General features: G+C 48.5%; 3 protein-coding genes across 3 annotated transcripts; 1 reads left to right on the top strand and 2 right to left on the bottom strand.

The window, feature by feature from the left end:
• The first annotated feature begins 2,925 nt into the window (after nt 1-2,925).
• CXCR1 (C-X-C motif chemokine receptor 1) lies at nt 2,926-4,818 on the top strand. The gene is made up of 2 exons (XM_028496519.1): nt 2,926-3,300; nt 3,730-4,818. The coding sequence occupies exons 1-2, from the start codon at nt 2,941-2,943 to the stop codon at nt 4,450-4,452; spliced, it is 1,083 nt and encodes a 360-aa protein (XP_028352320.1). The 5' UTR covers nt 2,926-2,940; the 3' UTR covers nt 4,453-4,818.
• Nucleotides 4,819-30,194: 25,376 nt separating this feature from the next.
• Nucleotides 30,195-55,480, bottom strand: LOC102995856 (C-X-C chemokine receptor type 2). Its single transcript, XM_055089993.1, is given in 6 exon segments — nt 30,195-31,804; nt 40,370-40,452; nt 53,706-53,812; nt 54,537-54,638; nt 54,640-55,170; nt 55,446-55,480. Coding segments are annotated over 6 exon segments (1,818 nt in total). The 5' UTR covers nt 55,461-55,480; the 3' UTR covers nt 30,195-30,824.
• A 1,129-nt stretch (nt 55,481-56,609) lies between these two features.
• On the bottom strand, nt 56,610-59,202 carry RUFY4 (RUN and FYVE domain containing 4). The gene is given in 5 exon segments (XM_055079384.1): nt 56,610-56,726; nt 56,878-57,021; nt 57,336-57,442; nt 57,786-57,911; nt 59,140-59,202. Coding segments are annotated over 5 exon segments (537 nt in total). The 3' UTR covers nt 56,610-56,629.
• Between the last annotated feature and the right edge of the window lie 11,648 nt (nt 59,203-70,850).

The following is a 70,850-nucleotide window of genomic DNA, read 5'->3' as shown; positions in this document are numbered from 1 at the left end:
CCTCAGGGCCATTCTAATCAACAATCGTGAGTTGGCAGTGGTTGTACCAAGGAGCGACTGGCGGTGGAGGGGGTTTGGTTCTCCCTCCAAAGCTCCACCAACAAAGATTTTGCTTCAGCAAATGTTTCACAATTTTGAAAGATATTTGAAAACTGTTGAAAACTGTTTAGGGCGTGATTTCATGGACCAACAAGCTTTCTCCACCAAAGCTTCGCAAAGAAGTCTAGAGTTTAAGTAATAATTGTGTGCTTGCTGTCCAAACACAGGTCAAGTGCAATCTTCTACCTCCTTCCCACTGGGTTGCCCCCTAGTCCCCCCTAGTGGAGGACTCCTACAAGGCCCTCCTACTTTGAATTCATTCTGAAGTCTCTACTATGCAAAGTCAAGTCTTTTGCCCTTTATTCATGTCAGGCAAGGTGGAAGCTTGCCTGGAAATAAATGGAAGTAAATGCAAGAAAAGGAAGACAGTAAAAATAGTCATCCGCAGAGTGGAGAATTCAGATAATGGACCCTGAACTCCATCTTCATGCCTGGCTCCCCTGCTTGGACGTGTGGACCCTGGGAGTCTCTGATGCCCTGTGATAGCTTGACTTAACCTGTTCTCCAAATGTAGACATGGGCAGGGCTCAGGGAGGAGCTGGGCTGTGACGTGCCTTCCCTATTTCATTTTATTAATCAAGTTCTCTCTCAGTGTTAAGTCACTCTGGTCTCTGAATTCCAGGCTCTTAGAGTTGGACACACATGGCCAGTGACTCAGGTAGGAAGACACCTCTGTTTGCCAGGACTTTCTTTGGGGCAGGGTGACTTGGTTTGACTGTATTTTAGAAAATGCCTCCATTTGTCTGGGACCTGTGACTTCTGCTCAGTTGACTCCCTGCCTCCTCCCTTGCGACCGTGTATTCAACCCTGTCCTTATACATGGTGACAAGGAGGCCACGGCCGTCTCACCTCCTCCTTTCATACCTCTCCCTTTTACAGGGAAGAGGATGACTTTCCCCAATCTGATGTTTATTGCTTTGCCCTAAGACTTTGTCTTCTGTGAAAATGCAGTCCTGGCAGGGATATTAAAATGTGTAAATCAAAATGAACTCATAGAACCTCAGGCTTGGAAGCATCTCAGGGGTTATTTACTCTGCCTCCCTCAATTTGGATGAGAAAATGGAAATCTGTAGAGGTAAAAGGACCCATTCAAGGTCATGTAACTTATTAATGACAGAATCAGGATAGTGAGGACTGGACACCAGATATCCTTATTTCCAGTCTTGGTAACTTTTTATAGGTTTTCCGATTGTTCTCGGAAGAGCCCTGGGGGTTTTGTGGGAACCTCCATAGTGGCTGTCTGGATGGAGAGAGCGGCACACCCTCCCTCCCCAGGAGATGAGCTTTTATCTGTTTTCCATATTGGGCTTCTGGTAAGATTTTGCTTCAGCAAATGTTTCACAATTTTAAAAGATATTTGAAAACTGTTGAATGATTCTGTGGATGTTTAGGGGGTGATTTCATGGACCAAGATGGGGGCTTCTCTTAAATGTTTACACTTCCTTTAGACAGAGGACCCAAACATTTATTGCTCCCTTAGAGAAAACGCTTAAAATACACTTTTTTTTTTTTGGCTGCACCACACGGCATGTGGGATCTTAGTTCCCCAACCAGGGATTGAAGCATGGAGTCTTAACCACTGGACTGCCAGGAAGGTCCCTTAAAATACACTTTAATGAAATCCATTGCTATCATTTTCTTCCCTCAGTAGATTTTTTTGTGTGTGTGTGGTATGCGGGCGTCCCTCTGCTGTGGCTTCTCCCGTTGCGGAGCACAGGCTCCGGACGCGCAGGCTCAGCGGCCATGGCTCACGGGCCCAGCCGCTCCGCGGCATGTGGGATCTTCCCAGACCGGGGCGCGAACCCGGTTCCCCTGCATCGGCAGGCGGACGCGCAACCACTGCGACACCAGGGAAGCCCTTCCCTCAGTAGATTTTAAGAAGGTTAAACAAGAATCAGGAAGGGAATTCCCTGGCAGTCCTGTGGTTAGGACTCAGCGCTTTCACTGTTGGGGCCTGGGTTCGATCCCTGGTCAGTGAACTGGGAACTCAGAGGCTGCACGGCACGGAGGGGAAATAACATAGAAAGGGACATCTGAGCAGATGAAGACATCCGAGGAAGGTTTGCCTCCTTCTATTTTGCCTGATTCTGGCCCTCCCAGGAATGTATAGGACCAAGCTGGTCCTCCCATCTGAATGCACAGACATGGCTGAGGATGGAGAAAGCCAAATAGAGCACAGAGGCAGTATTATAGGTAGAGTTGATGCCGTTGTAGGGCCGACCAACAGCAGAGGTTTTTCCCTGTAGTCCATTTTATCCCACACTCAAGCCTCAGAGTTATGGAAAGTTGACGACACGGTGAAGTTGATCTCTAAAGCAGACCGAGATAGAGATGAAAGAAGGGATCTCCAGCTACCAAACTAGCAGAGAAGCAGAAGATATCCCAGTAACCATTACCACGTCCTTTTAAATTACTTACTTACTTACTTAATTTACTGGCTGCATTGGGTCTTCATTGCTGCGTGGGCTTTCTCTAGTTGTGGCTAGCGGGGGCTACTCTTCGTTGTGGTGTGCAAGCTTCTTATTGTGGTGGCTTCTCTTGTTGCAGAGCTCAGGCTCTAGGTGTGTGGGCTTCAGTAGTTGTGGCACGTGGGATCAGTAGTTGTGGCATACGGGCTCTAGAGCGCAGGCTCAGTAGTTGTGGTGAGCAGGCTTAGTTGCTCTGCAGCATGTGGGATCTACCTGGACCAGGGCTCAAGCCTGTGTCGCCTGCATTGGCTGGCGGATTCTTATCCACTGCGCCACCAGGGAAGTCCCGTTATCACATCCTTGATGAGAGTGACTTGAATCTGAGTTACTAAATCACTTTTCCTTCCTTCTAATCTTTCAACCAGATCAAACCATGACTATCATCCTGTATGATTTATTGAATTACACTGATTTGTGGCAGTTGTTTGAGTATGAGTTTGCAAATTTCACCGGCACGCCACCCACAGACGAACATAATTATAGTCCCTGTAAGATGAACACTGAGGCACTCAACAAGTATGCCGTGGTCGTCATCTATGCCCTGGTCTTCCTGCTGAGCCTCCTGGGAAACTCCCTGGTGATGCTGGTCATCTTATACAGCCGGGTGGGCCGCTCTGTCACCGACGTCTACCTGCTGAACCTGGCCATGGCTGACCTGCTCTTCGCCCTGACCTTGCCTATCTGGGCCACCTCCAAGGCAAAGGGCTGGATCTTTGGCACAGCCCTGTGCAAGGTGGTCTCACTCCTGAAGGAAGTCAACTTCTACAGTGGTATTCTACTGCTGGTCTGCATCAGCATGGACCGCTACCTGGCCATTGTCCATGCCACACGCGTGCTGACCCAGAAGCGGCACTGGGTCAGGTTCATATGTTTAGGCGTCTGGGTCCTGTCCTTGATCCTGGCCCTGCCCGTCTTTGTCCTCCGTGAGGCTTATCAACCACCCTATTCCAGCCCAGTCTGCTACGAGGACATGGGTGCCAATACAACAAAATGGCGGATGGTGATGCGGGTCCTGCCCCAGACCTTTGGCTTCCTCCTGCCCCTGCTGGTCATGCTGGTCTGGCTGAACCTGGCCATGGCTGACCTGCTCTTCGCCCTGACCTTGCCTATCTGGGCCACCTCCAAGGCAAAGGGCTGGATCTTTGGCACAGCCCTGTGCAAGGTGGTCTCACTCCTGAAGGAAGTCAACTTCTACAGTGGTATTCTACTGCTGGTCTGCATCAGCATGGACCGCTACCTGGCCATTGTCCATGCCACACGCGTGCTGACCCAGAAGCGGCACTGGGTCAGGTTCATATGTTTAGGCGTCTGGGTCCTGTCCTTGATCCTGGCCCTGCCCGTCTTTGTCCTCCGTGAGGCTTATCAACCACCCTATTCCAGCCCAGTCTGCTACGAGGACATGGGTGCCAATACAACAAAATGGCGGATGGTGATGCGGGTCCTGCCCCAGACCTTTGGCTTCCTCCTGCCCCTGCTGGTCATGCTGATCTGCTACGGACTCACCCTGCGCACGCTCTTTGCGGCCCAAATGGGGCAGAAGCACCGGGCCATGCGGGTCATCTTTGCTGTCGTGCTCGTCTTCCTGCTCTGCTGGCTGCCCTACAACCTGGTCCTGGTTGCAGACACCCTCATGAGGGTCCGGGTGATCGCGGAGACCTGTGAGCGCCGCAATGACATTGGCCGGGCCCTGGATGCCACCGAGATCCTGGGCTTCCTCCACAGCTGCCTCAATCCTCTCATCTACGTCTTCATTGGCCAGAAGTTTCGCCACGGACTCCTCAGGATCATGGCCATCCATGGCCTGGTCAGCAAGGAGTTCTTGGTCAAGGACGGCAGGCCTTCCTTTGTTGGCTCTTCTTCAGGGAACACTTCTACTACCCTCTGAGACTGCAGGCAGGGCCCCCCCCTTCCCTTCAGCATCCGCCCCAAGCCGCATGTCCTCTGGCTGCTCACAGCCTTGTGTCAAAGCAGCCGCCCATTGTGGATACAGGAAGTTGCTGAGGCCACATCCTTACTAGGTCCCCAGCTATGGATTCGAAAGCCCTGGCCCCCACCTCTTACCGTAATTACCATGTCCACTGCTAGAGCTCGGCCCATCCTACCACTGAGACCACAGCACTCTGTCTTCTGGCAGACATTCTTTGAATATATTCTTTTAAGTGATTACAAAAAGTTCCCACCATTGGGAGGCATTAGTGTCAAACACCATTGGTTGCTTCCCCAACTCTCCCTTTCCTTGCTGGCTAACGAAGTCCACCTCCCTTGAGAGAGGCTGAAAATGACAGATACTCACTTTCTAAGACTCCCTTAAACTAGGAGTGGTCATATCATTTGGTTCTGATTAATAAGACTCAAGGGCAATAGTGTGCTGGTAAACCACTTTCCTGGGAGAAAGTCTTAATGTTCTGTGGTGTAAATAAATGCTCTTGCCATGGCTGATTTCAAGGGTGGTAGTGTTTAGCAACAAGCTCACAAAATCTAGATAATGTAATAATCTGCTTTCACAAACTGGACTCAGTGCACTATTGCTTAAGAGGAAGTCTACTGGGACCAGGGGACTCCTGGGATATATTGCTGATTTAAAAGACACACACAGTCTGAACCTTTAACACTGTGTGGTGATGACAGCATCAATTAGTGAAAAGTTCCTGAAGTGGAAGGTGAATCCGAAGGATCAAGACTGAGGCTGTATACCCTGTAAAAACCATAATTCAAAAAGACACATGCACCCCCAATGTTCACTGCAGCACTATTTACAATAGCCAGGACATGGAAGCAACCTAAATGTCCATCAACAGATGAATGGATAAAGAAGATGTGGTACATATATACAATGGAATATTGCTCAGCCATAAAAAGGAACAAAATTGGGTCATTTGTAGGGACGTGGATGTACCTAGAGACTGTCAGACAGAGTGAAGTAAGACAGAAAGAGAAAAACCAATATCGTATATTAACACATATGTGTGGAATCAAGAAAAATGGTACAGGTGAACCTATCTGCAAAGCAGAAATAGAGACACAGACGTGGAGAACAAGTGCATGGACACCAGTGGGGGGAAGGGGTGGGGTGAATTGGGAGATTGGGATTGACATATATACACCACTGTGTATAAAATAGATAACTAATGAGAACCTGCTGTATAGCACAGGGAACTCTACTCAGTGCTCTGTGGTGACCTAAATGGGATGGAAATCCAAAACAGAGGGGATATATATATATACATATAGCTGATTCACTTCGCTGTACAGCAGAAACTAACACAACATTGTAAAGCAACTATGCCTCAATAAAAAATTTAAAAAAAAAGAAAAGAAAAGAAAAAAAAAGACACACACACACATACATATCCTTGGTTCTTGCCTTTGAATATGGTTATAGGATATGATGTATAGAGCTGAGCCAGTCACTTTGTGACAATGAGGCAAGAAGTGTGCCCAACACACTTAGGCTGGTGGAGCCAAAGGATAAAAAGGACCTGAGAATAAAGAGCCCAGAATAAACCATAAATGGTCAAATGACTTTATTTATTTATTTATTTATAAATTTGTTTGGCTGCGTTTGGTATTCGTTGCTGCGCGTGGGCTTTTCTCTAGTTGCGGCGAGTGGGGGCTACTCTTCATTGTGGTGCGTGGGCTTCTCACTGCAGTGGCTTCACTCTTTGTGGAACATGGGCTCTAGGCACTCGGGCTTCAGTAGTTGTGGCACATGGGTTTGGTAGTTGTGACTCATGGACTCTAGAGTGCAGGCTCAGTAGTTGTGGTGCTTGGGCTTAGTTGCTCCACGGCATGTGGGATCTTCCCGGACCAGGGCTCAAACCCGTGTCCCCTGCATTGGCAGGAAGATTCTTAACCACTGTGCCACCAGAGAAGTCCCGGGTCATATAACTTTAAACAAGGGTGCCAAGACTATTCAATGGGGGCTTCCCTGGTGGTGCAGTGGTTAAGAATCCTCCTGCCAATGCAGGGGACACGGGTTCGAGCCCTGGTCTGGGAAGATCCCACAAGCCGTGGAGCAACTAAGTCTGAGCACCACAACTACTGAGCCTGCACTCTAGAGTCCACTAGCCACAACTACTGAAGCCCACGAGCCACAACTACTGAAGCCTGCATGCCTAGAGCCCATGCTCCGCAACAAAAGAAGCCACTGCAATGAGAAGCCCACGAACCACAACGAAGAGTAGCTCCCGCTAGCCACAACTAGAGAAAGCCTGTGCACAGCAACAAAGACCTAACGCAGCCAAAAATAAATTAAAAAAAAACAAAACAAACCTATTCAATGGGGAAAGGGTAGTATTTCAACAAATTGTGCTGGGAAAATTAGACATCCACATACACAAGAATGAAACTGGACCCTTACCTTACATCATATACAAAAATTAATTCAGAATGGATCGAAGACCTAAAATTAGAGCTAAAATGATAAAACACCTAGGAAAAAAAACATTAAAAAAAGCATAATTTGGTTTGAGGTTGGGAATGGAGTGAGGCTCAGAGATGGGATTTAGGTCAAGGTTGAGTTTGGGATCAGGGGTTGAGGTTGGAGTCAGAGATGAAGTGTAGGGGAGCCAGGTATGGGATGGCAGCTTGTGATGAGGTAGATGGTCAGAGAAGGGTGAATGTCAGGAATAAGGAGAGATCCAGAAATAGACTGAGTCTGGGGACTGGGTGAGTGAGATTCAGGGAGGTTGGAGTTGGAGTTGGGACCAGGTATGGAGTAGGGCTTAGGAATGGGATGAAAGTGAGGGTGTGGGAGGGGTGTTAGAAATGAAGTGAATGTCAGGGATGGGTAAGTGGCTACAGTAGTGGCCACTACTATTTAGTCTGGTTAGTGGCTGCAGTGAAAGACATCACTGTAGGGTCACCATCTTCTCTGGAGTATTGTCTAAGATGCTCTTCCAGGGGCCAGGATGGAGACACCTTTGCCTGTCCAGCTTGAGACTCTACAAGTAGGTTTGCAAGGAAGGAGTTAAGGGCTCAAGCCCTAAGAGATACATCTGATTCAGGAGAGTAGACAGAAGAATGTAGAAAGAATCCAGGGAGGAAGGCTGGGAACTGGGCCTGGAAACCTCCCTTTCCTCTCCCTCCTTCCCTTAATACCCTCTCCATCTCTCCTACTGTGTGACTCAGTGCTCACCTTCCTTCATCCTCTGCTGCCCTAAAGACAACTCCACCAGGGGCTTCAGTAAGTAAATAAGGATCCATATCGGGTCTGGGAAAATACAAATGACTAATACACATCTGAAAAGATGCCTGGCCTCACTAGTAACCTGTGAAGTGGGAATCAAACAGCAATAAATAACTTGGAAGTGTTTTAAACAGGTCAGGGATGTAGTCAGAACTCTCTTCAAACAAATGCAACATTGTTCAGTTAGATTTTTTAATGCAGTGTGTAATTGTCTGGGTATAGCTCAATGATTTGGATTTCAGATCTGTAAGAATGCCAAGATGTTGGTACTGAAGTAACACAGTATATGAAAATATCAGAAACTGGTGTTCCGATCACTAGATAGGGTAAGGATTAGACATCTGGTCAAGGTTAGGGAGATGGTTCACCTTGGGGAGGAGCTCCATGTCCAGGATGGGGCTGGGATCAGGGATGCGGTACACCTTAGGAGAGGAGTGGGGGGTGGTCAGAGATGGGAGAGAGTCAGGGATGGAACTGGGGTTAGGGATGGGGTAAACATCAAGGATTATACAGGGGACAGGGATTGGGATGTGACTGTATGTTTTGCACAATGTTTGCTGATTTTTAAAATTATTTTTTTTATATTTTGGCTGCACCATGAAGTATGCAGGATCTTAGTTCCCCAACCAGGGATAGAAACCCACACCTCGTGCTGTGGAAGCGCAGAGTCTTAACCACTGGACCGCTAGGGAAGTCCCAATGCTTGCTGATTTTAAATTTTGAAAATTTGTTTTGTGGGCCTTGTTAAAATGTTCCAGCCTCCAAGTAATAACGTTGAATTATATTATTTCCCCCTACACTGTTCCCCTACTTACCAACCACAGCCTCCTCACCACCCCTTGCCTCCCTATCAAGTGGCCTATTCTTAGTGGTTCCAGCAAAAATATTAATTGATAATCTGTATTTTATTCCATAGGGGTTTAAGATTGCTCCTTTCCCAGCAACTTGCATTTTAATTAGGGTCTTCGAGCGGCTGAAAAGACTCATAGATGCAGATGAAATAAATCGACTGTCTCCTCTTTGGTCTAAGGGCCTTCCCAGAGATATATTCCAAGAGATAACCATGAACCAAGGAATAATGAAGAGTTCAGGCATAACTTGGAGATATTACAAGTTTGGTTCCAGACCACCACAATAAAGCAAATATAGAAATGAAGTGAGTCACCTGAATATTTTTTTTTTGGTTTCCCAGTGCATATAAAAGTTATGTTTATACTGTAGTCTATCAAGTGTGCAATAGCATTATGTCTAAAAAATGTACATATCTTAATTAAAAACACTTTATTGCTAAAAAAGGCTAAGCATCATCTGAACCTTCAGTGGGTCATAATCTTTTTGCAACAGTAACAGCAAAGATCACTAGTGAGCAACTGCTGTTGGAAAAATGGTGCCAATAGACTTGCTCTGGGTAAGGGTTGCCACCAACCTTCAATTTGTGAAAAACGCAGTATCTGTGAAGAGCAAAAAAGTGAAAATGGTGCCAATAGACTTGCTCTGGGTAAGGGTTGCCACCAACCTTCAATATGTGAAAAGCAAAAAAGTGAAGCACAGTGAAACGAGGAGGCATGCGTGTACAGCCTTTGCTATTTCTATGCAGAGGTTGGAGAGGCCAACGATCTCTCTGGGTGTGACCCAGAAAGCCACAAGTGGCTAACAGCTGAGCCCTCACCACGACTGTTTTTATCTATCCTGGTATTCTGTTTTTAAACTCAGGATTCTTCATCCAAGCCTGAGGGTAGAAATGAATTAAAGAATTAAAAAAATAAAAATAAGCAGAATATGTTAATGCAGACTTTCTAAAATTAGTTTTTCTTTTTTATTAAAGTATTTCACCTACATTGTTTAAAAAAGTGAAATAGCTTTATAAAGCTTATAATGAAAGCCAGAAGCAGCCCTCCTGCCCCACGTGCCCCAGGCAAAGGCAACAATTTTTTTTCTTTAAAATAAATTATTTATTTATTTTTGGCTGCGTTGGGTCTTCGTTGCTGCTCACAGGCTTTCTCTAGTTGCAGCGAGCGGGGGCCACTCTTCGTTGCGATGCGTGGGCTTCTCATTGAAGTGGCTTCTCTTGTTGAGGAGCATGGGCACGTGGGCTTCAGTAGATGTGGCACACGGGCTCAGTAGTTGTGTCTCGCGGGCTCTAGAGCGCAGGCTCAGTAGTTTTGGCACATGACGGGCTTAGTTGCTCCACAGCACGTGGAGCAATGACCACTGCGCCACCAGGGAAGTCCAAAGGCAACAAATTTCAGCTCGCATAGCTGTTTCATTCAATAGAGGTCTACATATTTCTAAATATCATGCTTATTCTGCTAGCTCTTGAGATTTTTTTCTGAGTTTTAGATATCATCTATTGACTTTCAATCTTGTCTTATGAAGATTTAACAGTCTCTCACACTCTCTCTTGCTTTTACTCCTGTCCAAGCAAACACAAATACTGCCTCTTCCTTTCTTCCAGGACATGGATAACACACTTTTTTGGTTAAATCAGCATTCAATGTTTTAGTTAAAATGACTATATAAAAAAACACTTCACAGTTGGGTGCAATGTTTACACTTCCTTTTTTTGTCCAAGTTTTGTTTTCCTTAGAATTAATGATAGGATTTTTCCATGTACTTTTCATTACATCACTCTCAAATGTCTCCCTCAATACATTCACAGTCATCAGATAATCAAGGTAATAAACATCAGATAATCCATAATTTTTTTTTCTTTCTTGGAGACCCCTTGCCTAGAGCCCTTTATACCCCTGTTCCAATCTGGGCAGGTTACTATGCCTGCTCTTTTTTTCTAAAAAGCTTTAACTACATTTCCAGATAAATTTCAGAATCTGATTGCTAATTTCCATAAAATGTCCTGCTGAGATTTTGATCTGCATTATGTTGAATCTATCGATCAATTTGGAAAAAGTTGACGTCTTAATAACATTGAGTCTTCCAATCCATGAGCATGGCACCTTTCTCTAATTATTAGGTCTTTTCTAGTTTGTCTTGGCAGTGTTTTGTAGTTTTCAGTACATAGATCTTGTACATATTTTGTTAGATTTATCTCTAAGTATTTTATGGTTGTTTAAATGCTATTATAAATGGTATTTAATTTTTTAAAAATTTCCAGTTTTTTCTTACTATAGAGAAATATAATTGAGTTATGTATATTGATCTTGTATTCTGGGACCTTGGTAAATTCACTTATTAGTTCTAGTAGTTTTATTTTTAAAGATTCTTTTGGATTTTGTGTGTACGCAATCATGTCACCTGAGAATAAAGACAGTCATTTCTTCCTTTTATTTATGCCTTTTATTTACTTTTCTTGCCTTATTTCACTGGCTAGGTCCTCCAGTACAATGCAGAATAGAAGTTGTAAGAGTTTTCCCTGTTCCTAGTCTTAGAGTAAAGCATTCAGTCTTTCTCTATTAGACATCATGTTAGCTAAAGATTTTTCATGGACACCCTTTATCAGGTTGAGGAAGTTCCTTTCATGAATGGGTGTTAAATCTTCCTCTTTCTTTAAGGGCATGGCCTCTGGAGCCAGACTACTGCTGCTTACATGCTTTGTGACTAAGGGCAGATCATTTAACCTCCCTCTACTATCTTGTAAAATGTGGATAATGATGATGTTCCACTAATTCCTATGAGGATTAAATTAAATGACCACACACACACACACACACACACACACACACACACACACACACCATTTAGAAGAATGCCTATTATACCATAGGTGCTATATAAATGTGAACTATCATAATTTTGGTTTACTCCTTTACTTTGTTGTACTACTGGATTTTGCTGAGAAAAGATATATAGTGGATAACTTTTTAGAGATCCTGAATTTTCAGAAAAGCCTTTATTCTACTCTCACATGTGATTGGTATTCTGGCTGAGTATTGAATTCGAGGATAGAATTCATTTTCCTTCAGGCTTTTCTTAATTTCATTTTTCAGGCTTTTCTTAATCTGTTCTAGCTTGTAGGGCTGCTGTTGACACTTATGATGTTATTCTATTCTTAATCTATTTTATGTGACCGAATTTTCTCTTAGAAACTTTTAGGATATTCTCTTTATCTTTTCAGTATTAGAATGTATGATGATGTGCCTTGCTGGGGGTTCTTTTCTCATTCATTTTGTTGGGCACCTGGTGAATGCTTTTAATCTGGAAACTCAGGTTCTGTGAAATTTTCTTGTATTATTTCTTTGATATTTTCCCTCTCACATTTCCAATTCTCTTTTTTCCCAGGATTCCTTTTATTTGACTGTTGAACCCCCAAGGTTGATTTTTTAATATTTTTTCAAATTTTCCTGTTTTTTTAATCTTAATCTTTTCACTTTCCATGAAATTACCCTTAACTTTATTCCTCAGCTTTTTAATTGGAACTTAAAATGTCCACTATCATATTTTAAATTTCCAATAGGCTTTTTTTGTTCTCTAATGTTTCCTTTTATGGCACTTCTTTCTTGCCTCATGGATGTAATATTTCCTCTTATCTTTCTAAGGATATTATGGTTTTTGTGAAGATTTCTTTAGCTCCCTTACTGTCTCTGTGCTTTTCTTTTGGTCTGATAACTCAGTTACAACTTGATTTCTACTTTCTGACTTCCATTAAAAAAATCTCTTTTATTTTCCTTCACATTCTCTTTGTTCGTGTACTGTGTGAGAGTATGCCTTAAAAAAATCCCTTTAGTGTAATTTGTAGTGGATTTTTGAGAGGGAGCAGATATAAAAACATTTCTCCAGTCCTCCATTTTTGATATAATAAGTCCCCTGGATTTAAAAAACATACTTATTTTAAAGTCTCATCCAGATTGTCTTATTTTATCTTTAGTTCCTCAGGTGTGAATTCTCCTTTTTGTTATGTTGGCTGATTGTTGATTGTATTTGTTATTAGTTGTTTGTAATATTCGATTATGAGCTCATCTATTGAAGAGCACTTTTTTTTTCCCATGGGAGTCTTGCATGTGTCTGGGATTATGGAGAAATCTACACAGGGGCAGTGTCATGGCTGTCCTTGCTGGGGCCCTACTGTGTCATATGGTTCATAGTATTTTTAGTAATTTCTGTTGTTATTTCTTGGTCCTAGGTTTCCACATCATTCCAAAGGGCATATTTGGATCCTCACCATTTTCTACTCAGGACTTGTAAGTCTGGATTGTCCCTCAGGTGGCCCTCTTACTCCCATGTCTAGGGCAGGCTGCTCACTTTGGGGTCATGTCTCATGGCTGGCAAATGTTTTTCTATCCCCAGGCAAGGGTGGGTTAGCTCTTCTCTGGTTCCTGGCTTTTTGCAGGGAATCCAGTTCCAGTTCCCTGCTGTACCAGGGTCTGTAGACCCACTGGTGTTATCATTCTCATCCTTGAGATGCACAACCTTTTCTAGCATCCTCTGGGCTCCTGTGGCTTCAACTCCTGCTTCTTGATAAGTCTGTACATCTCTAAGTTCCCTTTTCATATCTGGCCTTTAGAGAACCCCCTTTGCCTTTTTTTTTTTTAGATTTTTTGATGTGGATCATTTTTAAAGTCTTTATTGAATTTGTTCTAATATTGCTTCTGTTTTATGTTTTGGTTTTTTGGCCTCAAGACATGTGGGATCTTAGCTCCTCAACCAGGGATTGAACCCACACTCCCTGCATTGGAAGACAAAATTTTAACTACTGGACCACCTCGGAAGTCCCTCCCCCCTTGCTTTTGATCTCAGATATTTATTTAAAAATTTAAAATATATGTTATCTAACATTTCAATGTGTGTGTGTGTGTGTACTGTTGCTTCCCATGGTCCTCAGAGCACTATCATAATAGGATATCAGTAAAAATTCAAATAGCACATAAAATCAATCAGTTTCTTCCCATTCATTACTTTCTTTCCTTAAAGATATGTGTAGTTAAAACTTTCTCCCAGCGAATTTTAATGTCAGTCTGGAGGACACATTGACCAAATGTCTAGTTAACTCACAGCCTCTAAGTATATGCTGCATACGCACGTGTGCATGTGTATGTATGTGTTGGAGGTGAATGACCCTGCAGTATCTCAGGATCATCACGCCCTTCTTTTAGCCAGGTTCAAATCAGCAGGGTGAAAGAAGTAAGATACAGAAGGTAAGTGGGGAGGTGCTTCAGGGGAAATCCAGTCACTTCCGACATGGGAAGAAATCAGATTGCCCAACAGAAACCTGTGAGGCCACATCCGTACTTCTCTTGGTTCCCATGTTGTAAACAGGACTGTCTTCCCGAAAAAGCTGGCTTTGCTCCAACTTTGAGAGTGTTGAAGGTGGAGGAAGACTAAACAAGTAAGGCCTAAGGGCCACACAGTGCAGGGCTCCCCACTTTGCCAGCGTCCTTGTACATTCCCCTTAGCTGGGATCCTGATGATATTCTGCAGGCACTGTCCCCTGTGCCCATTCGCCAAGATGTTATAGAAAACATATGTTCATAAATAGGAATCAAATGGCCAGTTAGCTGATTATGTATCAAATGCCTATTATGCACCCAACTTTGTGCCAGACCCTTAAAATAAGGACAGGTACTATAGAAATGAAACTTAGGGGACAAGGAAACTTGTGAATGGAGGATATGTGAGGAGTTCATGAAATTTCCTATAGTGTCAAGGTGATCAGGACAAAGAGATCTGTCCGGGGGTTCTAGTGAACCACAAGCTGAATCTGAAGATTTGGGAAAAAATGTTTCTAATTAAATAAAAGAAAGAAATGAAAGACTTAGTAGTTGTGTGACCTAGAATATTCATTTAAACTTTCTGCTGGCACATAAGAGCTCAATAAATATTTGCTCTTTTAGGAGTAAAAACAAACAAAAAACAAACAAACAAAAAACCTTTCTGAGCTCAGTTTCCTCTTCCATGAAATGAGGTTGAATTAGGTAAGCTCCTTTCTAGTTCTAAGACGAGATGCTCTATTGAAGAATCTATACATCGTCAGATGTGAACTTGATATGAAACTTCTATCTTTGCTCAGAGCATGAACCTTAGTAATTAGGTGCTTCGTAGAAGATCACTTCTTAGTGTGTGCTTTCTGGGCAGCTGATGACCAGGGTTGACATGAAAATTTCTAGAGAGGGCTCCCTCCTTCCCCCTCTCTTTTCTTATTCCTCCTTTCCCCCCCACCTCACCCTCCAACACCTTCCTCCCTCAACTGTCAGCAATTCATTCCTTTGTGCTTGGCAGGCCCCTTGGAAAAACAGCAAATACCCCTGGTGAGGGGAATACATTTCTTTCAGTCATTAAGCCTAGAAAGATAATGGGTTTTTGAAATCATTCTCTTACACAGAAGAGCCTCTCTTTCTGAGCCTTCAGGGTCATGAGCAAACTTGCACACTACAATGCAACACGTCAGCTTAGCCTCTTACTAACAGATGTGTCTGCTGGTAACTGCAGACCTAAGATGTGCCAGTCTCCGTGAAAAGCATTTTTTACATGAATTATTTCATTTAAAGCTTACCAAGACCTTACGGTAGAAATTATTATTATCCTTTCTTATAGATGAGGAAAATAAGGCCCAAGGAGATTAAGTACCTTGTCCAAGGTAACACAGCAGCAGATAAGTGGTAAATTGGAGTTTAAATCAAGGATTAACTGTTTTCAGAGTCTGGGTTCTCAACTGCTCACGATACGTGGAGAAGCACTAGGGTGGAGTGAGAGCCCCAGGGGGCTTTGAGTCAGGTTGGGTCTTAGTCTATCCTGAGTTGTATAATCTTGAGCAATCACTTAACATCTCTGACCCCTGTTTCCTTGAAGGCTCAGTAGCATTAGAAGCTTGTCAAGGTTCAAGGTAATGGATGCCAGGTTCTTGGAATAGACTAGGGCCTTGAAAAATGGCAGACATTATTATCAGAGCAGAGAGTCTTAGAGAGTTGTGTCAGTTGAGGAACAGGCAAGTAATCCCAAATCTAACTTTAAGGGCAGTGCTTCCTGCATGATATCACAGGGTCAGGGGCTAATAGGAGAGATAGGATATACTGCTTTCAAAGACATCGGGCTGTTCTGAGATGAAAACACAGCTGGAAAGGGGACCAGTGGTCTTCTTTCATGTTCTTCCAACATCCATTTTTTTCTTCTTCTCCCGGGTCATCGCCATTAACATACAAGCTCTCGTCTTATAATAACTCTTGTTGACCCCACAGCGCCATCAGCTACGGTCCTATTTCTCTGCTACACTTTGCAGCTAAGCTCTGAGTCTCATTGCTCGAAGGGTGCTTTAAGCCTGTGAAGGGAGCTGGGGAACATTTAGCGGAGTCTCAGCTGGATCCTGACCTGGGCTGACTCTGGGGTTGGGATAAGTCTGGGCACAAATGAAAGAAATGAATGGTCAAGGGCCCTTTAGGGAACGAGCTCATGCCTAGGGAGCAAGAGTAAAACTCATGGGCCTGCAGAAGGCCATCACTCAGAACTGGAGGCAGTAGGAGTGGGCGCTGCAGTTAAGACCAGCCCTGGCCTGTGGACTCTCGCCTGAATGTTAGGGAGGTGGGGCTGGGAGTGAACATGAGAAAAGCCGGGAGACTTTGGCAGTGCAAGCAACATACGTGGATAACCTGGCCCTGTTCCGTTCCAGGCGGCTGAGCTGGAATTGGCTGAGGGTGAAGGCCAGCTTGGCAACAAGGTCTGCGAGCCTCAAGGGGGCAGGTGGGAAGAGGGTCCTGGAGAGCTTTCCTGAGGCGCTGAATCATTGCATTCTCACCGGATGTACACAGACAGATGTAAACAAAGAAAGAGCTCAAAAAGAGAAAAGGAGTCAGATTTCTGTCCCATGAGGAGTGCAGAAGAGCATCATTGTTATTTCCCCACTCGCCACACACTTCCTCCTTCTTAAAGTTCTGTTTTCTCTGGGCTCCTGCTTTCCTCCTGCATCTTTGCCTCCTTTGCAGTCTTTTTGGAAGACCCCTTTCCTCTTTCAGTCCTTTAAATGCTGACATTCTTCCAGATCCTCTTCCTCCCCCTTTTCTGCCCTTTCCCTATTGTCTGCTTTCCCTGAATGACATCATCTACTCCTGTGGCTTGAATGATCTGCTGTCTCTGTGAGAATGATCTCCAGAAATGTGGAGATTCTAACCCATTTTCCCTGGGCTTCCAGAGCTGGATTCCAATGCACATTGACATGCCTCCTTGTACCCTCGCCATAAATTCAAAGTTAAAGCCAGCGTCTTCCCTCCAAAACCTGCTTCCTTCAAGCCGTTGGTCCAAGTTATAGGTTGAAGAATCCTTTTGACTCCCTCCTTCTCACTACCCCACCCCTATACAATTCTTAGCCAAGTCCTGTTGCTTTGCCCTTAAAGATCTCTTAAACTCAAGCCCTGATCTCCACCCCCTCTGTCATTACTTTGCCCAGACACTCACCATTTCTTCTGTATCCTCCTAACTGGACACCTGCCCTGATCCTTAACCCCTTTCAGTCTCTTCATATACCACTCAGGGAGCAATCTGATTGCAGTGTTCATCTGCTTAAAGCTCCTGTTGCCTGTGGGATGAAGTTTCCACACTTTAGCACAGCACTCAAGGCCCTCTGCCATTAGGCCTTGCCTGCTGGCCCAGGTCTCGATATGGCATACCCACATCTGGTATAGCCTTTGCTTTGGCCATACTGGATTCCTTAAATTTCCCTGAATACCTCATACTGGCTGCCTTAGTCCAGATTTCTTTGGTTGTAAGTAACAGAAATCTGCTTAAAGAGGCAGAAGCCTAAAGGGAATTTAGTGACAGGATCCCAAGGGTATCTGATGGACCCCAAGGGTCATGAGATTCTAAGAGGAGCCAGTATTAGGAGCAGGAAGGTGGCTCCTTACTTGGGCTCTCTCTTTTTGAGGGCCACACTTCTTCATCCCTACTTCATTTAGCAGGTCTGTTTCACTCCTCTTTCTAGGTGCACCAGCTTTCTCTGCTTCTTTCTGCCCGCAGCTATCCATGAGTTTACATCACCCCAAATCAACTGAAAAGCTGAGGTAACATCCCAGTCTCCCATTTCCAGGAAAGCAACTCTGGTTAGCTCTGCTTTGGCCGGGGAGGTAGAACACACGTAGCTTGGAGAAGTGAGGCTTGGGTGAGAGACTTCTGTATGACCCATACAAAGTCTCTAAACTGTAACGTTGCTGAGCCTTTGCATATACTATTCCCCTTTACTGCATGTTCTTCCCTGCATCTCCAGTTGGCTAAATTCTATTCATCCCTCAAAAGGTAGGTCAAGATTTAGACCTTCCAGAAAGCCTCCCCAGGCTGAGTTACGAGTCCCTCCATGTGTTCCCATAAGACCATTGCATAACTTGTCTCTAACGCTTATCACATTTGGGTTGTGTTAATTGGTTTCTGGTCTATCTCTCCACTACACCATGAGGTCACTGAACCTTTCACCTCTTTCCCTCTAGATTTAGAGGAATAGCTAGGTCTAAAATGGGGATAGAGTCAACTTTTAAATGAATGAGTGGAACAGCCCATTATTCTCTATCCACCACATGCAGGTTTTTTGAGGGGCTGGATTCAGGCATAAGATGGGAAAAAAGAAAATACCACAGTTGGCTTATTCTGATGGCAGCATGTTCCTCACTGTTCATCAGAGTTCCATGAATATTAGCCCTTGGGAAACTGCATAATTTAGGCTTAGTTTTCTCCAAGTTTACAGGGTTGTGACTTCCTAGATGAAAACTGCCTAATTTCACTTAGTAGCTGACATAAATAAATGAATGGCTAAAAGCAGAACACATCAGATTTTAGAACAGATTTGAAAAACATCACCACCTTTATATGACAGGCAAGTGGATGGTGGCTGTGCACATTTTGTGTTAACACTATAGCTAGGAACTCATTTGAACTTTATATGAAAATTGCTATGCATAAAGTTAAGTCCAAATGACTACACCCATAAGTTGGAACAAAATTAAAGATTGAAATAAGTATTAATAGCTAACTTTTTTTTTTTTTTGGCCTTGCTGTGTGGCTTGTGGGATCCTAGTTCCCTGACCAGGGATTGAACCCACGACCTCGGCAGAAAAAGCACCAAGTCCTAATCACTGGACCTCCAGGGAATTCCCTAATAGCTAACATTTATTGAAAACTTACCATGGTCTATTACTGGGCTAAGTGCTTTATATGTAGTAACTAACTAATTTAATCACTAGACTACCCTATGGGGCTAGTTCTCGTTAATTACCTTTTAGCCCATTTTACAGAGGAGGAAACAGAAGCACAAGAGTTTAACTAGAGTTGGGATATGCATGCAGGGATTTGATCCCAGGGCCTACCCCCTCAAGCACTCTGCTAAACCACCTCAAGGTACAGGTTGGTACCTTTCTTCCTATACTTATCTGTTAATGATGGTTACTTAATTATGCCTTGTTTCACCATGCTTTAGTTGAGTTTTTCTTTTAAAACATCCTTTATGTTTATGCTTTTAGGTAAAAAAAAATCTCTCTGTGCCTTACAAAATCCATATTTGGAATTTCAATTTCCCCCTTTTCTTACTAACCCTGGTATAATAAAAAAATTTAACATTTTCTAATCTGCTGGATTAAAAAAATGCATCTCAAAGATGAATTAGTTATAGAGATCTGCTGTACAATATAGTGTCTATAATTAGCCATATGATATCATGCACTTAAAATTTTGTTAAGAGAGTAGATCTCAAATATTGTGTTCTTATCACAAAAAGCAAGCAAGCAAACAAACAAACAAAAAACAAAACCGAAAACAACAAAAAAACAAAAGCACAAAGGGACACAAGGAAACTTTCGGAGGTGATGGATATGTTTATTATCTTGATTATGGTGATGGTCATGGGTGTATTCATATGTCCAAACTCATCAAATTGCTTACATTAAACACCTGCAGCTTTTTTGGTATGTCAATTACATCTCAAAGAAGCTGTTAAAAAATGTAAAAATCCCCCTCTCTGTGTGCCTGTTAAGACTTCGTGGCAGGGCTTCCCTGGTGGCGCAGTGGTTGTGAGTCCACCTGCCGATGCAGGGGACACAGGTTTGTACCCCGGTCCAGGAAGATCCCACATGCCGCGGAGCGGCTAGGCCCGTGAGCCACCATGGCCGTTGAGCCTGTGCGTCCGGAGCCTGTGCTCCGCAACTGGAGAGGTCACAGCAGTGAGAGGCCCGCGTACCGCAAAAAAAAAAAAAAAAAAAAAAAAAAAAAGACTTCATGGCATTAAAAACTCTTGCAAGAAGCTTTAATTTTGTTAATGTTTGCCACTAAATGAGCTCCAAACGTGTACCTGCTTCACGTGATGGTTGGGAATAAATGAATAAGTGACGGAGCAACTTTGGAGCTACCCTCTGGGTCTCTCTCAAAACCAGGTCTTCCGGCTTCCCTGGTGGCGCAGTGGTTGAGAATCTGCCTGCTAATGCAGGGGACACGGGTTCGAGCCCTGGTCCGGGAGGATCCCACATGCCGCGGAGCAGCTAGGCCCGTGAGCCACAACTACTGAGCCTGCGCGTCTGGAGCCTGTGCTCCTCAACAAGAGAGGCCACGATAGTGAGAGGCCCGCGCACCGCGATGAAGAGTGGCCCCCGCTTGCCATAACTGGAGAAAGCCCTAGCACAGAAACGAAGACCCAACACAGCAAAAATAAATAAATTAATTAATAAACTCCTACCCCCAACATCTTCTTTAAAAAACAAACAAACAAACAAACAAAAACCAGGTCTTCTTTCTCCCTGAATCTTTATCTACACGTATGCAAGAAAAAGGTCATGGGGACAATGGCGAATCCTGCCATTTGTCCTGTGGGAATTAGGTTCCCCAGCGACTTGTGAGGAGGTGTCCCAGTATAGCAAAGAGGGGAATGAATGGGGAACCTGGAGACCTGGGTTCAGCACTGCTTCCATCACCTGTAGTTCAAGACCTTTGGCAAGTGTCCACCTGCTCTGGGCAACAAGTAGCTCACCTGTCAAAAGGGCAGGTCAGTCTATAAGTGAATCTTTTAAGCTTCCTTCCACCCAGACAGTCTAGATTTAGGTAAAGCAGTTCAAGGCCACCACTCACAGATGTGCAGGTTTGACACTGTACAGTCCTAGAGGGGTGCCATTTGCAGAGAGTACAATGTGACAAACACACTTATTACATGTATATGTCCGAAGCGGAATTAGTAGAATCTTCCCATAAATAGAAGGATTTTGTGCAACCTTGACCCTGGTCCCTGGGAGCTACTATGACACTGAGACCCTGGAAGCTTTCAGAAGCTCCCTGGGAGTCATGCTTATTCATTTTTGGCAGTTGACTTGGACACTTGGGCAAGGGAGTTAGGCACGGGGCAGTAGAGGTGTCCAAGTGCCATAGCTAACTGTATAGTCTAGTGAAGTAAATCCCTTAGCATAATGCTGGACCTCCAAGCAAGTCCTCTAGAAATGCCAGCTGGTATTATTGCTGTAGTGGGAATAGAGAACAAACATGGGACAGGACACCTTGGGGTAATCAAGAGTTTGACCCAAACTCTGGGTCAGCTTGGCACAAAGCCAGCTTTGCTAGGAAACTGTTGCTGCTGTTTATGGCCGGGGGAATGTGTCTGACATCAGACTTTGCAAGGCTCTGTTGGGAAATCAGTGATGATGCATCTGTCTTCTCCCGGAAGGTGCCTTGTGCACGTTTCTGAAGCTGCTGGGGGAGGGGACTTAGATTGGGGCAGTGATGTCTGCACCTCCCCGCATCCCCTCCCCCCCACCACATCTGCCCCAACTTGGGCAGATGGAATGGTCAGGAGGAGGCTCCATGCAAGGCCACCTTGCTTTTGGCTGGAGGTCAGCTAAGGGGAGTTGTGGGGGTCTCAGAGAGCGGGTGTATGTGGAGAGAGAGAGAGGAAGTAGAATACGTACCCGCAAGGGAAAGAATCATCCTCACAGACAATTTTAATTCCAACAGGACATTTCTCATCTCCAGTTTGAAAAGCTTTGCCACCATTGTTTCTGAGTCAATGGGTTTTAAACTTGGGTTTTTTTGAATAACATTGACTGTTTGAAAATTTATTTTTTATTGAAGTACAGTTGATTTACAATGTTGTGTTAATTTCTGCTGTACAGCAAAGTGACTTAGTTTTACACATATATACATTTTTAAATATTCTTTTCCATTATGGTTTATCCCAGGATATTGAATATACTTCCCTGTGCTCTACAGTAGGACCTGTGGTTTATCCATTCTATATGTAATAGTTTCCATCTACTAACCCCAAACTCCCAGTCCATCCCTTTCCCCATACCCCCTCCCCCTTGGCAACCACAAGTCTGATCTCTAAGTCTGTAAGTCTGTTTCTGTTTTGTAGATAGGTTCATTTGTGTCACATTTTAGATTCCACATATAAGTGATATCATATGGTATTTGTCTTTCTCTTTCTGACTTACTTCAGTTAGTATGATAATCTCTAGTTGCATCTATATTGCTGCAAATGGCATTATTTTGTTCTTTTTAATGTCCAAGTAGTTTTCCACTGTATATATGTACCATATCTTCTTTAGCCATTCATCTGTCAATGGACATTTAGGCTGTTTCCATGTCTTGGCTATCGTGAATAGTGCTGCTGTGAACATAGGGTGCATGTATCTTTTTGAATTATAGTTTTGTCTGGGTATATGCCCAGGAGTGGGATTGCTGGATCATATGGTAATTCTATTTTTAGTTTTCTGAGGAACCTCCACACTGTTTTCCATAGTGGCTGCACCAACTTTCATTTCCACCAAAATAAACTTGAGTCTTGATCAGACTCATCTTGGGCTCCAAATTTCCAAGGACCCACCCTCAGCCATTCAGATTCCTTGGGCCTGGGACTGTCACCTTACCTTAACCTTAAGCTGGGGTGGTGAGTTGGGTACCTTCTGTTTGTTCTTCCAGATCCATTCTCTGCGTTTCTCTACCACGCTCTATGCCCTGGGATGCTGACCAATATGGACTGCCTTAGTGGATTCCCCATCCTCTGGTTTCTGAGCTCAGCCGATAGGAGCCCTGGTCGGGTATCTGTGGGCAGAAGCTTCAAGTCAGGGCATTTATTCTCCCAGCTTTGTCCCTGCTGGATGCTGGGATTGGCTCTTGTCAGATAGGTCTTATCATATGGCTTTCCCTCTGGACTCCTGCAGTGGCTTCCCTACCTCACCCCTTAGGCCTAGGGATAGTAACAGCTCTCAGTTGTTACTGGCCTTGGGGTGTTGACCATTGCTCATTACTTTCCCCAAACCCTTCTCACACTTTTGTTAAAGGTCCCTTTATTCAATTCTCATGAGTTTGATGAAACTCTCTCTCCTTGCCCAGCTCCACTCTGCCACCTGGTTCTTGCCAGGACCCGGATCCATACAGGGCTTATCCATAAAGCTGCATTTTAAGCAAGGAGTCCATTTTAAACATGGATATAGAAATTATTATAGAAATACATTAGAAATACTGCTCCAATGGCCTTGAATTCTTCTTAGTTCTTTTTTTGCCCCCTAGTGCTTAACTTACTTGAGACTAAGGTGATGTTTTTCAAAAGCAACTTTACCAAGAAATGAGGTTTTTAAAAAAAAAAGGACTGATACTATTCAATGAGAAAATATAAAGGCATAGAAATGGGCATATCCACAAAGCTCAGCCTCCTCGTCCATAAGGAGGCCTATATCCATGCTAGCCCATAGGTCCCATCCACAGATACCAGGCCTCAGTTCCCTCATTTTTGGAAAAACTCTGCCCCAACCAAATAAATTGGAACAATGCAAAACTGTATGAATTAATCATGAATATTACTCTACCCTCCAGTTCTCTTTAACAATAACTCCTTTTAACAGTTTGGCGTATATCCTCCCAGATATTTTTTGAACACTTATAAAGCCATATATATTATAATGTTTTTACACAAATGGATAAGCCATTTACTACGCATGCTGTTCTACTTTCATTTTTCATTCAACATTATTTCTTGAAGATCTTCCCATGTCCATTCCTATACAACAAACCCTCAGTATCACAGGGTATTTGTTCTAGGACCCGCTGCCATGGGTACCAAACTCCATGGATGTTCAAGTCCCTTATATAAAATAGCATTGTACTTGCATATAATTTCTGCACATCCTCCTGTATACTTTCAATCATCTCTAGATTCCTTATAATAGTTAACACAATGTAAATGCTATGAAAATACTTGCTGATAGATGGCAAATTCAAGTTTGGCTTTTTGGACCTTTCTAGAATGCTTTTTCCAAATATTTTCAATTCACGGTTGTTGAATCCACAGATGCAGAACCCATGGATATGGAGGGCCGACTGTAACTACTTCATTATTTTTTAAAGATTTTTAAAAACAGTTTTATTGAAGTATAATTTACTTCATATAAAATTGACCTGCTTTAAGTACATGATCTAATGATTTTTAGTAAATTTACAGAGTTATACAACTTTTACCACAATTCAGATTTAGAGTATTTCCATCATCCCTAATAGAACCCTAGTGCCTATCTGCAGTCACGCCCTGCTCCCATTCCCAGCCCCAGGCAACCACTAATCTGCTTTCTGCTGCTATAGATTTGCCTTTTCTGGGCATTTTGTTTTAATGGACTCAAATATATGTGGTCTTCTGTTCTGGCTTCTTCCACTTAGCATCATAGTTTTAACCTTGTTTAAACCACTGCCTTCAATGTATTCCATGATATGGACACACCTTCATAGTTGAACTAGCCATTTCCCTATTGATGAGCATTAGGTTGTTTCTAAGCTTTGCATTTTATAAATAAAGCTGCAACAAATAGCCTATATACATTTTTCCACTTATGTGGGTATTTCTATAGGGTACATTTCTAGAAGTGCAGTTCCTTGATCAGAGTGTGTGTGCACTAAAATAGGTATGATCAAATTGCCTTCTCTAAAGGTTGCACCTATTTACTCTCCTAGAAGTAGTGGATGATGATATTGTCTTCTAATCTGCTGAATTCTGACCCCAGAACTATAGGATGTAGAAGCCTCTGCCCAACTCCCTGCCAGGGTTCCTTGAAATGATGGGAGTTGTCCCTTTGTGCTTTTGATAATTCTCTTCATAGTTTTCCCCTTTATTTTAATGATTAAAAGCATTTTTATTGTGAATAGCACACATACTACAGCTTGTAGAAAACTTATGTTTATAGCTTAAAGAATGATAGTACAATGAACCCCAGATATCTGTGATCTAGGTAAAGAAAGAGAATATTATCAGGGCCCTCAAAAGCCCCAGTGTGCTCCTCCCTGATGGACTGAAACCTTAAAAAAACATGATCCAAACTTTTGTGGTAATCATTCATTTTTCTTTAGATTCCTTTTCATAGGTAACATATATACGTGTGAAAGATTTGTACGGAGTCCATTTAGTTCAGCTGGAACTATGCTTCCCCCGATTCCCTTCCTTGCATAGTTCCAGGTTAGTGTTGGCCAGAAGAGTGTGGGATTTGGAGGGCAGGGGTAGGGCAGAAGCTGCATTTTTTTATGCTCTGGAAGGTCAGCGCCGCTGTGACGTTGCTGTGCTTATCTGCTGGCTGCTCTTGCTGGCTTGGCTGGAAATGGGTCCACAGCTCCGTACACTCCTGAGCCGGGAGTGTGCTGATCTTTGTGATACAGGAGCCAGCTTCTCCAGCAGGCAGGCCATCCACAGCCTGAGCTTGGAGGCTGCGAGAGCCCCACACAACTTTCAGTCTGTCCTCGCTCTTCTCCACTTCAAGTGCTTCTTTCCTTCTCAGCTGTCTGTCCTGCCACCTTCAGGTCCCAGAACCAGAAGCAAAGTCAACAGCCTGCTCTAGACTATTTAACCAGCTCCCAGGACTTCCCTGGCGGTCCAGTGGTTAAGACTCCACACTTCCACTGCAGGGGACGTCGGTTTAATCCCTGGTCGGGGAATTAATATCCTGCATGCCACGAGGTGTGGCCAAAAAATTAAAAAAAAAAAAAAAAAAAAAAAAAGAAATGCCGGAAACTCCTCACCATGTGAAAAGACAGGTCTACGAACCAGGAAGGGTGCTCTCACCAGGCACCAAATCTGCCAGTGCTTTAATCTTGGACTTTCAGCCTCCAGAACTGTGAGAAATAAATTTCTGTTGTTTACAAACAACAAACAAAACAACAGCAAAAAACCAGCTCCCAATTGCTATAGTCAGATCCCTGTAACAAATCCCTCCTTCTAGTGGCTCTGCTTTTCTAAATCAACCTTGTGTGATAGAGCGTGTGTCTCAACACAGGGTTTAGTTTGGCCTGTCTTTGAACTTTGTGTTGCGCTCCGATTGCCTCTTAACTACCCTGCCTGCCAGCGCAGAATAGGGTAACCCCACCCGAGCCTACTCCCACACCTGTGCCCCAAGTCTCAACTGGCCCTTACCTCTCAGAAGATGATGGAGACTCCAAACCGCAGTGCCAACACAGATGAGTCTAGGCACTGAAGAGGTAGACTGGCCCTGCCGAGTGAGCAGAATTCTCTGAGAAGTTCAATGTATATATTACCCATTCATTCGTAAGATGTCTAAAAATTGACCATTAGAAAAGAAAATATCTGAAGAAATGAACTAGGAATTTTAATTCCAGTTCCATTACTATTTAGCCATGAGATTTTGGTCAAGTTGCTTTGCTTGGGCCTCAGTTTCCTCATTTATGTATTAAAAGAGTTGGCCTGGGGGGGGTTGTCTCTAGGTTTCCCCTGGCTTTGCTATTGTGTGATGATGTGGTCCTCCTTGTGGGCCTACATGTGATGCGTTTCAATGTGATGTGCAAACTGGAGGTACTTCTTCTCATCATCCAAGAGCGGCTGGCGGCTGTACTGATGTCATGAAAAAAGGGAGCCCGTCCTGCAGAGTCTGGGGAGGGTTTGTGGGGGAAGAAGATGTCATAAACATTGGGGACAGAGCGAAAAGACAGATGGTGTTAGTGTAAGTATAGGAACATATCTCTGGGAGCAAGAGGGTCCAGCTCAGACTCAGCGGGCAGATCTAGGCAGAAAGCTGCTGGGCCCTGACACAGTGGGACTTAAGCCTGGAAAGATGGGAGGGAAGAAAGAAATCAGCAACTCAAAAGCATGCCCTGTCCTAGTGATGGCTTGGCTGGTCGATTATTTATGCCAAGACTGTCTTTATATGTGTATGTGAGAGAGAGTGTAAGAGCCAGGGATAAATATTAATAGTTCACGTAAGCACAACTCAGCCTCTGCCTCATTGCTTCTGGGCTTATTTTATCCTCTTGTTTTCCTTGGAGAACCATGTTTCCTCTAGCCCTTGTTCAGGGAGGAAAGAGCAGCGTTCCTGGCACCAGAGTGGCCTCCTTCCACCGACAGTCATCTCAGCGAGCCGTCCTGTCGGTTTGTCTTGTCCTGTCAGGACACCATTGGTCCCTCCGGCAACTTGGGTGTTTTGTAAAAACACATTCCCTGCCTTTCCCTCCTGCTGAATCGGAAGCTGTTCTGAAGACTCAGCCAGAGCAGCTAAGTCATGCTTGATCCTGAGTTTAGCCCCGTGCCTGGCAGGGTGAGCTTGGAACAAGGGATTATTGTTGCTGAATTAATCCTGCTTGTTGACTGCAAAAGGAAAAGCACTTTCGTGAGTTAGGGGTGGTGGTTACCTGCCCCTTGAGCACTGAAGCTCAGAGGTTTGCCTCTGTCTGCCTGGAGAGGCCTCTTGTCATAGCCACAGCTGCTGTCTCCTTGATTTAATGGTCAGAGAGTTGTTAGCATGAAAGGGATTGGAACCTGGTAAAAGCGACAGTGAAGTTCAGTTCCCCTTGTTTCCTTATCTCCTTAGTAGGCTGCTCAGAGCCAGAGCCCCTCCTGCCCAAGACGCTTCAGAGACAAGCCCTATGAACAGGGGCTGTGCCAGGGTGAGGCACTCTCTGTTTTGATTGTTTATATACCCAAAGCCCTAGAAGAGTAGGTTCTCAATACTGTTGAAGGAATGAGTCCAATTCTTTGTTTTGTCTGGGTGACATAGTCATTTTCCCATTCTGCATGAGTGCCCTTTTGTCAAACCTGAATGATGGGTGTGTGTGTGTGTGTGGGAGAGGGGAGAGTGCGGAGGATGACTCAAAGTGAGAGTTGCTGGTCGAGCTCAGAAGAGCTCTCTGACTTCCAACTACCCAATCCAGCTGATTTGGTAGACTTTCTTGGCCGTTCTAAGTCCCACCCTTGACACTCTTGACTCCTGTTTCACCCAAGGATACGAGAAGAACAAGATGATCCCAGGACATGTTTCCTTCCATAATACATGTTCAGCAGCAGGAGGCTTGGGCTGGGGAAGAAGAAGGAAGAAATACCAGCCTCCTTCTCGATTTTAGACCTTCTCTCTACGTACCCGTTAAACAACGAAGGGATTTATTTACTGTAAAGACCCTCATTCAGGACCTCTGCTCACTCTTGCCTGACCTCTCTGTAGCACTTTGGATGTTTTTTGTTGCAAGTAATGAAATACCCAACTAAAAGCAGTTTATACAAAAAAAGACATTTAATTATCTCACTTAAGAAGTTACAGGTAGGTGGTTTCAGTGGTTCAAGTTTGCCTTTTTGGAACTAGGTTTTTCGTTTTTAATTGTGGTAAAATATACGTAACGTAAAATTTACCATTTTACCCATTTTAAAGTGTACGGTTTAGTGGCATTAAGTACATTCACATTGTTGTACAATTGTCACCACTGTCCATCTCCAGAACATTTTCATCATCCCAAACGGAATTATGTACCCATTAAACAATAACTCCCCATTTTCCCCTTACCCCCCAGCCCCTGGTAAACACTATTTTACTTTCTGTCTCTATGAACGTCACTATTCTAGGTACTTCACGTAAGTGGAATCATATAACATTTGTGTCTGGCTTATTTCACTTAGCATAATGTTTTCAAGGTTCATCCATGCTGTTGCATATATCAGAATTTTATTCCTTTTTAAGACTGAATGATATTCCATTGTAGGGGTATATCACAGTTTGTTTATCCATTCATCTGCTGATGAATATTTGGGTTGTTTTCACCTGTTGGCTATTGTGAATAGTGCTGCTATGAACATTAGTGTACAAATATTTGTTTGAGTCTCTGCTTTCAGTTCTTTGGGGTATACACCTAGAAGTAGAATTGCTGGATCATATGGTAATTCTATGTTTAATTTTTTGATGAACTGTCACACTGTTTTCCACAGTGGCTACACCATCTTACATCCCACCAACAGTGCACAAGGGTTGTAGTTTCTCCATATCTTTGCCAGTGCTTGTTATTTTCTTCTTTCTTTCATTCTTTTTTTTTTTTTTTTTTATAATTGTCATCCTAATATGTGTGAAGTGGTACCTCACTGTGGTTTTGATTTACATTTTCCTAATTATTAGTTATAGGCTCTTTGTTTAAGTTCTTTGGAGAAATGTTTATTCTCTAATTCTTTTGCCTATTTTTGAATTAGGTTGTTTCCTTGTTTGTTTGTGTTTTGCTGAGCTGTAGGAATTTTTTATAAGGATATTAACCCCTTATAGGATATATGATGTCAAATATTTTCTCCCATTCTGTGATTTGCCTTTTCACTCTGTTGATAGTGTTCTTTGCTGCACAGAAGTTTTAAACTTTGACGCAGTCCAATTAAACTACTTTTTCTTTTGTTACCTGTGTTTTTGGTGTCATATCCAAGAAATCATTGCCAAATCCAATGACGTGAAGAATTCCCTCTGTGTTTTCTTCTAAGAGTTTTATAGTTTTAGCTCTAATTTTAGGTCTTTGATCTGTTTTGCGTTAATTTTTGTGTATGGTGTAAGGTGAGGGTCCACTTTCATTCTGTGCATGTGGATATCTAATTTTCCCAGCACAGTTTGGTGAAAGACTATCATTTCCCCATTTAATAGCCTTGGCACCCTTGTTGAAAATCGTTGGACTGTTTATGCTTAGGTTTATTCTGGGCTCTTTATTCTCAGGTTCTTTTTAAAAAAAAAAATAATTAATTAATTAATTTATTTTTGGCACATTGGGTCTTCGCTGCTGCTTGCGGGCTTTCTCTAGTTGAGGCAAGCAGGGGCTACTCTTCATTGCAGTGTGTGGGCTTCTCATTGCAGTGGCTTCTCTTGTTGTGGAGAACTGGCTCTAGACGCATGGGTTTCAGTAGTTGTGGCTTGCAGGCTCTAGAGCGCAGGCTCAGTAGTTGTGGCGTATGGGCTTGGTTGCTCTGCGGCAAGTGGGATCTTCCCGGACCAGGGCTTGAACCGTGTCCCCTGCATTGGCAGGCGGATTCTTAACCGCTGCGCCACCAGGGAAGTCCTCTCAGGTTCTTTACATCCTTTGGCTCCAACAGCTCGAGTGTGTTGGGCATACTTTTCGTCTCATTTTCACAAAGTGGCTGCCTTGGCACCACACATATCCTATAACCATATTCAAAAGCAAGAACCAAAGATATGTTTTCCTTTCTCTCTCTCTCTCTCTCTCTCTCTCAGTCACATCAGGAATACTTCCCAGGGGTTTCCTGGCCTCAGTAGACTTCTTAAGCAATGATGCGCTGAAGCCAGTTTGTATGTGCTTGTGAAAGCAGATTATTACATTTTCTAGACCTTGTGATCTCGTTGCTAAACACTGCCACCTTGAAATCGGTCATGATGGGAGCATTTATTTACACCACGGAACGTGGTAAACGCTACAAATCAAGACTTTTTCCTCCAGGAAAGTGATTTACCAGCACACAATTTGCCTTTAACTCTTATTTATCAGAAGCAGATGACATGGCCACTGCTGGCTTAAGGAAGTCTGAGAAAGTGAGTATCTGTCATTTTCAGCCTCTCTCAAGGGAGGTGGACTTCCTTAGCCGGCAAGGAAAGGGAGAGTTGGGGAAGCAACCAATGGTGTTTGACACTAATGCCTCCCAATGGTAGGAAATTTTTGTAATCACTTAAAAGAATATCTTCAAAGAATGTCTGCCAGAAGACAGAGTGCTGTGTTCTCAGTGGTAGGATGGACTGAGCCCTAGCAGTTGACATGGTAATTACGGTAAGAGGTAGGGGCCAGGGCTTTCGAATCCATAGCTGGGGACCTAGTAAGGATGTGGCCTCAGCAACTTCCTGTAACCACAATGGGGGGCTGCCTTGACACAAGGCTGTGAGCAGCCAGAGGACATGCGGCTTGGGGCGGATGCTGAAGGGAAGGGGGGAGCCCTGCCTGCAGTCTCAGAGGGTAGTAGAAGTGTTCCCTGAAGAAGAGCCAACAAAGGAAGGCCTGCCGTCCTTGACCAAGAACTCCTTGCTGACCAGGCCATGGATGGCCATGATCCTGAGGAGTCCGTGGCGAAACTTCTGGCCAATGAAGACGTAGATGAGAGGATTGAGGCAGCTGTGGAGGAAGCCCAGGATCTCGGTGGCATCCAGGGCCCGGCCAATGTCATTGCGGCGCTCACAGGTCTCCGCGATCACCCGGACCCTCATGAGGGTGTCTGCAACCAGGACCAGGTTGTAGGGCAGCCAGCAGAGCAGGAAGACGAGCACGACAGCAAAGATGACCCGCATGGCCCGGTGCTTCTGCCCCATGTGGGCCGCAAAGAGCGTGCGCAGGGTGAGTCCGTAGCAGATCAGCATGACCAGCAGGGGCAGGAGGAAGCCAAAGGTCTGGGGCAGGACCCGCATCACCATCCGCCATTTTGTTGTATTGGCACCCATGTCCTCGTAGCAGACTGGGCTGGAATAGGGGGGGTGGATGGCCCTTCGGAAGATGAAGACGGGCAGGGCCAGGATCAAGGACAGGACCCAGACGCCTAAACATATGAACCTGACCCAGTGCCGCTTCTGGGTCAGCACGCGTGTGGCATGGACAATGGCCAGGTAGCGGTCCATGCTGATGCAGACCAGCAGTAGAATACCACTGTAGAAGTTGACTTCCTTCAGGAGTGAGACCACCTTGCACAGGGCTGTGCCAAAGATCCAGCCCTTTGCCTTGGAGGTGGCCCAGATAGGCAAGGTCAGGGCGAAGAGCAGGTCAGCCATGGCCAGGTTCAGCAGGTAGACGTCGGTGACAGAGCGGCCCACCCGGCTGTATAAGATGACTAGCATCACCAGGGAGTTTCCCAGGAGGCTCAGCAGGAAGACCAGGGCATAGATGACGACCACCGCATACTTGTTGATATCCAGAGATTCCGGCTGGCATGGGGCAGAGTCTGGTAGAATAGAGGGCAGGTCAGTGTTGTAACTGTAATTACCAAAATCTTCATCACTGTAGTTTTCCCAGTTAAATCCTTCCATATTTGAAGTAAACTTAATTTCCGGCCTAGAGAAGAGAGAGGAGGGTTACTGCACAATAAATCTCCCCCAGATTCTAGTCTGTCTGCTCACATCATTTAGATAGGATTCTTTGTGTCAGCTTGTATATTACATGGAAGTAGCTTTCACTTCAAGGAATGGCCAGAGCACTAAGGTTTTGGAGACATAGTTAGTAAAAACTGATACATTTCACAAAAAGCTTCTAGTTCCCTTCAACATCAGAGAGAGGTTCTGATCACTTTCCATAACATTGCTATCACCCAAACCATTGTTGAGACTTCCCCTTGGATAATGCCTACAGAACATGTCTTGGATCCTCAGTGGTGGGCATCTCTGACTATTGAGGCTGATTTTGATGTCCGAAACATGAGGTACCGTTCAGTTCTCAATCTGGGGGACTAAGCAGGCAATCCAATTGTGTTAGATCCCTAGGAAAAGATCAAGGCTTGACTATAAACCTAAGAGATGAGTCCCTTTGTCCAACTTTCTGAAAGTTATTTTAAAAGAAGTGTTCCGGAAAAACAGTCTGAGTGATAGCAGCACGGAGTTTCAGGATGCTCGAGCTAAGAGAAAGTTGACTCCACTAGTACAGCCCAGCATTTTTCTTCTGACATGCGGGGGGCCTGCTCTGGGCATACTTGTGTAGTTTGAAAAAAATATATTAAAAATCATAAGCAGGTGGCTGACTGATTCTCCACATGGGTGGAAATGTAACAGATTATCTTGCGACCTCTGAACAGGCATATTCTGCCATGCAGGGGTGAGCAGAGAAAGGCTGTATGTTCCCAGCATAAGGAGGAGGGGCAACAGGAAGCAGAGAAGGCAGGTGGAGACACACGATCCTTGTTTTGGTGGCTTTCCAGTCCTGGTGGGGACCCTTCATGCCCTGCTAGTGAGTGCCTTCTTCCAAACCTGACTCTCCAGCACACCTAGCTAACCTCGGTGGGCTCTGCCCTTGTTATGGGGGTAGCAGAGAGCCTTCTTTTGGGGGAAGCTGCAGCCACCCTGAAATATTATCCCAGTTTGCAAAGAGGAAGTAAAGTGACCAGCTACTGAATTAGCTTCCTTTTGAACCACAAAATATATCAGCATCATGCCATTTCTTTATAACAAGATATGGCCATCCTGTTACCCTATGCCAGTCTGTAGCCCACCTCAACATGGAACCCAGTGTTAAAGTGAAGAACATAAAGTAAAAAGGCTCAGGAACTACCGCACACTCACTATCATGATCATAATTTTAAAAGATGGACTATAACGATGGTGATGAGGATGTGGAAAAGTTGAACCCCTCATACATTGCTGGTGGGAATGTAAAATGGTACAGTTGCTTTGGAAAACGGTTTGGCAGTTGTTAAGAAAGCTAAATATAGAGTTACCATACGACCCAGTGATTCCACTCCTAGTATACCCAAGAGAATAGAAAACATACGTCTGCACAAAAACTTGTATGTGAATATTCTTAGCAGCATGCAGCGAAAAAGTGGAAGTAATCCAAATGTCCATCAACTGATAAACAGATAAGCAAATTGTGGTATACACATACAAGGGAACATTATTCAATCATAAAAATTAATGAAGTACTACAGGCTACAACATGGATGAACCTTGAAAACATTATTCTAAGTGAAAGCCAGACACAAAAGGCTTCATACTGTATGATTCCATGTATGTGACATGTCCAGAATAGGCAAATTGGTAGAGACAAAAAGTAGATTAGATGTGGCACATATATACAATGGAATATTACTCAGCCATGAAAAGAAATGAAACTGAGTTATTTGTAATGAGGTGGAGAGACCTGGAGTCTGTCATACAGAGTGAAGTAAGTCAGAAGGAGAAAAACAAATACCGTATGCTAACACATATATATGGAATCTAAGAAAAAAAAATGTCATGAAGAGATTAGTGGTAGGACGGGAATAAAACACAGACCTACTAGAGCATGGACTTGAGGACATGGGGAGGGGGAAGGGTAAGCTGTGACGAAGTGAGAGAGTGGCAGGGACATATATGCACTACCAAATGTAAATTAGATAGCTAGTGGGAAGCTGCCGCATAGCACAGGGAGATCACCTCTGTGCTTTGTGACCATGAGAGGGGTGGGATAGGGAGGGTGGGAGGGAGGGAGACGCAAGAGGGAAGAGATATGGGAACATATGTATATGTATAACTGATTCACTTTGTTGTAAAGGAGAAACTAACACACTATTGTAAAACAGTTATACTCCAATAAAGATGTTAAAAAAAAAATAGATTAGTGGTTGCCAGGGGCTGGGGGCGGGGGAGTGTTACTGAGTACAGGGTTTCTTTTTGGGGTGATGAAAGTGCTCTGGAAATAGACAGTGGCAATGATTATGTAATTTTGTGAATATAGATCTTCCTCAACTTACGGTGGGGTGATGTCCCAGTAAACCTATCGTAAGTTGAAAATATCCTAAGTCGAAAATGCATTTAATACATCTAACCTACTGAACATCATAGAGTAGCCTAGCCTACCTTGTACGTGCTCAGAACACTTACATTAGCCTACAGTTGTGCAAAATCATCTAACACAAAACCTATTTTATAATAAAGTGTGGAATACCCCAAGTAATTTATTGAATACTATACTGAAAGTGAAAAATAGAATGGTTGCTTGTATGGGTAAAGAATGGCTGTAAGCGTATCATTTGTTTATCCTCATGATTGCATGGCCGCTGCCCAGCATCATGAGAGAGTATCCTATTGTACACTGCTAGCCTGGGAAAAGATCAAAATTCAAATTTCGAAGTACAGCTTCTAGCTAAGGAGTATCACTTTTGCACCATCATAAAGTTGAAAAATTTTAAGTTGAACCATTGTAAATTGGGGACCATCTGTATACAAAACCCCACTGAATTGTATACTGTAAATTGGTGACTTTTTGTTCTAAAAAATTTTTTATTGAAGTATAGTTGATTTCCAATGTTGTGTTAGTTTCAGGTGCACAGCAAAGTGACTCAGTCACACATACACATTCCATTCTCCTTCAGATTCTTTTCCATTATAGGTTATCACAAGATACTGAATATAGTTCCCCGTGCTATGCAATAGGTCCCTGTTGTTTATCCATTCTACACACAGTAGTGTGTATCCGTTAATCCCAAACTCCTAATCCATCCCTTTCCCCTCCATTTCCCCTTTGGTAACCATAAATTTGTTTTCAATGTCTGTGAGTCTCTTTCTGTTTTTTAAATAAGTTCATTTGTATCATTTTTTTAGATTCCACATATAAGTGATATCGTGTGATATTTGTCTTTCTCTGTCTGACTTACTTCACTTAGTACGATAATTTCTAGGTCCATCCATGTTGCTGCAAATGACATTTTTCATTCTTTTTCATGGCTGAGTAGTATTCCATTGTGTGTGTGTGTGTGTGTGTGTGTGTGTGTGTGTGTGTGTGTATGCACATAAGATGACTTTTACAGTATGTGAATTATATCTCAATTAAAAAAGATTAACCAAAGGTATATAGGCTTGCAAAGGAAACACAAATATTGAAACAACAATATCATCATCATCATCAACAACAACAAAGGTCCTAGGAAGCTTTTCTCTTTAGCAGAAGAAACTGTTACTGTCAATCATACATAGCAAAAAAAAAAGCTAAATCAGGTTAGGGAAACTGGAGAAACAATGCCCCTTTTCCCTAGAGTGATAGAATTCTTAGCCTTCACCTTCCTGAGAAGGTATTTCTCCCCTAAGTGATGGGAGCCAGATAAATTGCCTTCTCAGCACACGGATACCACCGATAGAGCAGATCAGATCAGTCTGTGAACCTAAAAGATGTGATGATAAGGATGGGGCCCTGTCTGGCCAGGAGGCAGGGACGGTAGTGAGAGAGGTGGATAGTAGAGCTGGCTCAGCCAGTGTTGCTGACAAAACCTGCGTGAAATCACTGACTCTGTAGCCCCAAGGTCAAGAGCAAGTTTGCTCAGAAGCCCAGGGTGATGTCTAATGAAGTCACAATGTGGGTCACTTCTGGGAGCAGATGATCGGACATGTTCTTAAGGGAACCCATGACCTAAGAGAAGACCCACATTTGAGAGTGGTTACAGAGCATGACGGGTGCAGAGAGCTTGTGCCCTTAGAGAGGAGAACCCCGCATTTACAAGCATTGGCCGCGAGAAGGCAGAGCTGGGGCAGCCGCAGAAACTGCCTCTCAGAAGCAGCAACAGCCAAGCAAGCATGTTTCACAGACAAGTCCTCATTCTGGATAATCCAGTGCTGGGCTATGCCGGAGGTGGGCTGGAGGTGTATGGGCGAACTCCCGCTCCCAGACATGAAGGCTCAGCTTCAGGGTCCAGAGGGAGACCATGCAAGTTAGGACAGAAGGTAGAGAACTCAGAAACGGGAACCAGGCCAGGGCAATGACCTCCAGCCACTGGAGGGTGAGGGAGGGGAATGTTTTGTTGTTGTTGTTTTTTTGTTTTTTTCCGGTATGTGGGCCTCTCACTGTTGTGGCCTCTCCCGTTGCGGAGCGCAGGCTCCGGATGCGCAGGCTCAGCGGCCATGGCTCACGGGCCCAGCCGCTCCGCGGCATGTGGGATCTTCCCGGACCGGGGCACGAACCGGTGTCCCCTGCGTCGGCAGGCGGATTCTCAACCACTGCGCCACCAGGGAAGCCCTGTTTGTTTTTTAATTTACCAATCTCTGGTGAGGATGTTTTGACAATTAAAGGGAGAAACTAAGGGAAGGGAGATACACATCTGAGATCTGCTTTGTGCCTCACAGGTATATGGTCTCGTTTGGCAGTTACAAATAGACAGTCACAGCAAGGCTCAGAAGCCAGCCTGTGGTCACAGAGCCTCTTAGCACCGCAGCCCGGATTCCAACTACGTGTGAATGGCTTCACATGCTATTTTCAGTCTACAGATCTACTTCTTACAAAAAAAAAAAAAAAAAAAAATCACAGCTCATGTATCAAATATAGCTGTACGCTAAGTTCTTGAGATATCAAGAAGTTAACCTGGCTCTGGTTCACTCCCATTGTTTGATGTTTTGTGCATTGCTTTCTTTGCTATTCCTTAGGCCCAGAACGAGAGAAACAGCCCTTACAGGAATAATAAACCAAATGCCCTTGAACTGACTGGCCCCTGCTGACCACCCAGTCATGTTCTCGGTAACCAAGCAGGAGATACCCTCACTGAATGAAACTGCCAGCCCCTTAATGACTCATGCTAGTTCAAAAACTCATGGAAAGGATGACTCTAATTTATTTCATGAAAATGCTACATTTACAAAAGCCCAAGCATTTAAGGCAATCTTTTTAACAACAGCAACACAATAGTAACAACAACAAATTCAAGGTTATTTGTATACAATTCCAGTATCCTTTCTCTCTAGAAATATAATCCACACATATTTACATTTAATATAGGGGAAGAGGGCCTCAGTAGTATCTGGCTCTTCCTCAGACCCAATCCTAGCCGAGGCAGGGAGAGCCGGCTGGATCCGCAAGAGAAGGCGGTGGGCAGCCAGCTGCCCTAGGTGTTTGTTGGACAGAGGTGTAGGGAAGAGAGGCAGAACCTCTCCCTTTGGGGATAGGGAGGCCTAGAGAAAGAATGGAGAGACTGAGGAGTGTGGGGATAAATGGAGGGGATAAATGGAGGCTGGGTGTCAAGGGGGACAGAGAACAGAGACATTCTGGAAGGGTGTTCCAAGACTTACCAGGGTTCTGGGTTTGTCACCTGTGGGACACCTCCAGGAAAGCAGATGTGACTGACTCAAAGGGTGGCGTGGTGAGAACACAGTGGAGGAAGTGAGTGGTGGATTAGATTGCTCAATTCTGGGGTGGAGCCCCTGAGGGTGCAGGATGCCTTTGATAGCTTGAATAATTAATTCCCAGGTCACCTCTTTGATAACTAGTAGTCATTTTATTAACTGGCAGAGTTCACACTGGGAAGGGGCCTGTGCGGTTTTCTAGCCAATCTTTCCATTTCACAGATGAGGAAGCTGAGGCCCACCCAAAGGAAGCAGTTGGCCCAGGACGGCACGGATTTCTCTTATCTTTGCCCTGAGCTCAGCAGCCCCTGGCTCTTTCAGCCACCCTGTCTGACTCTCCCCACAATCCAGCTGCCTCGGGCACCCTGTGCTTACAACCCAGCAGCGCTACTGCTCTTAAACATCTTTCCCATCTCAAAGGGGAACAGCTCTTTAAGGCAACAGAAACGGAACTAGCTTCTGGTGCGTCTGGTGGCTTTCTTTCCTGGACTTAATGCCTCTTGTCTCCACCCCATTCACCCTGGGCATCCTTAAAGCCTCACAGATTCCTTCTCCATGCCACACCCCTTTGAGAACTCCCACCCCCAAATGGGGGCCCCGCTCCACCTCACCTGGTCTTTCACCTCCCTCCCCAACCATCTGCTCTGACCGCGTGCCTCTCTTAGGGCATTGCTATTTTTTCTTAGCTTGTCTACTTGGAATTGGATCTGCAGTAGCTACTACCTTTGGAACCAAGACCATCTAATTTGGAAAGAAAGCCATTTGGTAAAAGTTAAAATCCCACCCAAGTTCAAATACATTTTTGAAAACAGTCTTGAGTGACACCAAGAATATATTTTGTCACATTTGCTGTTGATAACAACTGAAAGGAAAAATCCAGGCAGAGCAGTGAACACTAATTCACTGCTCCCTCCTAAGCTCCCACCCCAGTGATTGATGCCTCAGTCCCCTCCACTACTCCTTACCCTGACCTGTTGCTCCATGCATCTCAGGGCCCACACAGTGCTCAAAGCCTGTGGCAAACTCACTAAGCTGCCTACCCCTAGGAAAGAACCTTTGAGTCCAGCTATTTAGCAAACGTTCTTTGTCACCTTTCTCTTCTCCACGCTGGAGAACACAGTGACTCCTGGCCAGGTGATGCTAAACCCAGGCAGAGGCCCAGGACACACAGAGAGAGGCCATGAGAACAGCAGTTAAGAACTCTGCTAGCCTAGCAACTCTGGGCAAGCGACTTTTCCTTCCTGGGTCTCAGTTTACTCATCTGTAAAGTGAGGCCAATGATAGAATCTAACTAATTGGGTTGTACTGAGGATGAACTGAGGGATTACCTGTAAAGCCCTTAAGACATATAAAGCACAATGTTAGCATTTATTGTTGTGATTATTATTACTGAAATAGTTAATTAACTAATAGCATGGGGTCTCTCCCACTACATCCCCAAGCAAGAGAAAGCAGCGGGTCTGCTTTCGGGGCTGACTTCCAGGTACATCTTAATTTGCTTTAACCTGAATAGCAATAGTCACATTAGCTCTCATGTCGAGTGCCTGCTAAGGCCTAGCTTCCAGGGAAAGTGCCTTTCAGAATCTGTATCATTTAATCCTCACAACAACCCCATGTGCACTTTCTGAATGAGGAAACTGACTCTGAAGTTAGGCAACTTACCTAGAGTGACGCAGATGAACTGACTTTTAAGCAGTTTTTGAGACTTTTTTTTTTTTAATCTGACTTCAAATCTGCTATTGTGTCCACTGCAGTGTGGGGTGAGTTCCACTAAGTACCTCTCTGTCCCAGACGACTGGGTGTGCAAAGGACAGCCCAGATTTGACATTTCCCGACCATCCTACTTCTTGATTTTCATTAGATTGATTTCATTTCCACTGAGCCCACAGCAGGCCTACCAATGGTGGGGTGAATACAGAACCGGCATCCAGTCCTGGTTCTGCTGTTAATGGTCAGGGTGAGCTTGGGCAGTTCATTTCTCTCTGTGCCTCAGTGTGGTCCCCTGGAAAATGAGATTAACCACACGTGGCTACTTAAGTTTAATATGTTTGTAAATGCACTTCATATTTTTATTTAAAGTGCATTACACTGCGCACTTAAAAAATTTTATTTTTTTATTTTTGGCTGCATTGGGTCTTTGTTGCTGTGTGCAGGCTTTCTCTAGTTGCAGCTAGCGGGGGCTACTCTTCGTTGTTGTGTGCAGGCTTCTCAATGCGATGGCTTCTCTTGTTGCAGAGCTCAGGCTCTAGGCACGTGAGCTTCAGTAGCTGTGGCATGCAGGCTCAGTAGTTGTGGCTTGCGGGCTCTAGAGCACAGGCTCAGTAGTTGTGGCGCACGGGCTTAGTTGCTCCACAGCATGTGGGATCTTCCCGGACCAGGGCTCGAACCCATGTCCTCTGCATTGGCAGGCGGATTCTTAACCACTGCACCACCACGGAAGTCCCTTAAATTTAAATTGATTAAAATAAAATAAAAATTTAGTTTCTCATTTCAAGTGCTCAATAGCTACATGTGACTAGTATTGGACAGTGCAGATACAGGACATTTCCATTACTGTAGAAAGTTCATTTGAACCGTGCTGTCTTGGTGCAGACTTATTTTGTTTCTGCAATTCACCACCTCAGTTCTCAGGGGACTCACAGGAGGAGACTGAAGTTTCCAAATTCCTTCTATCAGAAATAGTCCCCAGCAGCCCGAAGACCGAACTGCTCACCTACCTGTTGTTGCTGCTACAGCTGCTGTGTTATTGGAGTGGCCACTGATGCCTCCTCTGTGACTCAGGGCTTGATAGCTGTCACAGCTGTTGGACAGGAAAAAAGCAAAGCAGCCTTTACGTGGAAAGTTCTGACCCAGGGCTCCCGAGGGGGAAATCCAGGAGGCCCACCAGGGGAGGTGTTCCCACAGAGGAGCAACGAGGTCTGTTCTGGGACTCTGACTGAAGGCCAAGCCTCCTCCTGGCAATTGTGTAATGAGAGCTGGGAATTTTCACGCCTTCTTGTCTAATGGCTTCTGCAAGAGCCTGCCAGTCTGAAGGTGGAGGTTTACCTAGTCTACCTCTGTCTCGTTTTCAACGTACACCTCCTTCTTTACAAGGGAGATGCAGGCAACCCCAGCCCCCAGCTGACACGTAAGCCTGAATTTGTGTGTACACTTTCTTCCTTCCTTCTAGAGCAGCGTGAGAAGTAGCCTTCCTTCTCTTTCGGTCCTGCACCTGGCCGTGGGACCCCACTGCCTCTGACGTTCTTGAAGGTCTTACCTCCCGCACCCTCTTCTCCTCAACCACCTCTTTCCCTGAACTTGCATATGTCTTTCTCTCCCTCCCTCTGTTACAGAACTCCTTTAGTGACCACTCCCCCGGGCCCTCCATTTCACAGGCAAGCTTCTTGAAAAAGCAGTGAGCAGTTGCCTTTTCCACTTTGCCAACTTCTTGTTCACTGTTCAACCCACTGCAACCAGCTTCCTGCCCACTGTACTGAGGCAACAGTTTTGCCAATGTTCCCAGTGACCTAGGGTTGCTAAATCCAGTAAACCCTTTTCTTAAATAAAGCTGTTTTAGTATTATAAAAATAAACTGTGCATATTGTAAAGAAAACAGGTGGTTAAAAAGCATATAAAGTAAAATGTGATTCTCTTCCATCCTTCTGTTCACCTGTATCTTGTGAATATTTTTCCAGACTTCCCCCGTGCACACACAAACGTGTTTTTTCCTTCTTTAATAAAATAGTATTTAACTAGTTATATTGTTCTGCACTTTAACAATGTATCTTGTACCTATTTCACATCAGTACATATAGATCCATCTTACGCTTTAAAAAAAAATATATTTATTTATTTATTTATGGCTGTGTTGGGTCTTCGTTGCTGTGCGCAGGCTTTCTCTAGTTGCAGCGAGCTGGGGCTACTCTTTGTTGCGATGCATGGGCTTCTCATTGCGGTGGCTTCTCTTGTTGCGGAGCACGGGCTCTAGGCACGCGGGCTCAGTAGTTGTGGCTGGCAGGCTCTAGAGCGCAGGCTCGGTAGTTGTGGCACACGGGCTTAGTTGCTCCATGGCATGTGGGATCTTCCTGGACCAGGGCCTGAACCTGTGTTCCCTGCATTGACAGGTTGATTCTTAACCACTGTGCCACCAGGGAAGCCCCCATCTTACTCTATTCAGTGATGACATAATGGCTCATGACAAGGACATAACCTGATTTATTTGATGATTACCTTACAGATGAATATTTAGGTTCTCACTATGAACATTTTTCGATATTGGTCTTTGGAAACTTGTATGAGTGTTTCAGTAGCTTAAGTATAATTTTGCTGGGTCATAACTGGGCATGTTGATATGTTGATAAATACTACTCATTGTGCTTCAAAAAGACTGTTGCAGTGTATTCTCCTATTACCAGTTTATAAAAGGGCCTGTTACCCTGTCTACTCACACTGTCTCATACTTGTCAATCATGGTAAAGTATCTTCTCCAGGCCTGCTGTATGCTTTTTAACTGTGTTTACGGTGAAATGGATACCGTTCAAGCCTTATCTTACTTGATCTCTGAACCATTTAACCCCACTGATCCCATTGTTTTCTTATTTCTCAGAGAACTTCTCTTGGTCTTATTTGTTACTTTTTTCCCCAATTCATTCCTCAAATATGGATGTTCCTCAGAGTCTGCCTCGGTCCTCTTCTCTACCTGTTCTCCCTAGACTAGCCCACCTGCCTCCTTGGCTTCAGCACCCACCCAGTATGTGCCAGTGTCTCCTACACCTATAGTTCCCAGCTTCTCTTCTAAGCTTCTCTTTAAGCTCAAATTCTTACATGTAATCACTTCCTGAATCTCCCCTGAGGTCCCACAGATGCTGCAAACTCAACATGTAGAAAACCGGTCTCACGGAATTCCCTGACACAGGTGCCCCTCCTCCTTAACCCGGAAACAGCCGTGCCCCTCACGCCTGCCTTGCTCTTCCTCTCCACGGAGGCCATCTCCTTAACATCTCTCTTGGTTATCTCTTCCTCACCGTCTTCACTGATGATGTTAGGCCCCGCTTTATTTTCTCTTGCCTAAACTACTACATTCGTCATGGGATGGCTGTGATTTCAGAGCTAGACGGTCTGTGTCAGGATCCCAGCAATGTCAGTGGTTGTAGACCTCGGGCAAGTTATTTCATCTCACTGGTCTCAGTTTCATCATCTGTAAAATGGGGATAATGAGAGCACCCACTGCATAGAATTGTCATGTGGATTAAATGAGTCTATATTTATAAAGCAGTTAGCATGGTGCTTGGCACGGTTGGTTGCTGCTGCTACTTCTACTACCAACACTACCAGACCACTCTTTTCCTAAATGCTCTCTGTGTCAAGTCTTTCCTCCCTCAATCCATCCTCCATTTTCTACCAGAACCAACTTCCTAAAATGTAAATCTGAGGGAATTACCTGGTAGTCCAGCGGTTAAGACTCAGCGCTTTCACTGCGGTGGGCCTGGGTTTGATCCCTGATTGGGGAACTAGGATCCCAGAAGCCGCGCAGTGCGGCCAAAAAAAAAAAAAAAAAAATGTGAATTTGATCATCCTCTTTCCCACTTACAACCCTTCAAGGACTCCCGTTGCCCTCAGGCAGAGTCAAATTCCTGATGTGGCACCTGGCGCCCCTGCATCTGACCCTGTGTGCTTCTCCAGCCTTATTTCAGGCCATGCCTTCTTGAATCCTTAACTCTGGCCACAGGGAACGACCTGCAGTTCCCCCTCAGAGCTGTTCTGGTTCCGCTTGGGCCTCGGTACTCATTTCCCTTTTCCTCATCCCCACCCTCTTGGGCTGGCCAGCTCTCTCTCCTTTCCAGTTCAGCCCAGTTGTCACCTCCATGCCTTGCTGCCCCCCTCTGTGCTCCTCTGCATCCCCGGGCTTACCTCTACAATGGCATCAACTTCGGGGATTTATAATCATCAGTTTGGCTGCTTGCTCCTCCTTGATGTGAGGTTCTTGAAAACAGGGATTTTATATATATATATATATATATATATATATATATATATATATATATATGAAATTTTCGTCTTCCCAAACTAGACACACACAGTGTTTGGCGAACCCTAGGTGCTTGATATCATTTTGTTGAGCACTGAATGACCTGACAAAGTGAGGAAACCAATGTATGTTAGTGCATCCGAGAGACATCTAATTTAAAGAAATAATTATGTCGCCCATATTTCCCAGGGCACCCCCAGCCTGTGAGCACGAACGAAGTCACGTCAACAGCGACAACCCAGATTGCACTGTTTTAGACCCCGTGTGTTCATGCAGGGCTTACCCCCCCTGTAGAATGCTCCCCAGGAACTTGGGAGAGTCTGTTGGAGGTGTTGCCCAGGTGCTCTTCTGGTACTGCTGGGCTAGACGTGTGCTCTGGACTCACCACTGGGGAACTGGTGCCCTTTCAGTGCCACGCTCTGGGAGAGTCTATGGTGACCCTTGTGGAACCTTCTGCCGGAGGGTCCCCAGAGTCTAATGAGCTTCCCAATATCTTTGTGGAGCTTCTGTGCTCTCCATTGGACTTGGTGGGGACTTTTTGGGGGGCAGTGTTGAGCTAGAGGCTGGTCTTCAGCATTGCCCTTCCATCGCTCCCAAACAGGGGTGAAGGTCAAGCTCACCCATTCCTGGCCCCTGATTTCCTCCTGAGTTCTTGTCCAGGAGCATCTTGCTACCTCTTAGAACATAGGCTTCAGCTAGGTCCCCTCTCCCCCATCAGTTCCTCAGGTAAGTCTGAACTCCATGCTGGAGTTCCTACTAGAATATGATGCATTCTGCTGTAATAAGAACCTGCCCTAATAAAAGTATCTGAGCAAGTCAAACCTCCAGAAAGGGACCGCTGTCCTTTAGGGCAGGGGTGATTCTATTGCCTTGACTGCTCCGGGAGCCCCAGCTCTGCCCCTTACTCCCTCCATTCCCTGCCCCCCACCTCTTTGCTGCCTTTGATAAGGAGAAGTTCTCACCAGCTCTCCAGGGCAGGAACTGCTGTTACAAAACTCTTCCTCCCTGAGATGGTAATGGGATGCAACTCTGGGCGGCCCTACCCCAAGAGGCGGTCCATGGGCTCTGGTCAGATTGACAGAGTTGCCCAACCGCTGCAGAGGCTTTGGCAGTCTGCGTGAGGCAGAGGGGACAGAGATAGCATGCATGCCTCTTTGGGACCACAAAGTCCGCCCTGGAGCCCAGCTAGGGCAGCTAATCGCCTTGTCATACAGTGGGGCCCACACTTCTTCTGAAACAGCGTTGTCAAAAGCACCACAACTGGGTGACCACTGAATGATCATAATTCGTGTAAGACTTCTCGGGCAGTCGGGGGATATGATCTTGTACCATGGAGCTAAACGAGTCCTCATCAACTGTCTTTAATATTAAAGTCTAGCTGAGTAAGCACTGCATAGAGAGCTACCTAGATCAGCCCCTCCTTCTGGGTGCTCACAACTTGGCACCCATCAAGTCAGCATAGTGATTGGAAGGGAAGGGCAGAGAGGCTCAAGCCTCCCCTCCTGCCCACCAAACCAGACACCCTGGGGAGTAACTGGGACTCCCACACTCTCTTGGTGGGAAGGTACCACGTACAATCTCTTTGGGAAATAACTCAGCCATTTCTTAAAAGTTAAACATACATCTACCATACCACCTCGCCATTTCATTTCCTAGGCATTTACCCAAGAGGAATAAAGGTATATGTCTATACGAAGATTTGTACACAGGTGAAGATGGGAAACTTATTTGTAATAGCCTGGAATTAGAAACAACCCAAGTACCAGCACCAGGTGAATGTGTAAATAAATTGGGATATATCCATGCAGTGGAATACTACTTAACAGTAAAAAGGAACTTGATATATGCTACAACACGGAAGATAAAATAATTATGCCAAGTGAAAGAGGGCAGATAGTAAGGAGTATATACTGTATGATTCCATTTATACAAAATTCGAGAAAATGCAAACTAGTCTCTAATGACAGAAAGCAAGTAAGTGGTTGCCCGGGGACGGGGAGAGGTGGGGGGAGGGAGAGATGACAAAGGGCACAAGGAAACTGGGCTGACGGATGTGTCTATTATTTTGAATATGGTGATGGCTTCAGGGTGTATATTAAAGTCAAAACTCATCAGACTGTACTCATCAGGTTTATGTGAAGTGTATTATACATTAGTAGTACCTAAAGAAAGCTGTTAAGAATGAAAGCAGACCTCCGGAGCAGACTGCGGACAGGAAGCTCCTGTGTATCATGAAGGATGGGCTGGCTGAGAAGGGAGTGCAGAGGAGAAACGTCAGGGCCACCAGGCCTTATTCTTGGACAAGGACTTTGAGCCTGCAGGGACTTTAGAGAGGATGGTGCCCCCTCCCTCATGTTATGGAAAAAGCCTGACAGCTTTGCCAAAGTCACCCAGCTCATCAGTGGGAGATGCAGGGTTAGAACCTCTTTCCTGACTGCCAGCCCGGCTCCTTCCATCCTCCACACCACGGTCTGTCCACTCAAGTGCTGTCCACCTTAGATGGCCAACTTCTAGAAGGCAGGACTGGTCAGACCAGAGGGCTGGGAAGGGCCGAGGGGACGGCCCATCAGGTGGGGTGGGTGGGTCTCAGTCAGAGGACCTGGGCTTCTCTCCTCTGGGAGCAGGGTGGGCAGTAGCACTCCTTCTTCTTAAAATCCACAGAGGGCTTCCCTGGTGGCGCAGTGGTTGAGAGTCCGCCTGCCGACACAGGGGACGCGGGTTCGCCCGGGTCCCGGAAGATCCCACATGCCGCGGAGCGGCTGGGCCCGTGAGCCATGGCTGCTGAGGCTGCGCGTCCGGAGCCTGTGCTCCGCAACGGGAGAGGCCACAGCAGTGAGAGGCCCGCGTACCGCAAAAAAAAAAAAAAAAAAAAAAAAAAATCCACAGAGCAGGCATGGCAAACCGGGCCTCCGCAGAGCCTGTGGAGCAGCAGAAATGGAAGAGTGGGTATGTGTGGGTGCGTATGGGGGAGGGGTGCGTATGGGGAGGGGGTCGTGGGGTTCGAGCATCTTTGTGTCCACCTGTGTGTTTCCCATCTCCCAGCAGTATGGCCCTGGGTCTGTCTCAGGAGGCCTCCCCTTTCCTAAAAGGGGTCCCGATGCCCCACCCCTCCAGGGTCCTCTAACTCCAAGTGGCAGGTTCTCCTGACAGCCCACTGTCCTCTCTCTTGCTGTTTGTCCTGCCACTGTGTTTCCAGGGCAAGGTGAGGGAAGCAGATTCCTCTGTACAGGAAATCTCTTCCCAGATGAGATTAGCTGATCGATTAATCAGTCTATTTGTGGAAGGGTTACCCAGTCCCATCTTCCAGATGCCATTCCTTGTCTGCCCCCTTTCCACTGTTCTCGTTCATGTCTCTGCAAAGTGTCAGGTAAAATGAGTAGCCAGCTTTAAGTGGCCTTTTAAAATGCCTATTTCTTGTGTCCCTCCCTTCCCTGGAGTGGGCAGGGGGCTGTGGGCTGGTGGAAACTGGCTTGTCCCAGAGGAAGGATTCTGTACCCCACCCATTACCTACACAGGTACCGCCGAGACAGCCGACCAAAGATCTTGTTACAGACAACACAGCATCCAGGGGCCAAGGAAGAGAGGGAAGAGAGATGCTGGACCTTCTGCCACAGGTTATCCTTCTCTCTGATGGGTGGGTGGAGGTGAACACACACACACACACACACACACACACACACACACACACACAGAAGATAGAAAGATGGAAATGCACAGATGGAGAGGGACAGAAAGAGATACACAGAAACAAAGAAGAGAGAGACAGAGAGGGAGTCACACAGAGATATACACATAAAGAGACCAAAAGAGACGAGAGACAGTGGAGCAGAAAGAGACACAGTAATGGAGAGGGAGACAAAGAGGGACGGAGAGACAGGCACTCAGAGAGAAATAAAGGAAGTCAGGGAGTTAGAGAAGGAGACAGAGACACACAGAGAAGCAGACAGGGAGATCAATGTAGAGGGAGAGAGAAAGACACAGGGGAAAAGATGCAGAGACAGACAGGGACAGAGACACAGAGAGGGAGACAAATATGGAGAAAGATAGGGAGACAAATATGGAGAAAGATGGAGAGACCAAGAAAGAGACATAGTGATGGAGAAAGACATGTAACATATGTAGCTACATATGTTTATGCTCCTGCAAAACTATCCTCACTGTTTTTTTAAAGAATGTTTAGGAATATGGGTTGTTCAACATTTTTATCAAAATGACATACACACGTATGATTTAAAAATCGAACAGTACAGAAGAACTTATATCAAAAGGCAATAGAGGGCTTCCCTGGTGGCGCAGTGGTTGAGAGTCCGCCTGTCGATGCAGGGGACGCGGGTTCGTGCCCCAGTCCGGGAAGATCCCACATGCCGCGGAGCGGCTGGGCCCGTGAGCCATGGCCGCTGAGCCTGCGCGTCCGGAGCCTGCGCTCCGCAGCGGGAGAGGCCACAACAGTGAGAGGCCCGCGTACCACACAAAAAAAAAAAAAAAAAAAAAAAATAAAAGGCAATAGATATACCTCCTTCCCATACTCAGTGGCAAACCACTTCTTACATCCTTTAGCTTTTTCTCCTTGATATTACTTCCATATTTAAGTAATATGCTCATATTCCTCCGCCTTGATTTATCAAGAAAGAACACCTTCCATAGAGCTCCTTGATATCAAAAGGAGCACATCCTTAATTAACTTCCTAAGAAGGGCAGTGTGGGAGGTGAATTTTATGTCACCTGTCTATCTGAAAAAATGTCTTTCCTCTGTCACCTCCCCACTTGCTTCCTAGTTTGGCTGGATATAGAATTCTAGGGCAAAAGCCAGCTTTTCTCAGAACTTGAAAGCATTACACCATTGAGTCTCAACATTTGAGGATAGGGGTTATTTATTACCATCCTCACTAACTCCTCCTCCTTCCTCCCAGTGCAGTTATATCCCCATTTTTGGTTCCTCTATTGGTTACTGTTGGAATTTTACAGAATATACTCACACATTTATTTCTCACTCATTCTATTGACTATAGATAGCATCATACGACTGCCATTCCGTAATAAGATGGTGCCAGCATCCCTTCTCTTCAGCTCTCCTCCTTCTCAACCTCCTAACTTATCTATTCCTGCAACATCCAATGTAGTAGCCACTAGCCACACGTGGCTATTTAGATGTATATGTAACTTTTTATTTTATTTATTAATTTTTTAGTTTAATGATTCTTTAAATTCTACAGTACTTTACAATTTTCAAAAGTTTCACACACATGATTTCATGTAATCCCATAATAACCCCCTTTAAAAAGAATCCCCTACCCCTATATTGTCTCTTCATTGAATTGAGTTATAATTTTAAAAATTCAGCCATGTAGCATGCTGCAGGGAGGAAAGCTGAGTGGGCCATGAAATCAAACCAACACAGCTAGCCACCAAAATTCCAAAAAGGCCAGTTCCTGCAGCCTTAGGGAGAAGTGATTTTTAACGAACATTCTAGTCTTCAGCCTCTTCATTTCTTAGTATTAGGATTTCATTTTCCTAAGCTAGTTTACTTGTCCAGTGATTCCAGGGTCTCTGGTGTGGCCAGGCCCTAATGTGACCACTGCGGTTAGTGTGTTTCTTTGTGATAAATCAGTAAGATAATTGTGTGACAGTGACAAAGGAGGGGCCAAGATGCAGAGTTAAGGGGATGCTCAGGAGGTCTTCTTAGACAAGGCGACATTTAAGCAGATCTGAAAGACGAGGAGGTAGCCGTGTAAAGCCAGCCAAGGGCACATGCAAAGTTCTGCAAGTTGGGAAGAACATGGCTTGTTTGAGGAAATGAACGAAGGGCTAGTGACACTGTAGTTCCGTGAAGGGCAGGGCTGGGGAGGCAGGAGGCAAGGTGGGAGGTAGGCAGGGTCCCTCAGGGGCCCCAGAAGGAGTGGAGTTTGATCACAGTGCAAAGGAAGCCATTGAAGCATTTTAAGTATTTAAAGTATTTATGGGGGTGACAGACACTCCTAGGGCAGGAGAGGACATGGAAGGAATTAAAAGTCTACTGAGTACCTACTAGGTGCCCGGCACTGAGCTTAGTGCTTTATAGCCTTGTTTCATTGAATTTTCACAAATTTATGGGACAGGTGATACGATCATCATTTCACAGGAAAGAAAACAGAGCTTCAGAGAGGGAGTAACACTTGCCCAGGGTCACACAGCTTGATAAGTGAGGGGAGCAAAAATCTGAATGCAGGCCTGTCCAGCTCTAATCTCTTCTTGCCTCCCCACACTTGCATCCACGCAGGGCCCTGATCACCGGTGGTTTGTGGCACCAGGGTTGAGTGGGTAGCAGGTAGGAGAGAGGGATGGATCCTTATGGTCCTGTGGCATGCCTCCAAGGAGCTCAGTGCTGCCACCCAAGGTGGGGGGAAGATTTGATGTTTGCCTAATTCCCCACCTGAGGACATTCCACTTGTACCTGTCCTAATCCCTTTTGCTTTGAGGTCTAACCCAGAGGGCAGAGGAAACCCATTTGCTTGGAGAGATGGTCTCACAGATCATCCAACCATCTCCTTTTGCAAATCAGGGACCTCAGGCCGAAGAGGGAAGGTCAGTGTCCTAGCGCCCCACAGCCAGACAGCCCGGGGAGTGGGTATCAGAAGCCCAAGCGCATTTTTTTTTTTTTTTTTTTTTTTGTGGTACGCGGGCCTCTCACTGTTGTGGCCTCTCCCGTTGCGGAGCACAGGCTCCGGACGCGCAGGCCCAGCGGCCATGGCTCACGGGCCCAGCCGCTCCGCGGCATGTGGGATCTTCCCGGACCGGGGCACGAACCCGTGTCCCCTGCACCGGGAGGCGGACTCTCAACCACTGCGCCACCAGGGAAGCCCCCCAAGTGTATTTTTATAGCCCCCAGCTGGTCTGCTCTGGGGCCTGCTGTGTCTAGCCTGGGGCTCTGCACCCCTGCCCACCTTGAGCCTATTCTCCACACCACAGCCAGAGCAGTCCTTCAGAAACCCAAGTCAATGAGAGCCCCTGCTCCTCCACCATGTGGGAGTCTCTGCTCCAGCCACAGGCCTGCTTGTCCCCAAGCTCGTGTCTCCTGGGCCTTTGCATCTGCCGGTCCCCCTGCCTGGAGCACTCCTCTCGAGATACCTGCATGGTCCAGCTCTTCCTGTGGTTGGGATTTCTGCTCAAATGTCACCTCCTTGGACAGGGCTTCCCTGACTCCAATTCTAGATGATTCTCCTGTCTCCCTCTCTCTCTCTAGTCCCCACAGGGCCCATGACCACCTGACATCGTATTTCTATTTGTTGATCTATTGTCTGTCTCCCTACATCTCCCTAGGTCTGTGAGAGCAGACATTGCCTCTTCTGTTCCCTTCCGTCCCTCCATGTGGCCATGGCAGAGGCAGAGTAAATACTGTTCATTAACTGCCTGGGCCCCCGTGGCCCTTCTCTTCGCTGGTGGTGAGATACCATCACCAGCTCGAAGCCCACGGCCCCTTTCCCAGGGGTGAGGGGTTTGTCTAAGTTCCCTGGATCCCAGGAGGCAGGGGACGCATTCTTGTCCAGGCCTCAGGGGCTTCTGTACCTTACCACCGCATTCTGATGACTCTCTGGTGGGTCCCCCAGGCCAGCCTCTCTCCCCAACTCCACACTCAGCCGCCCACCCAAGGATCTACTTAGAGTGTAACAGGGGTCTTGAACTTAGCAGGCTCCTAACCCAATGCCTGAACCTTCCCTGCCAACCTGCTCTGCCACACAGTGACTCTCTTTCCCGTCGGTCAGGCCGCAGACTAGGAGTCATTCTTGACTTCCTTCTTTCGCTCACACCCCACACCCATCCCTCGGGAAGCCCGACCTCACCCTGGATCCAGGATCCAGCGGCTCCTTCACGCCTCCATTGCCACCAGTGCATCCAGCTCCCCTTCCTCATCAGTCTCCTCGCTTCCACCCCTGCTAGCCTACAGACCAGCTCCACGGAGCAGCGGGTGTGAGTCCTTGAAGCCCATGTCAGCCCAGAATAGGCACATCCACACAGACAGAAGGCAGATTAGCAGTTGCCTAGGGCTGGAGGGCTGGGGAGAGATGGGCAGTGACTGCTAATGAGTATAGGGTTTCTCTTTGGGGTGACAAAAATATTCTAAAATTGATGGTGGTGATGGATGCACAACTTTGTGAATACACTAAAAACCACTGAATTGTTTTTTCAAAGCAAAGAAACATATTTTTCACATGCAGACGGTCACATCATGTCCCTCCTCTGCTCAGGACTCTCAGTGGTTCAAAGTCAAGTCAAAGCCAAGGTCCTTTTGATGACCTGCCAGGGTCTCCTGTTACCCACCTGACTTTTTCCTACATCCTTCCCCTCCTTCACTCCACTGGGGCTACAGTGGCATCCTTGATGCCATGCCCATTCCCACCGCAGAGCCTTTGCTCTTGCAGTTCCCTCTGCCTGGAACATTCCTCTACCACACATCCAAATGGCTCAGACCTCAGTTCCTTCAGGTCTTGACTCAAATGTCACCTTTCCAGGGAGGCCCCCTTGGCCACGCCACCTCATCTGAAATGTCACCCCTGACACTTCCCATTCCCCTTCCCTGCTTTATTTTTTTCTTCTTAGAACTTATCACAATCTGCATCCTATGTATTTTACTTGCTCGTACTTATCAACTGCCTTCCCCACTGCCATGTAAGCTCCAAAAGGGCAGGCATTTTATCTGTTTTGTCCATGAGAGTATTTTCAGCACATAGAACAGGTCTGGCTCCGAGTGTTTGTGGAATGACCGAATGATGGACGGGATGATGGGGGCAGGACAGGGGTCTGTGAAACGAGGGTTCCCCCAGCCTCAGGGAGCAGCCAGGGGCTGGGCAGTCTCCCTGGAGCCTCCTGGCTTCTCCCTCCAGCCTGTCTTGGTCCCCAGAGATGGCCTTGAGTGGGCAAGGCCCCTGCACTCACTTAGGGCCTGAATCATGGGATTCTTTGCTGACCAAACCACAGGACTCAGCTGAGAGTCTGGTGGGAGGAGTCCCCGGGGGCCTTTTGGGGTTGGTTCCTGGGCCCCCGGGCCTCTCTCAGCCTATTAAGCAGTCAATAGACAGCACTGTGATTCAGTCTGAATCACAGCTACGCAGGCTCCCCTGGGGGTCAGGGCACGTGTCAGTCAAGCGGGAGAGACCAGGCACGTGGGCAGACTGAGGCACGTGGAGACCAAGGGAGAGACACACAGAGAGACTGAGTCGGACCAAGGAAGATCTTTGCATGGTGTCATAATTTCTTTAAAAATAAATTATGACAAAGAAACTGAGACTCTGAGAGACTGAGGGGGAACGCAGAGACAAAACATGCACTTTGGACCCTTGAGGTGAATGTGATGGTGGGAGAGTGAAGATGCCAGATGCTGAGAGAGGCTGAGGGGAGAGACAGGAGACTGACACACCGGCACTGTGGATACTGGCTGACGGGGCAGCTTTTAGGCCCACTGGTTCTGGAGTCAGTTGTAGGGTCTGGATCTCAGCTCCTCTACTAACTAGCTGCTGTTGGGTGAGTTAGGTGGGTCTTCGAGCCTTAGCCGCCTCATCTATAACATGGGGGTTCTTGGAGGACCGATCTCCTGAGATTGTTACCAGGAAGCACCTGGAACAGTGCCAGGGACATAGTAAGTGCTCAGTGATGATAGTTATGATTACTGTAACCGAGAGGGTGAAAGAGCGACTGTACAATAGGGAACAGGAAAATAAGAGGCAAAGAGGGAGACTGAGAGAGAGAGTGGGGCAGGGGTGTGGTGGCAGACGGAGGCTGCATGGACGGAAAAGAGAGGGGGGAGCCCAGAAGAGGCAGCAGAAAGGCGCAAAGGTGAGTATGGGAGGGAAGGGAGGGATGGGACGCAGAGACCTCTCCTGGGGCTATTGAGGGAGGACAGCGAGGGAGGGGGCTGGCAAAGGGGAGGGGTGAGGAGGGGGGCAGGAGCACCCTCAGAGTGGGAACAATTTCCTGTATGCACGGCATGCCACAGTTGTGCCCGCACAGGGCCTGGTACAAGGGAGGTGCTCCTGGCTCCCGTGCCCTGGGGCACTGGTGGTTGCCTAGGTTACCTGCGGAGCTGTTCCTGCAGTGCCTTCAGCCCCGCTTCCTGCTCCTTCAGCAGCTGTTCCTGGTGCTGGGCCTGCTTCTTGGTTGTCTGGAGCCCATGTCTGAGAATCTGAGGGCAGGGAGAGGGTAAAAGGAGGGGAAATGGAAGTTGAGGGAGGAGGGCAGAGACCCCAGCCAGGGGCCTGACCTGACAAACACCCCCGTGAGACCCCAGGCCATGTGAAACAGCCCTTGGGTGGAGAGCAGGACTGGGGACAGCGCTGGGAGCTGCGGTGCTTGGCTCTGCCCCTGGGTGAGCCTGGAGCCACCATTTCTTCCTTCGCTAAAGGATGGAAGTTACAGACCTCAAGGATCTGGAAGACTCAGGCTAGGGAGGATGCTGAAGGAAGGCTTGAAAACAATTTGGGTGACCTTGAAGAGAAACATCTACAAGAGCAATTAGGTAGGGCCTGCAGTAGCAGAACTTAGATATTGGGAAGAAACCTGCCAATAATGAGGGCTATGGAACTTGAGAACAAGCAACTGCCCCGAAGAACTGTTGGGAAGGGATTACAAACTCAGATGCCTACAGGGGCTGGGCAGGATGAACAAAGTGGGCCTGGTGTGAGGCAATAGGGAGAGGTGGGTATTGCGGTAAACTGAAGAACGCGTGTTCTCCGTGTGATGAACCGGAGAACTTCCAAAAGGCATCCTCAGATCATAATGATCCTGTGTGGCCCAGTGAAAACTGGTCTGTGGGCTGGAATGGCCCTGGGCCATCCTTGAAGACACCCACCTGTGGGCTAGGTTAGAGATGGGGAGCAGAGACAGGTACAGAGCTCAACTGCTCTCACCTTGACCACATCCTGCAAGGCCATCTCTGCTTGTTCCTCCCTCCTGGTTGCATTGGTCACTCCTATTTGCTCTTGCGGCTTCTCCGTGGTGGAGCCTTCCTTTTGTTTCCAGGCCCTGAAGGACCCAGAACTCCCTCGGGATGCTGGGCACTTTCCCGCCCTGACGGCTCCCTGACACTGCATCCCCTATCATCACTTTGGGGCTGGAGGCCAGCAGCCTATGGATATGACTCCTCTCTGCTTCCCCTTCATAAGTCGCATCTATTGTTCTCTGGCCCTCTGCACTCAGCAACCCCCTCCTGCCCTCAGCCTCTGTCCCTATCACCTCCTTCAGAGTCCCTTTGGCCCCCTTCCCCTGTCCCTGGATGCTAGGTGTTGAGTTCTCCAGGCACATCCCTGTCCCTGGAGCTCCTTTCTCCTGGTTTTGCTGAAGCTCCTCCGCCTCTAGTTCCCACATGCTCTGGGGAGGCCCAAGCCTCCTGGGATCTTCTTTCTTCTTTTCCAAAAAGAGGGGCTGATGCTTGTGTTGCTGGGACCTGGGGAGTCCAGCCAACCTGTCTTCCCTGGGTGCATCCTGCAGAGAACTGGTTTGCCTGGTATGTGGCTCCTCTGGGTGGCCTCCTGTGGGGTCTGTCTGCAGAGAAGGCGCAAACCCATCATCCCTCTCAGCACCAATTCACCAACCTGGTGCATGGGAGAGGCCACAGCCCTAATCCAGTGGGTTTGCTAAATATATGGATTCCTGGTCCTCCTGCTGGAAATACTGATTCAGCAGATCTGGGGTAGGGCCCAGGAATCTGGATGTTGAAAACACCCCAGGTGACCTGAGGCCCAGGCTTTGATCTGAGCAGTGCTTCTCAACACCCTTTCCTTCCTTGCCTCTTGCTGGCATCCTTCTCCCTCCTTTACCTCCATCTTCTGCATCGATCTGATCTCCCCTTCGTTCTTCCCACCACTCCTCTGATCTTCCCCCGTGAACTTGACTTCTCTGTGTTTCCATTTTCTGGTCCGTAAAATGGGAATAATAATACTTCCTTAGAGGGTTGTGGTGAACGCTTAAATAGCCCAACAGCCCCTAAAAGTCACCTCTGTCAAGAAGCCTTCTCTCTTCTCCCACTTTCCTGGGCGTGTCTGGTCACCACACTTAACTTGTGTTGCAATGCGTTCCTTTAGGGTCTGTCTCCCCAGCAGACCTGGAACTCCTTTAGGTCAGAGACTGAGTCACAGTATCTGCACCTGGGGCCTGGAAGCTGGCGGGGGTGCAAAGCAAGCTTGTGGAAAGATGATAACCACAAGCCGCTGCTTACTGGGCACGTAGCAGGAGCCTCGCTCTGTGCGGCACCTGGGACTGTCTCAGTGCATCCTCACGATCCCCCCCGTGAGGCAGGACAAGTTACGTGCCCAAGGACTATGGTTAGTAAGGCATGGAGCTGGGATATCAACCAGGCAATCTGGCTCTTCAGTCGCTCCCTGAATTGAACTGAGATGTTTGCAAATTGTCCAGCAGAGGTTGTTTCCCTGGGCTGTTTCCTGGAAGCTTCCGGTCACCCTCCCCAGCTTTCCCTCCTCCCAGGGGCCCCAGTGGCGCCCGCAGGTGCTGCCAGTGGTTCCCTTCTCTCCCTGCTTTCCTCACCACCTTACGTATATGAGCCTTCGCTTCTGTGGCTCCCTAGCCCCAGGTCCACATGTTGGCCTCTCCCTCTCTGTCCAGCTGGGTCAGGGCTCAGTTACTTCTCAACCTGGGGGTCCCAACAGAGATAGAGAAGAGGCAACTAGGGTGAAGGTTGGGAAGAGGCACCTCCTTAGGGGAATCTTTGATCTTTCTGGGTCTTCTTCCCTGGGTCCAGTTGGAATTGGAGCAGCGAGATCTAAAAGTGAAAGAAGCGGGGGGACCCTGGGCCTCTCTCCAGCAGTGGTCTTGGTCCTCAGATGCAGGATACCCCATCTTTCCCACCACCCATTCATCCTACCACCCATCCCACTTTCCTGCCCTTCCACCCTCATGCATGCCTCCTTCTCTCCATCGCCCCATGCACCCCACCCTCCATCCATCCTTCCATTCCATTCCAACCTCCCAACATCTATTCATCCTTCTAACCGCCTACCCCAACCATCCAACAACTCTTTAATGAGTGGGTTTTCTGTGCAGTATCATGGGACCTCCTAAGATGACACTGGGGAAACAGAAGGCTAGGGAGGTGGAGAATCGGGAGTCAGGGAGTAAGAAGCGGGGGAGGAAAAGATGGGGCTGGGGGTTGAGGGCTTGGGGTTAGTTTGGGTGGGTGGTAGTAATGGGAGCAGGCATTGACAAGAAGCTTCCCTCCACGCTGCCCCTACTCACTCTGAAAACATGGGCCAGGCTCCATCCAAGTCTGGCCGTTGCAGGTCCAAGTCGAAGGTCACCTCGTTGAGAGCCTAGAGGGAGTCCAGGATGTCTTCCTGGAGTTCAGGGCACACCAGAGGGCTCCGGGGGCCATACCACTCCCTGTGTTAACTGGGAGCAGCACGCTTGGACTTTGGCTCTGTGCTATTGCCACCCCCGACCTCAGAGACTCTACCTCCACTGCACACCATAGTGGGATGGTTCCCCAGACAGGGTTATGGTCCTTGGGGACCAGGAGGCCAAGCATCATGATGCTACCAGGACTGGGGTTCTAACCTCCCCTTTGCCCTTTCTTCCTTGGCTTTCCCTTTATGACCCTTATTGTAGTCATCTTTGATATCAAACCACCCTTCTAGGGGTAAAGATGAATCTTCCCGAAGGAGGGCCACGGGCTTGGATGGTATCAGTAGCCCCACCTGGTTAGCTCTGGGTTCAGGAGGCAGAGCTGCAGGGACTCGGCCAGCTGTCCGAGGGCAAGACAGAAGCGGATGAAGGCTCGGCCTTTTCCCAGTGGGGTCTTCAACTGCACAGCACACAAGGGACAAGTGGGGGGATGGTGGTATTAGGACAGAGGGAACGCAGCCAGCACAGAGGGAGAAAAGCTAGAATGAGTGGTGCATGAGAAAGGGTGTCCTGGGACTTGAGGCTGTGGGAGGAAAACGGGTGACCGGAGGGGTGTGAGGGCAGGGCTAACGACAGGTGAGGACCAGGTGAGGGGGGCTATGGTCAGTGGAGCTGGGGTGGGTGAGAAAGGAGCCTCGGGCAGGCCGGTGTCCCCTCCGGCCACCGAGCCATCCTCGTCAAGGACCTGGGGGCAGGACCCCATCACACCGAGGCCAGCCCCCCTGCCACCTGGCCCTGGATACCTTGTCCTGTGAGTGGACAAAGTGGACTGGCTCCGTGTCCCCACGCTGCCACCACAGGGCCGTGCAGAGGAAGTCCCAGTAACCCTTCCGAGGCCTCAGGAAGCTCTTCTGCTCTTTCTGGTCAAACTGGGAGCAAGATGAGGGAAAGGAAAGTGTGGAAATGTTCCCTCCCAGAGCACTCTGTGTTCCAGCACGCTGAGCAGTATAGCGGAAAGGGCTCGTGCAGACAGGCCCACTTCAGGTCCTGGTCTGCCCCTACTGGCTGTGTGACCAGGAGCAAGCTGCTTGACCTCTTTGAGCTTGCAGTGTTCTCATTCATTTATTCATTCCAGAAATACTTATTGAGCACTTACTCTGTGCTGGGCCCTGTTTTAAGCCCTGGGGATACAGCAATGAACAAACAGAATGAGCAAAACACATAGTATGTTAGATTGCTCTGACTGATAAGGAGAAAAATAAAGCGGGGAGAGGGAGTGGAAAGCGCATGGTGTGTGCATGAATGTGTGAGATGTGTGTGGGGTGTGTGAGTGTGTGGTGTGTATGTGTGGTGTGTGTGTTAAAAAATGTAGATTAAGGTGGCTAGAGAAAGCCTCACTGAGGAGGCTCTATTCAAGTCCAGATCTGAAGGAAATGAGAAAGGGTTCCATCCAAATTTCTGGGTGAAGAGCATTCCAGGCAGAGGGAACAGCAAGTGCAAAGGCCCTGAGGTAGGTGCTTTTCTGCTGTGCTTTAGGAAGATCAAGGAGGCCGGTGTGACTGGAGTGCAGCACATGAGGGGCAGACTGGCAGGAGACCACACAGGCACACAACATACACCACACACACACAAACCTCACACACATGCACACTCACACCACACATGTACATGCACATCTTCAGAGAAGTAGGAAGGGTATGTGTGTGTGTGTGGTGGGGGGATGGGCTGGTCATCAAGCACCTCAGTGGGTTAGAAGGAAAATTAAACAAGATGGGCACGTAAAGGGCTTAGCTGGGCACATAATACGTGCTCGATAAAAGCTAGTGATAGTGATGACTGGGGCTCTAACCAGAAGCGAGGAAGGCCAGCCCGAGGACATCTGTGCCTCTGAAACTTTTGTCTTTAGAGCAGGGTGACTGCCCCCAGCCCCACCCAACCCTGCCCCAGGCTTGTCCCACCTCACTTCCCAGGCTACAGTGACAGCCTCCAAGAGTGAGGTTAGATGTCAGGAAGGGTTTGCTGATTGACAGAGATGCGGTGGTGCGTGGTAACGTAGAGAGGCAGTGGCTCTTCCCTCAGGATCTGGGAAAGCCCACTCGGTTATTGGTTATCGGGACCTGGAGAGACGGGAGAGGGGCATGGAGGGGAGGGCCCTACCTGCAGCACTTGCTCCAGGCAGCCACAGGGTCTGTGCAGTTCAGTGGGGAGGATGGTGGACATCAGACCTCAGATGCTGAGGGCTCTGAAGGAAAGGCTCTCAAGACCCCTCACCACTCCCCCAATTCGGTCCCAGAAACTCTCTCAGGACACACTCACCCTTCAGGTCACAGGTCATCTTGAAGACAGCCCCTTCTTCTGCCATGAGTATTTGAAAATGACGTGATTCCTTGTGGGTCTAGAGGCCAAGAACGAGCTTCTGGCTTCAGCTGCCCAGCTCTCTCCTTATACAAAGGAAAAATCAGAGCCAAGAGAAACAATGTGATGTCTCTAGGGTCACACAGCGAGTTCACTGGTAGGAGAAGACCCAGATCTTTCTTGTAAGGCAGGGCGGGAGGATGATGGTGTGGTCCCCACCTATGGAGCCGTTCCTGGGTGCCAGGCCCTGTGTCCTGTGCTTGACCTCCTTGTCTTACTCAGTTCCCATAATAACCCTGGGAGGTTATTGACTCCATGTTATACCAAGAGAGGGGGGCTTAGAGAGCGTAAGTGTTTCTTCCAATGTCACAGAGATCTAAGTGGTGAAGCTAGAATTGGAACTCAGGTCCCTGCGCCTGCAGGGCTCATGTGTGCAAGCCATGTGGGCGCTGGGCTGAGGGGCTGCCACTCCCTCCCCCACAGGGGCCTTGCCAGAGCAGTCATCCTCCCTGGGACACACATTCATCCTTTCCTGGGCCCCAGCTGCATGGAAAATGTGTGTCCTCTGAGGAAAAGGAGGCAGAAGTAAGGCGAGGCCCCAGAGTCGGGCCTGGGCCAGAATGCTGGGGGTGTGTAGGGAGCAGGGTTCTAACCCCTTTGCTCTCTCCCCAGTGAATCTCAGCCTGTTCCCCCCACAGTGGGTCCCGGGGCTCCGAGAGGAACACTGTGGCCCCGGAGGGCCCGTGGGCTTGTTCAGAGAGCCGGAAGTAAAGACAGGCATGGAGTGGGAGACCCAGGTGTCCTGCCTCCCATGCTGTGGTGGCTGGAATTTGGGAGTGAGGGGGAGTGAAGGGGCGCTGGGACACAGAGGAGGGGAAGGGAGAAGGAAACGAAGGTAAACGAGGGAGGGTGGGTGGGGAATGGCATTCAGGGAGCACAGTGCTGGGAGTCGAGACCTGGTTCTCCATCCTGGCCCTGCTGCTGGTTCATTGTGTGACCTGGGGCACATCCTTCTCCTTTCTTGGGCCCGGATTTCCCCATCTGTAGACCACGGGGTTGGACTGAGGGTCTCTGCCGCTCCTTTTAGCTCAGATGATCTATGAAATCCACAGACACCTAGATGGACCTCCTCCCCTTCCTCATCTCTACCCAGGATTCCTCTGCGCTTGCTCCTGGCCACCCCCAGACCCAGGGGTCTCCTTGCTACTCACCTGGGAAGGCCTGGCTGGTTGGGGCATGGAAAGCAGAGCACTGCAGCCTGAGACTGTCATTTGTGATTGAGGACTCTGCACAGCCTTCTCCAGAGTTTGCTGCCTGGGAAGTGACTCATGCCCAGCCCAGCACCCTGGAGGAGGGGGAAATCTTGCTCAGAGCAGGAGGAGCAGAAGACTGTGGGGCAGAAGTGGTAGAGGCAGGGTGGAGGGCACCAGGGCAGAATGGTGAGATGGGGGATGGTTCCTCTTAGGCAGACCTGGGGTAGGTTCGCTTGTTGGCCAAACACAGACTGGGACCCAGACTCACCGATGAGGTAGTGGCAATTGCTCTTCGAGTTCTCTCCCCTTCTCATCACGGTCACTTGCTCTTGTCTTTCTTCCTTATCGCCACCAGGTGGCACAAAGAGGCTATGAGGCTGCCCCACCTTTACTGTCACTTGTTTGGAGTGTGGTGCAGGTGTGGAGGAGAGGACAAGGGTCCCACCTCATGTCTCCCTCCTCCTCCCCATCTCTTCTGAGGGGTCCCGGTGAGTGCTGATCACCAGTGCCATCCCCCCAGTTCTGGACTCACCGCTGAAAGGCTGAAAGTGAAAGCACTGGTGAGATGCTCTGTCCAAGAAGGGGCCCGGTGGGTTGCCCAGGCAGACTGTGGTCCTCCCACCCTGGCTGTGCTTTGTCTCCTTGAGGCTGGGGTCTTTCCACTGTTGGTTCCCAGGGGCTAGTTAGTATTGGGGGCAGAGAACAGACGAGCAGGCATCTGCGAGGACTACCCGTTTCACAACCCCCCAGGAACCGCATGTAAACACTGGAGCACGCGGTACCCAAGCCTGGCTCTGTCCTACCACGGGGACTGCCTGGTCGTCTGTCTCTCCTTCTCTGGGACTTGGCCTCCCGCATGCAGAGGTTGCGTCCCCCCTCTCTGTCCCCCGTGTCCCCGTCGTTCCCTCATTATCTCTCCTTATCTGCTTCCTGCCTCTCCCGTCGCGTCCGCTGGCGCGCGCTCTCTCTCTCTGCCGTTCCGCCGCCCCGGTCGGTCCCGAGACCCCGCGCCGCCCCTCCCCACGCCACCGCGCCCTCGGGTCTCCCTCCTCACTGGCTGCGTCCGGGCGTCCGCGCCCGTGTCACCGCCCCTTGCCGGGTTCCGTGCTCCCCCGCTTCCTGGAGCTGCGGGCCAAGGAGGCTCCGGGAGGGGACGGGCTGGGGGTGTCGCCGTCCCCCTCCCGACGTCGCAGGCTCCCTGGGCCGAGCGGACGCCAGGGCGAGGGGCTGGCTGGCGCCCCGGCCGGATGGGCTGCACCGTGAGCTTGGTGTGCTGCGAGGCGCTGGACCCCGGGCCTCCCTGCAGCCCCCAGCCCCCGGGGAGCCCCCGGGCCCCCGCGCCGCCCAAGTGCCGGGAGCCCCGGGGCTCGGGCCGCGCCGAGAGCAGGCGGCTACTGCTTCAGGTAGGGCGCCGCGCGGGGTAGGTGGCCGGCAGAGCCCGGCTCACCTGAGAGGTAAAGAGCCCCGCCGGGAAAGCGCCGGACAGCGGTCGGGGGGCTCTGGAGCCAAGACCAGGTGAAGGGGCAGCGAGTTAGGCCGAGGTCTCACCTGGCTGTCTTGTGCCCTTGGGAGAAGGGTGATGTAGGACCTGACTCTTAAAAGGACAAATAGTTCAGGTGAGGTTTTAGGAGCCATCCAAGAGGGGCAGGGCTGGGTTTGCTGGGAAAGGCCCTAAAAGAGTGAATTTCCCCCGACCTGGTCCAGGAGTTGACTGTGTGTCCCACAGGTAGCTGGGGCTCTTGCTTCTGACCAGGGCTCTGTAGCCAGGAGGGAGGGGACCTTCTGAGTCAAGGGGGGACCCATTAGAGCCAGGACTGACCTGAAGATGGTGGGGGAGCTGGACCCTCACCCCTGCGTTCTCTGTTCTGGGTAAGTCTTGGAGCCTTGCGAGTAGGAAGCTGACACAAAGGGGTGGGGGAATAAGCCTGTGCAAGGAGGCAGGTGTTTGTTCTGGATGAGGCATCTGTCTGTGAACCAGCAGACCTGGTTTACGTGTGGGCATTGGATTTCTCCAAGGAGGAGGAGTGGGGGAGATATTTGGGGTTACCAGGGACTAGACAACCCTGCTCTAGGCTCCCTGCGTAATCCCAACCTACCTTTCTGTTTGGGGGCTGTGAAGGCTGCAGCCTCCTAAGATTTGTTTGCTGTGTGGGGTTTGGATTATGCTGGAGTCTTACCTCCCTCCCGCTGCGGCTCACAGAGTTTGGGCAACTCAAAATGTATGATGTGGCCACAGCCCCTCCCCCTTATCCCCCTTCCCTGCGGCAGCCCGTGAAACCAAGTGTGTGTGCACACGCGCATGCGTGTGTTGTGCGCGCGCGTGTGCGCACGCGCGTGCGCACCAAAGTGACCCCCTCCACCCCACTTGACTGGATGTCCCTCCAGGTCATAGATTTGGCATATTCGTGGCTGTACTCCACAGTGCCAGGCATAGGGCTACGCTTATAAAGCGAACTCTGTCCTTCCCAAGCTCTAGCTCCAGTCCTCACCACGATGACCGACCACGGTGAGGGACAGGCTTGGTGGGGTGTAGTTGTTGACTGAGTCCTCACGGTGGCTGGTGGCCCAGGGATGATCCTGTTGGAAGCTTGAGTTTAGCTTTTGGCCCTGGGGGAAGGGTGAGGCCCTGGGTGTGTCAACTGGGCAACCCCAGACTACCACCTCTTGGTCCCGTCAAAGGGACAGAGAGTGAAGGTGACACGTCAAAGGGACAGAGAGTGAAGGTGACACGGCAGAACTCTCGGATTTTGGGGCCGTCCCCAGGGTTCATCAGGACTCCTCACCTGCCTCAGAGCCTCACGAACCCTCCTCTGACCTTGAAAGGTTTCAGGGGGAGCTGAGTTCACAGTCTCCCTCCCTTATCTGTTCCTATCTCAGACCCTTCCTGACTTTACTCTCTGTTGGGGGATCTCTGGACTCCCCATCTCCCTCCCTTCTCTGCGCTGCATGCGGCCAGCAGTGGGGTGGGTGCCAGGGGGGCCAGCTGAGGGAGGGCAGGGACAGGGACAGGCAGGCAGGGCTAGATGGAGGAAAGAGCCAGGGGCACTGGAGGTGGGAGATCAAGGAGAGGGGAGAAGGTGGAGGCGGGCCCGGTGCCTGCGTGGGCTTGTGAAGGCCACAGGGACAGGCATGGGGACAAGTGTCTGTCTGCATTCGGATGAGCTGGTTTTCTGAGCAGCCTCTTGAGAGACCCTGGCGCTCACGCATGACTCAGCCGCCTGTAGCTGCAGGATGAAACTCTGTCTCAGTCCCAGCTCGTGCCCACCTCGCCTCTGGCTCCCGCTCCAGCAGGGGACGCTGTTGCTGGTGCTGCCTCCCCTCGCCAGGGCCCCCGTTCACACCGCACCTCTCAGGAGACTTCAGCCACCCTGAAAAGGGCAGCCAGGCTGCCTATCACCTCACCACAGGAGGTGTTTTACCATGTTTTTGTGGTGGATAAACATCTCTCGGGCTCTCAGCCTCCCTCAGGAGTCAGGGCTTAGAAGCTACTCAAGCATCTGGGCTCCCAGCCAGGGCACCCTCCTACTGACAGTCCTGCCACTGAAACGCCACCACTCCTGCCACAGACCCCTCCACCCCCCATTCCATAGGCCAGACTTCTCTCCTTGGGCCACAGGCTGTGCTCACATCACCTTGTCTCCACCCGTAGCCTCGCCCCTCCTCTCTCCCCTCTGGCAAGCCCCCTTCCTACCAGGCCATCCTGTCCTCTTGCCCCTGCATGCTGTCCCCACTCATCCCCCTAAGCAGCCTGTCCTCTTCTCAGACCACAATGCCCTCCTCGCTCTGGTGGCCTCTTTGTCCCCCCAGACCTCATTGCCCACACCTCTCTCCTCCCCTGGCTGGAATTTGTGGCCTGCTCCTCCCCTTGGCTTTGAGAAAGATTGCCCGCCTTGGCTCCCATGCCTCTGAGCCTCAGTTCTGGATTATCGGAGCCTGGAGTAGAGGCCTTGCACGCTTCAGGTGGCCTCTTCGGGGTCCCATGACCGCCCTACACCCCGAGCCCTCCCTTGGCCCCACATAGCAGCCTGCCAGCCTCAGGAGAAGGGAAGGTGGGGCTTGGCATCCCTCCGGAGCATTCCCGCCAAACCTTCTCTGACCTGGGCGCCAAGGGGCCTGGAGGGCATCTCCAGGTGCCAGCCTCGCCTCCTTGCTCTCTGCTGCATCCCAAGACAGGTGGGTGCTTGTGGGAAGGTGGCGGGTGCAGAGGTGAGGAGACTCCGGGCTCCCTCTTTCTCCTCTCTCTGAAAGCCAGCTCCTGGGGTCAGTTTACAAAGGCTTTCTCTGGCTGCTCCCCCATGAGCACTGCCGTCCACGTGGTGTGTGTGTGTGGATTGGAAGGGGTGAGAGGCGAAGGTCTCCCCAAGGAGACCTGGGGAGGTGGTTGCAGTCATCTGATGATGGTTTGGGTTAGAGAGGTGACAGGTCATGGGGAGGGCTTGCTGCGGAGTGAGGCCAAGACGGATTCTGGAGGAGAAGGGACAGGACACGGAGATGGCTTGGAGGTGGGGTGAGAGGGAGTGGGGGTGGGGGTGAGGTGAAGATGACTCCCCTTATCTTACAAAGATGGTAGCTGGTAAGGCTTCATTGGGCATTCCTCCATTTTAGTTTAGTGAAGTATTTCATAAATACAGAAAAGTGCCCGAACTTTCCACAAACTTAACGCACCCCCGTGTCCATGTAACCAGCATCAGTCAAGAAATAGAGCACCGCCCACACCCAGAAGTCCCCCTTCCTGTCCCCTTCCGGGTACTACTTCCCCTCTGAGGGTTATTCATTATCCTGACTTCTACCAGCAGAGACCTGCCTGCTACAGAACTTATAAATGGAGCACATGTGTTCTTTTGTGCCTGACTTCTTCTGATCAACATTACGGTTGAGAATTTCATCCACATTCTTACGTTTGGCTGTAGATCATTCCTTCTCACTGCTGCCTAGTGTTCCACTGTGTGAAGCTATCACTTCTGCTATTGACAGGCATTTGGGTCGTTTCCAGTTCAGGGCTATTGCGCATAGCACTGCCATGAACATTTTCATGCATGTCTTTTGGTGATCCTGTGTTCTAATTTCTGTTGGGTAGACTCATGCACCTATTCTGATGCGTGTCTCTAGAAGACTCCAGCATCTCAAGAATCCGAGGCGTCATTCTACAAAGGGAGCACTTCAGCGTCTTGACAACGTGGATGAGAGACATCCTGGGGAAGGGGAGAAGATTCTCTAGCTCCCTAACATGTCCCTTTGTGGTGACTCTTCTCATCTTGCCACCCACCCCCTGGCCACATGGGGTCAGGTGTCAGAGGGGAAGGAGGAAAAAAGCCCTAGAGGTCTGCGCTGGATTAGGGGCGGGTGGGAGTCAGCTGACGACCTCTCTCAGCTTCACCCACTCTCTGGGGGCAGGCCCGGGTCCCTGGTGGGTCAGGAGTGCCGGAGGTTGAGGATAGGGCCACGCCCTCCAGTCCTTCTCTCTTTCCCGAGGGCAGGAAGCCAGCCACTGCCTCCTTGTTTGATGTACGAACTTGCCGAGAGCCCCTGGCACCAGGACTGAGTGCGACGCCAAGGGCAGGCAAGCCAAGGCAGCCCTGGAGGGGCAGCAGCCTACGAGTCGGAAGCAGAGGCTGCCATCTGCAGAGAAGCCAAGTGGTGGGGAGCGAAGGAGACCCAGGTGATGCCGAGGGTCCAGGTCTTCTTGCTGACTGTCCCAGCTCTGATCCCTAAGTTGACCCCTCCCCATCAAGAGACTCCAGCCCTGGTGCTTCAGGCCAGACCCTCTGTCTCCCAGCCTGAGTAGCCCTAGGGCCCAGGGCAGGAAGCTGGGTCTCCAAACCCATCCCAGGAGTAGGGGATGGAGGGGCCTCAGCTTTTTAGTGTTCCTTTCTGGCCAAGAAGAGGAGAGTTGGGGTGCTTCTGGTAACGTCTGTTCCCAAGCCTGTCTCCCCCGTAAGTCTGTGAGCCACTGTTTTCAGGCCAGAGTCAAGGTTTAGTGAATTTGGTATCTCAGGACGTGTAGCTCAATAAGCGTTGCTCAGTGGATGGATGGGTGGATGGCGAGGGTGGGGCAGGTAAAGATGCCAGAGAAGGAGGGAGAACCCAGGTGGAGGCCAGGCACAGGGGACAGTGATGGGCAGGTGTGGCCTGCTGCTTTTCTGCCTGGGAAGCCGTGGTATCCCCTGGGTCTCAGGGCTTCTCTGGGCACCAACTGGGTGGGTGCAGGTGTGGGGATGGGATCTGAGATAAGACCACCTGGGTCAAGCTCAGGCATGATTAGAGGTAAAATAGGAATGTCTACAGTGTTGGAAGAGGTCAACTGACAGCAGGCGTTTTGGAGATTGAAGAGAGTAGGAAGGGAGATAAGACTCTGGTGGTGGACTGGGACCCGGCAGTGGGCGTCTGTCACAAGGAGGCCAGTTGAGGGGGTGGAGCTGTCTTCTGATCTCAGCTCAAGCTTTCGCCTCTGCCCAGCTACTCTTGGCATTTCTGTCAGTACCCCCTTCTCAGGAACTTCTAGGGGTCCCCATCAAAGCCCATTCACCCCCTCTTCCTGCCACAGCTGAAACCGCAATTGTCAAGAATGGCCAGGTGGGTCCTTAGACTCAATCCTCAGAGGCTTCTGGCAAAGCTTTGGTCTGTGGGCCCTGGTGCCCATGTGTGCCATGTTGGTCCTGTACCCAGTGGAAGCTTCCCAGTTCTCATTTGTCTGCTCACGTCTCAGCCCATCTGCCTTTCCACCCACCTGCTTCTTCCTCCCTTCACCATCTTCTCTTTTCCATCCACCCTTCATCCTTCTCTCCATCACCTTTCCTCTCTCCCACTCACCCACCCTCTGCCACGTCCTGGGTGCATACACTGGTCTTTCCCAGTGAGTCCTCACCCTGTGGTGGGAGGCCTCGTGGAGTGGGCGCAGGTTGGGGGCAGACATCCAAACACATCATCCTGAGACAACGTGTAGGCAGGCCTGTGCAAGCTGTCACCTGGTTCTAGGGCAGGGAGTGGCTCTTCTGCCTGGGGCAGTCTGGAAAGCCCTCCCAGAGGAGGTGACATTTTGACCTGGGTCCTACAAGGTGACACAGAGGGAGCCAAGGCCATTTTTTGTCAGGCCCAGGGGGTGTGGAAGTGTGTATGCCCTCAGGGAGCTGGAGTAGAGGGTGGGAGAGGAGAGTGAGAAAAAAGAGTGGATCAGCATGGGAAAGGCCTTGAATGCCAAGCTAAAGAGTTTGGACTTTAGACTTCTACGGGCCGTGGAGAACCTCTGGAAATCTCAACCAAGGTTTGGGGGGAGTCTGCATTTTAAACTATCCCTGGCACAGGGTGGAGGATGGATGACAGGTGGGTGTGGGGTGATTAGAGCTAGCTGATGGGTCATCCTCACATGGCTGTGGCTGGACCAAATGGGGATGTGTGTGTGTGTGTGTGTGTGTGTGTGTGTGTGTGTGTGTGGAGGGGTGCCCCCTGGAAGCTGCTTCCCTTTCCTCATCACTGACTTCACCTCCACCCACCCCTTCATCCCCTAACCAACAGCCCCAAGAACTCGGGTCCGGCAGGCCAGGAGTTAAGCCGCGAGGTCACCTGGGGGAGGTATGTCCCTGGCTCTCTGCCTTGTCTCTTTGGCTCAGTTTCACCTGCTGCCCAGCCCAGACGTCACTCCCTCGGAGGCTGGGCAGGGGCCAGGCCTCGCTTTGTGGGGACCCTGAGACCCGGGCTGGGCCTGCTGTGTCTGCCCTGGAGAGGCTGGAGGACCAGGAATGGAGGAGGCGGGAAGGAATGGCGATTCCTGGGACCTGGGGCTGTGAGGATCCTGGCTGCAGAGCTCCTTGGCTGCTGCCTCGGGCACACCTTGGTCACGTGGCCGAGGGCGCCAGTGGGGGGTGCTTGGCCAAGGGTGGCAAGAGGTGGGTGGGGTCGGAAAGTGCTCAGGGCCGCCTTCTCCTTCCGCTTCTGCTTGTTTTGCCCCTCTAGCTCAGCCCGCCCCTGCCCTGGGAAGGTGAGGCACTCTTGCCTGTAGGATCAGCATTCTTTGAGGGCCAGAGCTGGCTCTCCTCCTGGTCTCCTCTGTCTCATTTCCGCCTTCTTTCTCTCCTTAAATCTCTCTCATGCTCTAACTCTGTTTCTTTCTATATCTGGCTTGCCCATTCCTTAGGAGTTTCAAATCCCTTTTCCAGCCTCTTTCTTCCCCCCTGAGGCAGGAGGTAGGGTTGGATGGATGGCCTCTCTCTTACACAGGAGGCAGTGTGGAGTAGTGGTTACATACGTGGCCTTCTGGGTTAAACCAAATTCAGCTTTGGGCTTTGCCCCTTCAGGGCTGTGCATCGCTGAGCGTATTATGTAACCTCTCTGTGCCTTGGTTCCCTCTGCTGCCCTTAAAAGCACTTAGGACATCATGGGGCATATCGATAGCATTTTGTAAAGAGTAGCTGTTGGTGTTGCTGTCGTTATGGTTATGGAGCGATTGTTATTAGTCCAAGTCCTCTGAGAAACAAGATGGGATTAAATGTGTAAAGATTTTATTAAGGGAAATGCTTGAGTGAAAGGAAGGAGCCGGGGAAGGCTGGGAGAGCCTTCAGATGGCAATGTGAGTCTGACCCTGGGTGAAGGGGGGACAGAGAGAGCCAGAATGGGATGGAAGTGCCCTAGACCTCCGTGCCCTCTCAGGAGAGTTCAGCAAAGCATACAGGCAATCCAGGAACCAAAGTTGGCAGACAAGTCTCCTCACCCCCAGGAACAGGTCTGCCTCAGAATCAGTGGCGGGGAGCAGCCCGAGGAGGCGCGGCCTCAGCAAGCGTGGATTTCAGTGCACAGCTGGGCCCCTGCTCCTGCCGCAGGAGGTCTGCACGGTGCATTCTAGTGGCAGCCACAGGGCCTTGCGAACTCAGAGGAGGACAGGGCCTTTGGTCCCGGGGTCTGAGGTGGGTTGGGAGGGGTGGAGGGGGGGTGACCCAAGGATCTGGAAGGAGGCAGCAGCCTGGGCCCCAGGATGTCATGCTCCCTTCCGGGCCTGCCTGCTGGGCCTGGCTGCCAGGCCTCCTCACTCGGGGCCTGGCTTCAGGCTGGGTCCTGGCTGTTGAGTTAATATCCTTTAGCTTAGTCGTGTTAATGGTGTGGTGGTCCTGCTTGGAGCAGAGGGCTGACTCCACCCGGCCTCTGACTCTGCTCTCTGTTCCCCTCCCCATCTTCCCTTCCTGCTTGAGGTACCTCGGTGCTGAGCGGGTAACTGAAGCACAGGCACACTGGGCCAGTGAGGGTTCTGGGTAGGGGCATTCAGGAATCTTACCCCTGGACAGAGCCACCCACCTCAAAGGTCATCCTAGGAGAGGCCGGGCAGCTCGATACTACCCCTGATGCTAACCTTGGGTGTCCTCTGGGACTGGCCGGACTGGCCCGGCTGGCCAGAGTGTGGGGCAGGGGTGCAGAGAGCCGAGCCAAGCTGTGACACCATTAGGGGAATGAAGTTGGAGTGGAAGCAAGCGTTTTTGGGCACTGAGCTGAGGCCTTCTGCGGGCGGTCGGACCAGTCCCAGCCCGGTCAGACTGTCCGCCCCCCACTCAGCTCCCCACCACTGCAGACTGCACTGAGATGCGTGAGCCACCCAAACGGCCTCTTGATCCCCAGCCACTCAATATGCTAAGCAGGGCTAATTTATTCCCTTGCTTCTTCATGGAATTGCAGCAAAGCCAGCAGGGGCTGAGTGTGTTGGAGGTAACCGGTTGCGGGGAGAGCAGTTCTCCATGGTTCTCCTGCAAGACCCCTGGGCTCCCTGTATGACTCAACACTGCCTCTCCCAAGGCTGGCCCTGTCGTGAAGGGAGCAGGAACTTGGGGACAGGCAGCTGATGAGTCCTTGCTTCCTTGCTTACTGCTTCCTAGCTGGGTGCCCTGGGCAAACTAATCGTGTCTCTGAGCCTCAGCTTCCTCACCTGTGAAATGGGCACAATAGAGCCCACCTTGCCAGGCTGTTGGAAAGAGTATATGCCAAGCTCTGGGACACAGTGGGCAGGTGGCACTGTTCCAGCCCGTCCACACTCTGGTCTTGTTGGCACCTCTTTCCCTCTTTTTTCACCCTCTGCAGTCTGGACTCCTGAATCCTGAGGTCAGCTGGGGATGGGTGTGCTAGGAAGAGGCTGTTCTCAGAGCTCTGCTCTGGGGTTCAGGGATTGGGGGCGAGGGGTGGGACAGATACCAATAAAATTAGGGAGAGCTTGTAGCAGAAAAGTGTGGAACCAGGGGCGGGACTGATCTGGTTGCAAGTCTGGGCTCTGCCACTGACTAACTT

Source organism: Physeter macrocephalus, chromosome 2, assembly GCF_002837175.3.
Source record: "Physeter macrocephalus isolate SW-GA chromosome 2, ASM283717v5, whole genome shotgun sequence".
Classification (NCBI taxonomy): domain Eukaryota; kingdom Metazoa; phylum Chordata; class Mammalia; order Artiodactyla; family Physeteridae; genus Physeter; species Physeter macrocephalus.
The sequence above is the reverse complement of the archived record's forward strand: the minus strand, read 5'-3'. Positions and strand labels throughout refer to the sequence as shown.

What these genes read in the sequence shown, in the direction of transcription:
- CXCR1 (XM_028496519.1), top strand. Translation starts at nt 2,941, where the DNA reads ATGACTATCATCCTGTATGATTTATTGAATTACACTGATTTGTGGCAG. An exon ending in TTGGCACAGCCCTGTGCAAG is followed by an intron (nt 3,301 to 3,729) that starts GTGGTCTCACTC and finishes GCCCTGTGCAAG; the next exon opens with GTGGTCTCACTCCTGAAGGA.